The 61,074-nt window shown below is 44.6% G+C and overlaps 1 protein-coding gene across 1 annotated transcript; it reads left to right on the top strand.

The window, feature by feature from the left end:
• Positions 1 to 26,939: 26,939 nt before the first annotated feature.
• Positions 26,940 to 51,868, top strand: LOC142205052 (neuromedin-U receptor 2-like). Its single transcript, XM_075276402.1, has 4 exons — positions 26,940 to 27,653; positions 47,798 to 47,882; positions 49,410 to 49,535; positions 51,609 to 51,868. The coding sequence occupies exons 1-4, from the start codon at positions 26,940 to 26,942 to the stop codon at positions 51,866 to 51,868; spliced, it is 1,185 nt and encodes a 394-aa protein (XP_075132503.1).
• The last annotated feature ends 9,206 nt before the right edge of the window (positions 51,869 to 61,074 follow it).

Here is a 61,074-nt window from a genome sequence, read left to right on the forward strand (position 1 = left end):
ACAGATCTGATAAAGACTCAAACACTGAAGCTTTCCTCGTGTCCTGATAGGGGGTGTATGTTCAGGTGTAATTCTCCTCAGTGTCTTACAAACACCTAGAAATACTCCTCAGTGGCCCTCACACACCTAGAAATATTCCTCAGTGGCCCACACACACCTAGAAATACTCCTCAGTGGCCCTCACACACCTAGAAATACTCCTCAGTGGCCCTCACACACCTAGCAATGGCCCCAGTACAGCTCCGCAGTGGCCCCCAGATCATATTAGGACACAGATAATGTTGAATTAAGACATGCGGCCATCTTCCCACCAGGTTGCTGCGGCACTGTTTGGAAATCTCTGATTTAACTCCATGTCACTGCAGAAACATAGTGTATAGTCTACTAGGATGGGAGCCAGGGCCGCACCTCTAATGAGGCGAGGTGAGGCGACGGCTTCAAGCAGCACTTTGTAGGGGGTGGCAGCCAGGGCAATTTTATTTTATTTTATTTTTTCTAAACTAGCGCAGGAGAGGGCTGCCCCGAAAACAAACCGAGCGGCCGGGCGGCCCTCTCCGTGCTAGTTTAGACCTCTGCGGCTCTCCTGTCCGGTCTCTACAGTCACAGCCGTATCCACCGTCTTCTCCACCTCCTGAGGCTCACATGCTGAAGTGAGATCCGGACACTTGCTTCCTTGGATGGGACTGCGCTGCTGAGCCGCTGCCTCTTGTAACCAGGGCACACACTTGGCAAAGAAGCCAGTCCCATACAAGGAAAGCAAGTGTCTGGATCAGGACTAGATCGGCAGCATAAATCACTTGCAGATGCAGGGGCTGCCGATGGCTGCTTGTAAAAGTTTCCCCCCCCCCCCCCGCACTGAGCAGCTTCCTGTTCCGCCCCTCCCCCTCAGGATCGGAGTGTGAGGGGAGACATCATCTGCGATTAGATGCTTTCTCCACTGCCAGGAAGAGCTGTACAGGAGCCTTCTCCCATGTCCTGTGCACCCATCAAGACACCCAAATGTCAGTACTTGTATTTGTGTACATTATGTGTTTTATATACTGTGTGAGTCCTGTATGTGTGTAGATAGGTGTGTATGTGTTGTATATGAATGTATGTGTGTAAATAGGTGTGTATATGTGTAAGTTTATACAGCATATCAATGTCTATCTGTCTGTCTTACTGTTTGTCTGTCTGTCTGTCTCTCTCTATCTATCTATCTATCTATCTATCTATCTATCTATCTGTCTCCTATCTATCTCTCTTTCTATGTTTCCTTCCATAGATGTCTACCATTACACATATTATTTTATAATGTGATGTTTAGGCCCGGTTCCCATCTGCGTTCAGGTTTCCGTTCATGGAGTCTGCTTGGGGACCCCCCAAACGGAAACCTATACACATTAAAAGCAGTAACCTTCAGGAAACCTGTGGGCCCCATAGACTATAATGGGGTCCATGTGGTTTCCACACAAAAAATGTGGAGAGAAAAGTGCTGCTTACAGGACTTTTCTCTATACATATTTCATGCAGATAGGGGAACAGAGTGGCCCAAATGCAGATGTGAATCAGGCCTCTGTATATTGAGATATTAAAGGGGTTGCCCAGGAATAACAGTTCCCTGCAAGGAGGTTGGGGAAGGGGAAAAATAAGAAAAAGTAAACTTGTACTCACCTGTCCCCGATGTCTCCAGCGGCGCGGGCTTTTTCTGGCAGAAGTCCTTGCTGCACATGACTGGTGAGGCCGATCAGCAGCCAAAGGAAAGGACACGTCACAGGTGACATATGTGACATCTCCGTTCCTTTCTTTAGGCTGCTGTGGCCCCTGATTGGCCTCATTGTTTAGTTGTGGTGAGGGCAGTCGCTGGACCAGGCAGGGGAGCAAGGACCAGGGACAGGTGAGTGTGGGTTTTATTTTTCACTTTCCCCGGCCTCCTTGCTGAAGTCTGTAATTCCTGAACAACCTCCTTAAGGCTGGAGCTCCATGGGAAAAATCTTAGCATTTTACAGTCAGGGAAAAGTGGATGGAATCCCATGGCCACTTTGTGGTCCGGACACGTTGTGATTTCCAAAACTGGTGCGGTTTTGGAAATCACAGCATGTCAATTATTCCTACGGAAATGCCGGCAGATTCCCCATAGGTATAATTGTAACAGAAAGTCCGCAGAGGAAACATCTGCAAAGTTTCCATCCAAAGCGCTGCAGGAAGAACCGCAATGCATTGCTGCCGCGGCTTTTGCCGCAATACTTTTTTTTGCTGTGGGACGACCCGTGGAGTCTTAGCCTAAGGATTAGGCCAAGCACAGCAAAATGCTGCAAAAACAACACTGGAGAAAAAAAGCTGCGAAAACACAGGTTTTTTCCCGCAGTGTTTTTCATTGAGCTTTTGCTGAATTTTTCTCTGCCCCATACTTCCCCTATTAAAATATGTGGTAATGCCGCAACTCCGCAGCTAAAATTAACCTGCAGTGGATGAGATCAATGATTACATTTTGTTCACTTTGCTGCGGAGAATTTGATTTTTTTTTGTTGCGGATTTTGCTGCATTTTTTGTGTACAATGTGTGTATGGGATTAGCCACTTTGCAAGTATTGTAAAATGCTGCGTTTTTTGCTGCAGTGTTTTCGCTGTGGCCAAAACGCTGCGTTTTCGTAATGTGGGGCCCTGGCCTTAAAGAGAACCTTTCACCACCTGGGGCACATGTGGTTTCACATACTGTTAGAAAGCCGACAGTGCGCTGAATTCAGCGCACTATTGGCTTTCACATTCTGTGCCCCAAGTGAAGAGCTATCGGTGCCGTTACTGTAGCTCTTCACTGTCAGAAGGGCATTTCTAACAGTCAGTCAGGACTGCCCTTCCCAACAGTAGCACCTATAGCGCTGTACTGTGAGAGCGGTGAGGAAGGACCCCTCCCCTCTTGATAGTACTTGTCCATAGACGAGTACTGGGGGGGTCGTTCCTCACCGCTCAGCGTCATCGCTGGGCGGTAAGCAACACCCCCTCTGACAGTACAGCGCTATAGACTCTACCGTGAGGAATGACGTTCCTGACTGACTGTCAGAAATGCCCTTCTGACAGTGAAGAGCTACAGTACCGGCACCGATAGCTCTTCACCCGGGGCACAGAACGGGAAAGTCGATAGTGCGCTGTATTCAGCGCTCTGTTGGCTTTCTAGTGGTGTATTACACCGCATGTGCCCCAGGAGGTGAAAGGTCCTCTTTAAAGGGGTATTCTCACGTCACATACTCACCAGTCTTCGTTGCTGTGAACTCTTCTGTCTTCTGGCTTTGTTGCGTCATTGATGGGCGGGGTTACATATGCAAAGCAAAGCGGCGAGATGCTGGCCCTGCGTGCACGCTCATAGACCAGTCTAGCCTTCACAATGCGAATACAGACCCGACATCCACCTCTCCCTATTACAGCGGATGCCGGGTCTGTGTTCGCATTGTGAAGGCTAGACTGGTCTATGAGCGTGCACGCAGGGCATCTCGCCGCTTGGCTTTGCATATGTGAATACAGACCGCTGTAATAGAGAGGTGGAAGCCGGGGAGTGTAGACGCCAGCACAGATGCCAGCAACACCGCTATGCTTCTGCCCTGCATGAAGCCAGCAGCAGCAAAAGCGATGCTGTTATTCCGCTCCTCCCCCCCCCCCCCCCGGAATCGCAGCATCGCTTCTGCCGCTGCTGGCTTCATGCAGGGCAGAAGCATAGCGATGTTGCTGGCATCTGTGCTGGCGTCTAACCCTCCCTGGCATCCGCCTCTCTATTACAGCGGATGTCGGGTCTGTATTAGCTGCCCCTTCCCCCCAAAGGGTAAACTACCCCCCCTTCCCTCCAGGCTCGCTTCCGTGCACTTAACCCCTCCTCCCTCCCCCTGAGAGCAGGCTGATACATCACTTGACTTATGACCAGATAAGTCAAGGGAAGTGTCCCAAAAAAATGAATAAAGTAATATAGTGGACAAACAAAGCAGTTTTGCTGAAGCAGTGTATTTATTCACATTAACAAGCAGTATAGATAGGATCCTTGTGATGGGACAACCCTTTTAAAGACCTTAGGAACACTCTAGTAAACAGCAGTGATAGGCAGAGCAGTACATCAACTTAACAATATGATTATGTAGTACGTACAAAATTTAAACATTTGGGGCCCCACTTTTAATTTTGCCCAGTGCCCCACTTTGTCTAAAACCGTCCCTGCATATATGTCCCAAAGGAGGAGGAGCCACATGGCGGTCCAAAGGGAAGTGACGGGAAATGTGGGAAGACGTCCTCCTGTAAGTATTACTGCACAACATATTACTGCATTGTATTCACTGTAATGTTATCCCTAGCAACCCCCCACCCCCACCCCACCCCCACTGTCTGAGGCGGACGATCAAAAGATGAACCCTCCCCCCCCCCCCCCAGTATACAGTCGAGGGGGGGGGGGGGCCGCTTTCGATTGTCCGCCTCAGGCAGCAGGAAAGCTAGGTTCACCGCTGATGGGAGCAATAGCAGTACATATACAGCTAGCTCCCCCTAGTGGTGATGTATGTCATGACCCATATTTTAAACCACTGAAGTCCTCATCAGGTTCCTGATAATGTGAATGAGGCCTCATGGGAGATAAATCAGGGCCCGTCCTATCAGAAGATGGGGTGTCAGATCTTACCTGCGTCCGGCGTCTTCACTTGCGGTTGTCCTGTAATAGACTGAAGGAAACTGGCAGTTTTTTTTTTTTCCACTCTTGCCCAGCGATCCCATTGGCTGCTGACCAGTGATGTAACGTTAACCCTTTAATGGCCAGACACTTTTCTAGCATTTCTCTGCACATGGAGGTTTATTGGCCCTTTCTTATTGCTTAGGCTACCAGAATAATACTTGCATCACATTTTACGTGACAAATACCTTATTAACATGATTATTTCTCTTTTGTTTTATTTGGGGATAACTGTAAAAAAGTTAGAAAGTATCTTCTTTGTCATTTTATTGAACTTTATTGTTTTATATTTGAAAATTGTCACTTAAGTAAAGTATTCAGTATAATTATATGGTGATTTTTATATACAGGTATGTTTAGTTCTAGTTAAACAAGGGGCTATACGTATCACATTTACATTGATTTCATGTAGTTGGAGCTTTACTTGTTTCTCATATATTTTATTGCAGTATATAATATGTCCCCATGAGGTTATAAAGATCTATGGGGGCATTTATAATAATAATCTATGAGGCAGAGGGGGGTGACACAAGAGGTAGCAGGGGCGGCATTGCTTATACAGAGGTCAGACAATGTTGTAACAGAGGTTACTTCCATTACACAAACATAAAACTTTGAGCCGTCACTAGTCATGTCCTTTAACATGTGGATGGTGCTTGGACATATAAAGTTAGCCTGAAATGGCATCATACCATGTGGGGAAATGTGGGAGCGGGGACAGAGGAGGGTTAAATTTTGGGGATACTAATTATAGTATGGAAGAGTTTACATTAGACAATAATACTGTGTGCAGGGGCCACTATGGGACATAATACTGTGTGCAGGGGCCACTATGAGACATAATACTGTGTGCAGGGGCCACTATGGGGGATAATACTGTGTGCAGGGGCCACTGTGGGACATAATACTGTGTGCAGGGGCCACTATGGGGGATAATACTGTGTGCAGGGGCCACTATGGGACATAATACTGTGTGCAGGGGCCACTATGAGACATAATACTGTGTGCAGGGGCCACTGTGGGGGATATTACTGTGTGCAGAGGCCACTGTGGGACATAATACTGTGTGTAGGGGCCACTATGGGACATAATACTGTGTGCAGGGGCCACTATGGGACATAATACTGTGTGCAGGGGCCACTATGGGACATAATACTGTGTGCAGGGGCCACTATGGGACATAATACTGTGTGCAGGGGCCACTATGGGACATAATACTGTGTGCAGGGGCCACTATGGGACATAATACTGTGTGCAGGGGCCACTATGGGACATAATACTGTGTGCAGGGGCCACTATGGGACATAATACTGTGTGCAGGGACCGTTATCCTCCTGCCTGTGTCTGTTCGGTCTCATGGCTTCATTTCTGGAAATCCTGTATCTAATTGGTTTCAGTGGTCCCATGAGGTGCAGGACTCCGAGCATGGAGGCACCGGCGCGAGACTGAATGGACACTGGCGGCGGACAACGGAGTAACGGGGACAGGTGAAGGCGCTTTTTATTATTATTTATTTTTTTTATTTTACACCTCCCTCCCAGCACATGGGTCGCTCCAATTTCTGGACAAATCTTTAAAGGGTTTATCCATCTTTGTAATATTGATGGTCTGTCCTTGGGATAGACCATCAATATTACATCTGTGATGACACAACAGCCAGGACCTCTGCAGATCAGCTTTTTCAGGACAGCGCGGCAATAGGTAATGGTAACATTTCTAGGAGCCGCGCTGTTTACTTTCCATACAGTATGTAGCAATAGGTTTAGATAGTGCAGTGTTGCACATTGTATGGCGGGTGAGCAGCATGGCTCCCGACATGTTATTACCTTCAACCGCCCTGTCTTGGTATCGCTGGTTTGCAGGGATCCTGATGGTGGGCCCCTAGAAATAATTCCACTGGTGGGCCCTAGACACCCCAGTCCGACACTGGACATGTGTATGGTATTGGTGTATGATAGACACCATGATAGGACTTAAGGGTTAAACAAATGTACACAAATACATATTAAACATGACATTTTACCAAAAAAAGAAAAATATATACTCACATTTGTGAAGCAACAGCAGCAGCAGCAGACTCCTCTGTCCCCACACGGGCCGATGAGATGACTCACTGTGGGGAGGGGGAGGGGAAGGGGAAGGAAGTCCGGGCTGAAGAGAGAGCGCTTCTACAATGGCAGGGAGAGCTGCTGCCCCTGGTGTGCTTCGTCCTCCGGATGTATACTTTCCCTATGTTAATAGGGAAAGTATAGCACTGGCAGGAGGCCCCTGTGTGCAAGTGTCGGGACCCTGGGAAACTGCCGGCAGCCGACCATCTTTAATCATTACAGTGCTGCCGGCAGCCTGGGGCCCCGAACCGATAGTCAAGTCTTGGGGCCCACCGGGGGATTCACCGGTTCCCCGGCGGGCCAGTCCGACCCTGCCTGAGGGCCCCTTCACACGGCGTAAGCGCTCGGCTCAATATACTTTGGAAAAAACCTACTATGACTAAAGAAACTATCCGGAATAATGAATTAACCAGCAGAGAGGATCTGAGTAAACTTTTTTAGAATCTTGAACACTTACTGACTGATGGGAAGAATCATTCTTTAGACCACAAGACAAGTATCATTTATCCAAAGGAATATCTCATTCCTAGAGGTTCAGAACAGCACCATATTTCCAAATGATTTTGTTTTTACAGGAGACAGGGAGCCACATATTCATCACAGAGGATTGGGCCTCTTGGATAGACTTTCACATTAGTGCCAAATCATCGCCAATTTATTGAATCAAAAAATGTATTCACTTATTAATGCTTTGGATGTTTATAACACCCATAACCACCCTGGAAGTTTTTTTTGCACCGGGAGCTATGCGGCCGAGATATTCGATCGAGTATATTCGCTCATATCTAATGCTTACCATCACACTTACGAGATTACGACAATTTCTTAATAGATTTGTTATCTTGGGATCCTACATATATATGTGGGCTACCCTTAACGCTTTCATCACTTTACACCAATATACCGAAGGTCTCTCATCATATCTGTTTTGGAGAGAGATCAGCATGCCATCAGAACAGAAGAATTTTGTTGATACAAGATATGCGATTTATCTTGGAACACAATGTGTTTCAATTCGAATGCAAAACCTACGTACAGATTCACAACCCAGCCATGGCGACACGATTCTCCCCATGCTATGCAAATCTGTATACAGTTAATTTTGAAGACCTGTATACATACAAAACACTGTTGGTCTAACAACATTATATATTAGAAATGCTATATTGATGATTTAGTGTTTACCTGGAAAGAGATGAATTTACAACATATCTCAACAAAAATGATTGGGGACTTTTATTTTCAGGAAAAACTGACAGAACCGAATCTAAATATTCTAATAGGCGAAAACAAGCAGATCTACACAAACTCAAGAGTTGGACTTCTGAAGCTTACATTCTAAGAAGTGATTATAGATGGCAAAGTAATTTATTAAAAAATTATCCCAATAAACGAATTGACAAAGCTGGAGAAAAAGCAGGTCTTCATTCTCAAGCAGGCTGTCTTATTCCAAGTTCTAGAAAGAAGAATGTTTCATTCAAAAACAAATTTCATAACTACTTATAACGGGCACACATTGAAATCCGGTCGACACTCCTAAAGCATTGGCCTATTCTCCTTGGAGATCATTTTTAAAAAATGATTTTTTATTAAAGAAAACATAAAAAAATATCTTGGCACCTATCAAATTAAAAAAGAAAAGTTAGAAAAATGAGCCCCTTAACAACACCCGCCAGTTCTGGAAGAGAGGGTAGTGATAAATGCTGACACAACAGGCACAAGTGCTGCGAGTGTATCAAACATAACACCACTGAAGCTATTAGTCGAATAACAGGAGAGACTTAAGATTAAAGGGGTTGTCCCACGTCGCATACTCACCAGTCTTCGTTTCTTTGAAATCTTCTGGCTTTGCATATGTGACCCCGGAGCGGAGCGGAATAACAGCATCGCTTCTGCCGCTGCTTGCTTCATGCAGGGCAGAAGCATAGCGATGTTGCTGGCTTCACCTGTGCCGACGTCTAACCCTGCATTGGCGGCCCCTTCCCCCACAGGATAAACTACCCCCCCCCCCCCTCCAGGCTCGCTCCCGTGCACTTAGCCCCTCCTCCCTCCCCCTGAGAGCAGGCTGATACATCACTTGACTCATGAGCAGCTAGGTCAGGGCTGTGGCCACAAAAAAATGAATAAAGTAAGATAGTGGACAAACAAAGCAGTTTTGCTGAAGCAATGTATTTAGGAAAAGTCTTACATTCACATTAACAAGCATTATAGATAGGATCCTTGTGACAGGACAACCCCTTTAATATAAGGCTAAATTGTTCATCCAGCTTTATTATTGACTTGCTCGAATGCCCCTGTGGACTTCAAGATGTTGGCTGAACTATGATGACATTAAGAGAGAGAATAAACAAACATTGTTCTAACTCTAATAATGGACATGTGAAACAAAATGTCTACACATGTGGCACAAGCAGACAACAGCAGCTTCAAGGGGTTCACAGTGACCCCCGTTGATCAGATACGCTCAGACATACCCAATCACATTGAAATCTTAAGAAAGAGGGAAAACTTTTGGGATTTACAAATTTGATACCCCCATCCCTGTGGGTTTGAATGAGGCCCTGTGTCAGAATCCTGTATTTTGCTAGTCTACTACTAGTGGCTGCTATTCCTCTTACTTTGAACTATTGTTGCACTTCTACTGGAGGCTGTTGTGTTCATCTCAGGACCTATCTGTACCAGTGTGAAGCCTTCTTGTTTTCTGTTTGGGCCTATTTATACCCAAGAGGCATTACAACACTCTGCTCGAGTATTGTGACTTGTTTCCAGTCTCCTACTCACAGAACTGTCTTCCCAGACTGTTTCTACTCCATTGCGTACGTTGCCATTCTGTTCTATACTTCAAGCCGCACCTTGGACTACTATTCTTCAGTACCCATCTGCTGCTGGTTTATTTCATCTGGCCACGGGATTCCAACCACGTATACCGGTAACGTAACACCCTGAAGGATATCACATAATTCTTTGCATATAGTCTATCTCCATACCATTCTATTTAACTATCCTGTAGTCATCTCTCTATCTAGTCACTTGATTGTATACCTGTGGTATCTTACCCGCTATTTGTGTTTTAGTTTATTTCTTACCCGGTATGACCATGTATTTGTGGTATAATTTTTAATGGTTATTTTATTTTTTTCATGCCTATCAATGCTTATTATATATTTAATATATAGTCATTATTCATGTATATTTTCATGTATCCACGTTTAATTTGTCCAACCACGTCATTTTTATCCGACTTTTTACAAGTCTAGAATATAGCCAATTTATTTCCCTTAACTGATCATACTTGTTCATGTGATCTGGAAACCAGCATCTAACTATACTTACCTTTATCGGTCAAGAGTTCTGGGTTCCATTAAGTATTAAAATATTGTGTAAAATAAACCCCTACATGTATATAAGTGGCAATGACATCATCTAGATCCGAACTTTAAAGCAAGATGCTCTAGGCATGCCTAATATTACCAAATGGTGACTATGACAGCAGTAGTCATCGACATCATCAGTTATATAATAAAAGTACATTCTAAGGGTTAATAAAAGACTATGGACCCCTGTTGGATGTTTTTACTATGTAAAGTCCTGCTTGGATTAGTCAACCCAAGACTAGTATACAGTATACCATATTTTCTGCGTCATACAGTGCGTCAGCATTACAAATCCTCACATTCCAGGTCATGTGAGATGTATTAATAGTCAGAACGCTCCGACTTTAGATATAACAAATGACCGAGGAGGAACTATAATGAGCCATATTTAGTCAGTCAGCGCCAGAAACATCTGAACCATCAGCTGCATTACAAAAGATTCTTATTATAAGGAGAAACTGACCCTATTTGCCCTATAAGACTCTCTTTAAAGGAAATCTGTATTATGAAGTAAATATAGATCATTGTGCTAAAAATTATGAGGATTGCCATTGAGTGTAAAAGAGGTAAATTATAGGAAAATACTCAAGTATAGATCTGCCCCATGGTCGCATCTATCATGACCCACCATGCTCGCTACAGAGTTGTCCTTATTCAGTTAAATGAAAAAAATATCTTTATACCATATTAGTAGATATTATAGATAAAAATGGAGTGTTCAGTAATTGATATCTTCTCAGTTAGCCATCAATAGGTGATAAATATCAAGCTTCCAACTTTGATCACTTCATCAGGCCTGGTATAACAGTATCTGAGGGTCACAGGGTTATACACAAAGGACATAGGAATAAAACAAGTGATGTAGAGCAGAAGTAACAATATAAGCAGTGTGGGGGAGGTAGTTCGGTAGCAGCAAAGTTGCGGACCCAAACAGTCAAAGACAGGGACACAAATATGCAAACAGTTTTAATTAGAAAAAAAAAAACAGGAAAATAAATAAACCTTCACTTCAGGCACAAAATGAGCAAAATAAAGTACAGGCTTAACTTCAGGCAAAAATAAAAACCTGCTCGTCTGAGCAACTAAATAAACCTACCTATATGTGTAACTTACTAAGAGCCACATGAACAAAATCACAATATTGTCTTACTGGACTCAGGGTTACAGGACAGACACATCCTCTCTGGATGGGCACTGGAGTGCAGGATCTGCGGCCTTTTCTGGCCCAGTAATGAGCCAAGGACGCACACCTGGAATTGAGGCCTACTCAAGACTCGCACTGGACCACACAAGTTAAAAACCTGGGGGAGATATAGCGAGATTCCAGCACTCTGCCTGTCACCTTCTCAGATAGTGTGTGAATGTTTCATTATTCTCTGAGATCAGCTTTCAACAACAGTGTGTATGGCGGTCAGTATTCATAATATGTGCTTGAAGTGAATATTGGTCACTGGAAATCTAGTTAAGACAGTCGTCTTCTCAGCAAACATATGCAAATTTGGTCCTATGAATTGCTCTATGAATAAAACATGTATGTGTATATCTGTAATGGAAACTGCAATGCCATACCAGAGATCCCACAAACACTCAACAGATTCCATGGACATAGAATAGCTTTTAATTTTTCATTAAGTCAGTTTTGGGTCTTGAATCCTGGACCATGTGCATGAAAGGCAAGCACCCCAATGGTTGAGCTGGAGACTCTACACCACTGTTGCACCGCATAGACAGTATCGGGAATTAGTCATTTATCTCCATTCCATTTCAGATGCACAGCAGCTCCTGGACAAGAAAGGGCATTTTCATGTGCCGACTATTCAAGGTTCTAAAGTACAAGATTCTTAGACACTGAGTTACTGTACAGATGTACGATACTATATGTGTCTGAGGAGTAGAAAGTCTGAGCAAAGCTGAAGCTTTATTTTCTGCTAGATTGAACATATGTCAGATGACGTAAATAGCAAGAAATAGAAAGTCTTCAGTATTTGTTGATACATCTGAAAATATGGAATATCATTGGGAACAAGAGTTCAAAATAGATGCTTGAAAGTGGTGTCAGATCGTGTAAAAATAACCAAACGTGACATCATGTTTTCTGATATTTTGTACTTTAACCCTCCATCTGCATTGAAATAGATTTCATCTATTGTAAAAAAAATATATATATATATCTGGACTATACAGAAGCGTTGTTAAGTGTTGATTCTCCTGTATGATAATACATTGTATTGTAACTAGAGATGGACTAACATCAGGAGATTCTCCTGCAATTTTTGCCTGTTCTCTCCAAACTAGACAGTACTTTGAGACCTCTTTAGACTTCAGAATTTACTAAATTGGAGATACGGAATGCATCTGGGAAAGAACAAAGGATTGTGAGGAAGAGTGAGTATTAGTGTTTATTTTTCCCCCTAGCCTCCAATTATTATACTCCGGGGTCTAAAGAGACCCTAAAATACAATAATGATTCATGAGAGGCTATGAGATGATGACAAAGGTTCAGGATTGTATTGATATATGGCTGTTTCTTTGCAGGATACAGCTTTAACTTGCATTTGTGGATTGCATAGTGAACTGTGTTCACAGAATGATTTCAGGACGTATTCCTGAGCCCATGGAATGATTTACATTATGGATTCATGACTGTTTTAATGCTGCTCTGCCTAAAGGACCATAGATCATGAGCATCCAATATTAACTAAATCAGCCTTGTCCTTTATGCACATGGATTTCTCAAGCGTCTCTGAATATTTTCATGGTATGTACTGTAGCTGGAAGGAGGTTCAAAGTCATTGCAATTTTCTGTTTAGGAACATTTTTCTCAAGTTGTTCCACAATTTTTTGATACTATTTTTCAGAGATTGGTGAACTTTGCTTCTACGAGACTCTGCTTCTCTAACATGCTTTTTATACAGTCATATGACTGGTAGTTTTCTATTAATACCACTTTTTTAGCTTGATAACCCTGTCCCAATTTTGAGATACACTGCTGCTATCAATTTCTAAAGGAAATTAAATGGAAAAAAATTCAAAATTTCATCTTCTGATATGTTTTATTGTGTAACTTTAAAGTTGTACAACAAAAATGGAGCTTTGATGACATTCACTTTATTAGCCAAGTAGCAAGAACCGTCCATCAAGAATTTTTTTTGAAATACAACATAATGGTTGGTAAAAAGCGGCACATAAAAGTGAGTGAACAATTTAATAGGAGTGCAGCAGAACATATAGAAGATCAATAGGCTTTTGAGCTGAACAGTGGAGTAATAATCCTGTTTATCCAGAGCAGCAGAAGTGAACAGACTCACTGCAGGGCTATCTATTTTATGCTTAATGAGAAGAATAGCTCATTTTTCCGAAATATGGCCGGGATGGCGGCCAAAACAAAATAAATGAGTTCTTTATCCTTCCAGGTAGAGCTCCCACGTATCACATTAACTACCTTGCTATACTATCTGTGTCTTCATTTTCATTTGTGACAATGTAATAAGCTACGTACATTAGTGTTGCTGCACTTACGTCTATAGAGATAGAAAACAAGACGTCATATGGTAAATGCGTCATCTCTCCAATTGAGATTAACAGTAGGTAACTTCAGACAAGAACATCTTACTAAAGTAGGGTCCTACTATGAAAATCAATGGGGGGAATTTACTAAAATAGGCACGTCAGTTTTCGGGTTCAGAAATAGCGCATTTTTGAAGACGGGTACGCTTTGGTCCAACAGATTTACTATCATTCAAAAGCTCATTTAAGCTATACCTGAGATTGTGCCAGTCCCTGGTGTGAATTTTTGTTTTGGTGCATGGGACCTCCCAAAAGTCACCAGAAATCTTAAGATGTCAGAGCTTCTCAATAACTCCATGAACTTAGAGTCAAGTTTGGCCATGACAGGCCCTTTGCTGGATCCCTGCCTTCAGACATATAGTATAGTGGTCCCACTCACTGTATACATCTTAATGCACAGCGCCATACTTTTTTGCAGTGGCTGTGCTAGGTATAATAATAATAATAATAATAATAATAAATATAAATTTTATTTATATAGGCCAACATATTCCACAGCACTGTACAATTTGTAGGGTTCAAATACAGACAGAAAGATACATTACAAGGAAAGTCATTTCACACAATGGGACTGAGGGCCCTGCTCGCAAGAGCTTACAATCTATGAGGTAGAGGGGGTGACACAAGAGGTAGCAGGGGCGGTATTGCTTATACAGATGTCAGACACTTTTGTAATAGAGGTGACTGTCATTACATAAACATAAGACTTTATGAGCTGTCAACAGTCGTGTCCTTTAACATGTGGATGGTGCTTGGACCTATAAAGTTAGCCTGAGATGGCATCATATCATGTGGGGAAATGTGGGAGCGGGGACAGAGGATGGTTAAGGGTTTACGTTAGGAATTGTGATAGGCCTGTCTGAAAAGATGTGTCTTTATTTTGAAGCTGTGGAAATTGGGAGTTAATCTGATTGTCCGGGGTAGAGCATTCCAGAGAAGTGGTGCAGCTCGGGAAAAGTCTTGTATGCGAGCGTGGGAGGTTCTGATAATAGAGGATGTAAGTCTTAGGTCATTGAGTGAGCGGAGAGCCCGGGTTGGGCGGTAGACAGAGATTAGGGAGGAAATGTAGGGAGGTGCGGCATTATGGAGAGCCTTGTGGATGAGAGTGATAACTTTATATTTTATTCTATAATGAATAGGCAGCCAATGTACCGTCTGGCACAGACCAGAGGCATCGCTGTAGCGTCTAGCCTGATAGATGAGCCTGGACGCTGCATTCAGAATAGATTGTAGAGGGGAGAGTTTAGTGAGGGGAAGACCAATTAGTAAGGAGTTACAGTAGTCAAGGCGAGAATGAATCAGAGAGACAATAAGTGTCTTGCAGTATTGCAGTTCAGCCTATTCACTTGTGATCAGGCTGAGTGACCAATGAACATGACCTGTGAAGTCGAAGTGGTGCTCATGGATGCTTCATTCAGCTGATCGATGGGAATTCCAGGTGTTGGACCCCAAGGAACTTCAATTGATGATGTATGTTAAAGAGATTATCCAGGTATTTTTTTTTTTTAATGGATGGACAACCAGGGGAGGTGAAAAAAATAATCACACTCAGCTGTCCCCGATGTTCCAATGTCTTGATGGCACGTTGCGGTTCTTCTGCTCAGACGTCTTAATGAGAAACTGTTCATTGGCTGTGACTTCTGCCACATGTTAGCACGGGACTGAAAAGATCGGACCACGCAGGGTGGCATCCTGCGTACTATCAGGAGGGCAGGGGGGTGTTCCTCTCCATTCTCACAGAACACCCTTCTGACAGTGAAGAGCTACGGTATCAGTAATGATAGCTCTTTACTGGGGGCACAGAACGGGAAAGCTGAATTCAGCGTACTGTTGTCTTTCTAGTGGTATATAAAACCGCATGTTCCCCAAGTAATGAAAGGTCCTCTTTCAGCATAGGTCATTAATTAAAAAGGTCTATAAACCATACCATCCCTGACATCACATTGCGAAAACTTTTCCAAGCCAACATAAGATGTGCAATGAGCCTTAAACAAGACTGAGTTACAGTTTTCTTGTTATCTTGATCAGTGGGATTCCCATTTTGATCAGTGGGGTTACCGCAATCAGCTGTAAGTTGTAGGGTAAAATATAAGCCTATGAATCCTATATAGATCTCTAAAAATAGATTTGGGGTATTTAATGGGCATTACTTTTGTAAAACGCATAACCACATTTACAAACCATCACATCCTAATGGCACAAGATAAGCTACAACATCTGCGGAGCCCGTTCTAATGTTTGCTTTGAGCCCACGGTCCCTATTGTATGGCAGATTATACAGTGGAACGCTTGTATATAAAGCTCTATAGAGTCGCAAATGATCCATTCAGTCTGGAAAACAGTTCTGCACGGCGTTGAGTATTTGTGTGCTTTGTGCCGTGTTAGCAGTTCCTTTATTTGTTTCATCAATGCAAAAAGATAATTTGCAATTTTGTTTTACATTCATTTTTTTAACTTTTATGCAAATGTTGTAGTAAACACCTAATTTACATATTAGTTTATTGGCAGATTTTGTGATTAAAAATAGTTGTAAAAATTCTTTTTACTATCAACCGATCTCCACTAGTTTTCTGGTCCTTTTGGCTCCAAGTATTGTCCACATGCGACTCTGAATGTGGGAGGAGCCTGAGAATTCATTTTGACTTATGACAGCTTTCTGACAGATTCTGGACAATAGCTTAATGTGGCGAGCAAAGTTTTTTTGTTAAATAAAACAAAAACAAAGATTCCTACTTTTCAGTTATTATACTCGGGGGCTTGAAAAGATCACAGGGTATAACCACCAACTTTTTCTGGTACATTCAGTTCGGACTGAACTTCTTCAGTGTTAAACCAACATATTTCTAGTGAATCCTGAATATTTGTAATCACTACAGGACTGGGGTTGAGCCGATCTTAAGATTTCAGGATCGATTTTAAAATCCGATATCCAATTAAATTTGCTCGATCAACGATCGGATCCGATCTTTCCCGATCGCTCAACCCTAGTCAATGCTTCTCTATGGGAAAAGTCACTTAAAATTTCAAAATCCAATTTCCGATCATTTTCCAATCGCAATCATGAAATTTGCTCAATCGCCGATTGGGATCAGATCTTTCCCGATCGCTCAACCCTATACAGGACAGTAATACAAATATCATAACTAAGGGTCCAGCCGAACCTACATTTGGAGTTGACCTTAAAATACTATACTGAATTTCTAGACTCCATTTCCCTGACGAAGGCCCCTGTGCCGAAACACGTTGGACTATTGTAGAATAGGGACCGGTCCCCAGGTTGTCTGCATCACGCTATCCACATGGGTAAGCTCTGAGCCATCCTCCGTTTTTATGTTCATACTCTGATATGGATATTTACTTGTACTGATATGGTTATCTTGCAACATGGTTCATGTTTTATATTGGAGGTACTTGATGACTTTTATAGAGTGATATAAGGATACTCTATGTATTTCAGTTGTCCTACTGTATGTAGTGATTGACTTGAGGTTACTTTTAAATGCTGTCACCTATTATGTTGCTATACTTACCTCCATATATTATGTAGCAACACATGGGGACCTGATTCTATCTGGTACCCTATCCTTCAATTTTTCTCCTTGTACTTGCATATTTCCCCTTTTATGTGTGTCCATATATTATTCAAACTGGCAGAACAAGGACCAACCCGAGGAACAGGTAAGGATCACAGCACTCACCCCAGCAATTAAGGCAGTCTCCTTTATTGGAATCGGTAGGCACAACGCGTTTCGGACAAGCATATGTCCTTTTTCAAGTGCACAATCACTGGCCTAAATGGCTCGATGCTTAACCATTCCAGCGCCAGTTGCCTTTTGATAAACTCTCCTGTATAGATGGAAGGGTTGGCCCTCAGAGTAGTTCCCTCTGCTATACCCAGTGTGATATGTACAAAGAGGTCCATGTATGTTTGATAGATTAGCAGATAAATAGACCAATAAGAACCAAAATAAGTGAATACAACGGCAATCTATTATGTCTCATCGATCTCACTTCGTCTTGTGTCATGTAACAACTAAAGCCTCAGTTAACTACTGCAGTTTCCTGATCTGTAATTGGAAAAGGACAAAATCTTATTTAGAAATGTTCCAATGTAATTTATCTTATCTATCCCTAAGGAATTCTTCAATATCTTTAGAATGCAAAATGGATGTTCTTTTTTAAAGACTCCCATTGGGGTAGGCATTGATCTCTCTGTTTAAGCATGCAATGGGAATCCCATGTGAAGTCCCCGACCTCTAAAAGATAAAAAGATTTAATTACATTTTAGACAACATATAATGGACGCGTAAGAATGAAGCCATGACGTAATGTCACACCGCCTCAAACTCTGAACAGTGTAAAGTGATATAAAGCTGCTTAAAAGGGAACACAACTGCCAGTATGACATTAAGCAGCTGGGAATTAGGGTCCCAAACATTTGCAACCTTGGGGCAACACGGTGGCTCAGTGGTTGGCGCCTTATACGCCCATAACGACCCATTGAAATGAATGGGATCTGTTTTGAGAGCTCACATTCTGACACGTGTATACGTGCCAGATTGCCAGTGCGTTAACTCCATGTGAACTGGCCTTTAGGGTCAGTAGCAGATTTTTTCCTCTGATTTTTCACCTACAGAAAAACACAAGCGTCATGATTTATCCTCAGGCGAATTCTGCCGGTCAAATCCTATCGAAATGAATGGGAGACAGAAAAACATCCTAGTAAGGTTGAGCCAATCTTGAGAGTTCAGGATTGATTTTAAAAACCGATTTCCGATCATTTTCCAGTCGATCGCGATTGCTCAACCCTAGTCAATGCTTCTCTATGGGAAAAGTCACTTTTAGAGTTGAGCGATCTTGAGATTTCAAAATCTGATTTCCGATCATTTTCCAGCCGATCCCAATCATGAAATTTGCTCGAACAAAATATAGACAGCACTGCGCTGTATATGGTGTAGTATATTAGTACAGTGAGGGACAATCCCAATGTGATGATTGCTCTCACCTGGTTGGGTTGTAAGGGATCACAACTACCGTTAGGGTTTTGGAACCGTTTACTAGGGGGTTCCTCCCTGGATGAATTTCAAGCTGCAGTGCCCAATCACCAGTGGTGTAGAGATAAATGCCAAGGACCATAAAAATAGGACCGCGCTTCACCCATTTAAGTTAGAATAACTTCATACAATTTTATTGAGGTTCACAACACAACGCGGTTCGGATCTCACAACCCTTTTTCAAGTGTACAAGAACTTATTTTCTGACTGTTTTTAATGTCTGTTTGTCATCTGTTGGATGAACTGCATTGTTTGGTTTTGTTTTTTGACCCAACCCAATGATCCTTTTGTAATGTCTTAATAGGTTAAAGCTCAGATCTAATCTCTGTGCTTGGTGCCCATATTTTTTAGCTAGAAAAGATGGAATCTTTGTTCAATCTTTTCCAATGTCAGATACGTCAAAAAGTTCAGTTCATATTCTACTCCCTTTAGATTAGATTAGTCCTATGTTTACGGACCGTGAAATTTGTTCAATCGCCAATCGGGATCTGATCTTTTCCGAACCCGATCGCTCAACCCTACATCCTAGCATTCTTTTGAAGCGTATTTTTTTTTTCTACCTCCCATTCATTTCAAAGGGCTTATAAAAGGCAAAATCTGCCCAAAAATAAATTACATTTTTTCTAAGCATGAAAAATTCGGAGGAAAAAAATCTGCTACTGAGTTGTACAAAAGACAAGCAGCAGCCTCTGTACTGTATACACAGCAATCACAAGTAGGCAACTTCGTTATGTCTCAGGTCAGACAGCTAATAAAGGACCCCAGAGTATAATAATAGCACCAGCTCTAGGGGAAGGAGGGTCTTTGGAGCTTATGATGCTGTGTTGGGGACCCTGTGGATTGGTATAATTAACAGCATCAGGCCCTGTTCACACGGAATCTGCCCCTGATTTTGCAGCAAATTTGCAGTGTGCAAGAGTTACTCCAAAAGGAGCCCACTGGGGCTCTGTCACCCAAAGGCCCACAAAAACCTGGAGCCGACCCTGTGGGATAGCCGCAGTCTTGAAAGGAAAGGCCATTCAACAATGTGGGAGAGAGTGACAAGGAGTGGACTGCACCTGGAGTCAGTGCTTTAAGAACAACCAAAGTAGTATCCAAGGCATGGGCTATAACACTTACATTCCTTGTGTTTAGAAAGCTTCAGAATCGTCTTAGTTGAGCTGAGAACAAAAAACAAAACATACTGGACGGTTGCTCAGTGGTCCAAAATCCTTTTTCAGATAAAAGGAAATATTGAATTTCACTTAGAAATAAAGGGGTCCCAGATTGGAGAAGAAACAATCCAAGATGTTTGAGGGCCATAAGAAGTTTCCATAGTCAGTGGTGGTTTAGGGAGCCATGTCCTCTGCTGTTGTTGGTTCGCTGTTATATCAAGTCCAAAGTCAGAGCAGCCGTCTACCAGGAACTCTTAATATACTTAATGCTTTCTAAGACTGATAAGCTGTATGGAGGCGATTTCATTTTCTATCAGGACTTGGCACCTGTCCACATTGCCAAAAGTACCAACAATATTACTGTGCTTGATTGGCCCGCAAACTCAACTTGCCTAAACCCCATAGAGAATCTATGAGGTATTTGGAAGAGGAAAATGAGAGACACCAGACCCAACAAGGCAGACGAGCTGAAGGTCACTAAGCAACCTGTGTTTCCATAACACCTCATATATACCTGTATTGTATGTATATGGTAGGGTTCTTTTTGCATATTTGGATAATATGGGGGGGAGGCCTGATTCTACACTTCTATAGTTGGCGACATTGAAAGAACTTGAGCTATGTTAGTAAATTTGCTCATCAAGCTTAAAATGCAGAGCAAAGGAGGGCAACGTGTTATGTCTATGGTCAGGACATTAATGATAAAATAATAAATGATATTACATATATTGACAGTTAAAGACATCAAAAAAATGGAGCAATTGCAGAGACCAAATTCCAGTCTGAGAGGGCAAAGTACTCGCTACTCGCATTCTTAAAATCTATCATGGATGTTCAATCATAAGTATTTGAGTATTTAAATGTTTTTACTATATGTCAGATACTATATATCTAAATATACTCTGTATAAAATAAATTCTGTTAATTTTAATAAAAATATAATGTATGCTGAATCCTGGCCACAATCGTTTGGAATAACACTGTATAACTGCAATTTTATTCATAAGTGTAAATACTGTGTTATTTTCTAAATAATTTATTACATTTTTGGTTTCATCCCTTCAAGCACCCATGACACTTGATGAGAATAACCAAAAAAGACCTTACAGGTCACCAACATTGACAACACTTCTACAAAGATCACCGCCTGGACCATCATCTGTCCACTAGGAGCCCGTCAGACCTCGTTCCTCTAGGTCAGGGATAGGGAATAGAGATGAGCGAACACTAAAATGTTCGAGGTTCGAAATTCGATTCGAACAGCCGCTCACTGTTCGAGTGTTCGAATGGGTTTCGAACCCCATTATAGTCTATGGGGAACATAAACTCGTTAAGGGGGAAACCCAAATCCGTGTCTGGAGGGTCACCAAGTCCACTATGACACCCCAGGAAATGATACCAACACCCTGGAATGACACTGGGACAGCAGGGGAAGCATGTCTGGGGGCATAAAAGTCACTTTATTTCATGGAAATCCCTGTCAGTTTGCGATTTTCGCAAGCTAACTTTTCCCCATAGAAATGCATTGGCCAGTGCTGATTGGCCAGAGTACGGAACTCGACCAATCAGCGCTGGCTCTGCTGGAGGAGGCGGAGTCTAAGATCGCTCCACACCAGTCTCCATTCAGGTCCGACCTTAGACTCCGCCTCCTCCGGCAGAGCCAGCGCTGATTGGCCGAAGGCTGGCCAATGCATTCCTATGCGAATGCAGACTTAGCAGTGCTGAGTCAGTTTTGCTCAACTACACATCTGATGCACACTCGGCACTGCTACATCAGATGTAGCAATCTGATGTAGCAGAGCCGAGGGTGCACTAGAACCCCTGTGCAAACTCAGTTCACGCTAATAGAATGCATTGGCCAGCGCTGATTGGCCAATGCATTCTATTAGCCCGATGAAGTAGAGCTGAATGTGTGTGCTAAGCACACACATTCAGCACTGCTTCATCACGCCAATACAATGCATTAGCCAGTGCTGATTGGCCAGAGTACGGAATTCGGCCAATCAGCACTGGCTCTGCTGGAGGAGGCGGAGTCTAAGGTCGGACCTGAATGGAGACTGGTGTGGAGCGATCTTAGACTCCGCCTCCTCCAGCAGAGCCAGCGCTGATTGGCCGAATTCCGTACTCTGGCCAATCAGCACTGGCTAATGCATTGTATTGGCGTGATGAAGCAGTGCTGAATGTGTGTGCTTAGCACACACATTCAGCTCTACTTCATCGGGCTAATAGAATGCATTGGCCAGCGCTGATTGGCCGAATTCCGTACTCTGGCCAATCAGTGCTGGCCAATGCATTCTATTAGCTTGATGAAGCAGAGTGTGCACAAGGGTTCAAGCGCACCCTCGGCTCTGATGTAGCAGAGCCGAGGCTGCACAAGGGTTCAAGCGCACCCTCGGCTCTGATGTAGGAGAGCCGAGGGTGCACTTGAACCCTTGTGCACCCTCAGCTCTGCTACATCAGAGCCGAGGGTGCGCTTGAACCCTTGTGCACACTCTGCTTCATCAAGCTAATAGAATGCATTGGCCAGCGCTGATTGGCCAGAGTACGGAACTCGACCAATCAGCGCTGGCTCTGCTGGAGGAGGCAGAGTCTAAGATCGCTCCACACCAGTCTCCATTCAGGTCCGACCTTAGACTCCGCCTCCTCCAGCAGAGCCAGCGCTGATTGGCCGAATTCCGTACTCTGGCCAATCAGCACTGGCTAATGCATTGTATTGGCGTGATGAAGCAGTGCTGAATGTGTGTGCTTAGCACACACATTCAGCTCTACTTCATCGGGCTAATAGAATGCATTGGCCAGCGCTGATTGGCCGAATTCCGTACTCTGGCCAATCAGCACTGGCTAATGCATTGTATTGGCGTGATGAAGCAGTGCTGAATGTGTGTGCTTAGCACACACATTCAGCTCTACTTCATCGGGCTAATAGAATGCATTGGCCAATCAGCGCTGGCCAATGCATTCTATTAGCGTGAACTGAGTTTGCACAGGGGTTCTAGTGCACCCTCGGCTCTGCTACATCAGATTGCTACATCTGATGTAGCAGTGCCGAGTGTGCATCAGATGTGTAGTTGAGCAAAACTGACTCAGCACTGCTAAGTCTCTGCATTCGCATAGGAATGCATTGGCCAGCCTTCGGCCAATCAGCGCTGGCTCTGCCGGAGGAGGCGGAGTCTAAGGTCGGACCTGAATGGAGACTGGTGTGGAGCGATCTTAGACTCCGCCTCCTCCAGCAGAGCCAGCGCTGATTGGTCGAGTTCCGTACTCTGGCCAATCAGCGCTGGCCAATGCATTCTATTAGCCCGATGAAGTAGAGCTGAATGTGTGTGCTTAGCACACACATTCAGCTCTACTTCATCAGGCTAATAGAATACATTGGCCAATCAGTGCTGGCCAATGCATTCTATTAGCTTGATGAAGCAGAGTGTGCACAAGGGTTCAAGCGCACCCTCGGCTCTGATGTAGCAGAGCTGAGGGTGCACAAGGGTTCAAGTGCACCCTCGGCTCTCCTACATCAGAGCCGAGGGTGCGCTTGAACCCTTGTGCAGCCTCGGCTCTGCTACATCAGAGCCGAGGGTGCGCTTGAACCCTTGTGCACACTCTGCTTCATCAAGCTAATAGAGTGCATTGGCCAGCACTGATTGGCCAGAGTACGGAATTCGGCCAATCAGCGCTGGCCAATGCATCCCTATGGGAAAAAGTTTATCTCACAAAAATCACAATTACACACCCGATAGAGCCCCAAAAAGTTATTTTTAATAACATTCCCCCCTAAATAAAGGTTATCCCTAGCTATCCCTGCCTGTACAGCTATCCCTGTCTCATAGTCACAAAGTTCACATTCTCATATGACCCGGATTTGAAATCCACTATTCGTCTAAAATGGAGGTCACCTGATTTCGGCAGCCAATGACTTTTTCCAATTTTTTTCAATGCCCCCGGTGTCGTAGTTCCTGTCCCACCTCCCCTGCGCTGTTATTGGTGCAAAAAAGGCGCCAGGGAAGGTGGGAGGGGAATCGAATTTTGGCGCACTTTACCACGTGGTGTTCGATTCGATTCGAACATGGCGAACACCCTGATATCCGATCGAACATGTGTTCGATAGAACACTGTTCGCTCATCTCTAATAGGGAACCTTTCGCTCTCCAGCTGCTGTGAAACTACAACTCCCAACATGCTCCATTTACTTCTTTGGGAGTTCCAAGAACAGCAGAGCCAGTATGCATGCTGAGAGTTGTAGTTTTGCAACAGCTAGAGAGCCGTACGTTCCCTACCCCTGCTCTAGGTTAAAGGTGCTGAAGGTACTGTAAGGTAAGCTTTGAGTGTAATAGATGTGGCAAATTAGTTTTGGGATTAACATCTACATCAGTGGTACATGTAATAGTAAAAATGAAAAAAATCTGATTTTTTTTTTGTTGGATAATGAATTTTTTTTTGGGTTTTAAAATCCTTCTCAGGTATGACTTGACATACACTGTATTGATGGCGGAATACAAGGTCATAGTTGCATCTGGTTATTGATTATGCTTCTGCATCCAAATCACACAGCAATTGATTTTCATTCTAATGTTCTCCGTGTTGCCTTTTAATCACAAGGCTTCCTATTGGAAGTCTCATGTAATTATCATCTAGGTTATCCTGCAAGTCCAAGTGAGGGGGTTTTTTTTCGGAGAAAGGCTAATGTGGCTTTTTAAGGACACACTCCAAGCAGTTAGCGCTACTCTCAGCCTAATACTGTCATGAATGACCCCTGACCCCTTCCTAGACTAGCATTCATGAGTCATGTGCTCAGTGTAGGCGTACTACTCACTAGGTTTCTTAGGCCCCCTAGGTTTAACTTGAGACCCATAAATTGTATCCTATAGAAGGATCGGAAGTTATAAAGTGTAACGGGGGGGGGGGGGCTCACTACATTTCGGACGTCTGCATGGAGTGCTGTTATCTGTGTTATCGTTGGACACTGGGGTGTTGTCGTGCAATGTGGTGCCTGCCCAGGATGGCTTATTCTTATTGTATTTCTTTGCCATGCTAGTTAAGTAACTTTGGTTTTCACTTTCTGGTGTTACTTCTGTGTCCTGCAATCCTAATACCTAACGTCGTGTTACACTACTCTAACAACTGAACAACAAACTAAGTAAATGAAAGCCAAGAAATATCTAGCTGGCTTGGAACTGACCCCTCTGGGGTTATAAAACAGTCCTCATACAATGAACAGGAAGTCAACTGCTCCACACTGGGGTGAAAATTCACTTCATGAGAAAATTGTGGAACAATAATCAGGCTTGGATGACCAAGTCCATGGTCTCTGGATCCATCTGGACAAAAGAGACACCCTCCACATTCAACATAACTATGGGTCCTCATAAGACGATTTAGTATGCGTTTGTGGATGTCAAATCCCAGTGTAGTAAAAGGGTACAAAATATGAGATGAAAGTGCAAACTCCACACAGTGTCACTGGTCCAGAGGAGCCAGGCAGGGGGAACAAGGTTCCGGCAGTCACATCTGGTTACAAAGCCAGGAAGATGCCAGCGTCCCCAGGGTTCATATAAGCTCCAATATCCAGAACCAAAGACTGGTAATTGCTGTCAACCAAGGTCAAAAAAACACTACTGAGAAACACTGTTTGCAGTTCAAGAAATGGGAGTCAGATTTTGACATTTTCTGTCTAGTGCCCCTATAATAAAACCACTTTGATTAACTTCAAATATTTGAGAAACGACTCTCGCAAGGTTTTTCCATCTTTAAGTAAATACACGTTTATTTTTTTGCACACAAGAGTTAATAGATTATTTAGGCCTACATCATCATATTGTGAATCTGGTTTCAGAAACTGGAATGGAAAACCGCCAATTCTTTCACTGGAAGGGTAATCTGACAGTAAGTGTTTCATTTATCTGCAGCACCCCTAAACGGGGAAATTAATTGCACATCGGACACCAAAACTAACTGCGCTTGTTGCTCAGGAATGGTGGGGGTTAAAAGAGAAAATTCCAACTGTGCTGGAGTCAGAGGAACGGTGACTAGTAGTGGCCATGCATATTAGTAGGTTGAAGGGTCTATGAAACATATGACATGGTAGATACTCAAGACCCTCTCCCTCCATTAACTCACACTTCCCTAATAGGGTTCCCTAATAGGGTTTATAACAATACAAGAGGTTTTCTAAACCAGAAAAATCCTTTAATAATGAGATCATAAATGATGGTCATCAATGACATTCTGCTTTACCAATGATTCACGTGGCTTACAAATTTCATACCGATATCTTTAAATCCCACAACTTCATTATCAATTCCTGTATGTAATTTCCTGAATAAATAGAGATTGGATGAATTATTTTTACAAGGCGACCTGCACATGTCCTGTATTCCTCAGTGTATTCAGCAGAAGACGGACCTGATAGGATTTAACCTTTTCTTTCACAACATTGGGAAACCGTAGTCGATGGAATTTTGTCAAGAAAGCCAACCACCTGCAATCTCCAGACTAAAGTCTCCTCATCTCAGACCCGTGGTGAAGCCTGCTATCAGTCATTGTGAGAATACTTAACAATCCCAGTATCCAATCGCTATTCTTTAAGGGAGGGGGGACTCTACTGAAAAAACACAGATCTGGCGTACAGGATCACAGCAGCACAAACTGGGAGTTAAGCAGCATACGAAGACTTCAATCTATATCTGAAGTGCCTGGGAAGAAGATTTCTGTAATCTTTGCTGTTTTTTAATGAAATATTTTTAATTTCTCCATTCATGTTCCATCCATCTGTTGAGCGCTTTATCTGTATTAGACATCTCTACGTGTTTATTGCTATGTGATTATTTTACCACAATTTCTCATTTGTCTCTTACTTGGCTTTCATGTTTTAGTCTAAGGCATTGCATTCGCCTCGTCTTTATTTTGTTTTAACCATTAATTGCCCAACCATTTCTTTTACCTTTGTCCTACACAAAATTTTATCATTGACTTCCAAATTGGTTGTACTCTCCTGACCTCGCCATAGCCATGGATAACCAGCAGGACATCAATTCTACATGGTCAGGACATATATTTCCTTTGTTGAGGTATCTGAACAGCACTGAAGAATATTTGGCATATTTGTGTGGACCAAAGCGCAGTCGCTTATCATTGCCCATGACTCTGGTTTACGCAGTCATCTTCTTGGTGGGGGTGAGTGGTAACATGCTGGTGTGTCTGGTGATCTTGAAGCACCATAACATGAAGACTCCGACAAACTATTACCTGTTCAGCCTGGCTGTTTCTGATCTTCTGGTCCTTCTTCTTGGGATGCCTCTAGAGGTTTACGAGATGTGGAGCAATTATCCTTTTCTTTTTGGTGCTTGGGGCTGTTATTTTAAGACTGTTCTTTTTGAAACTGTGTGTTTTGCCTCTATTCTTAGTGTGACCACAGTCAGTGTGGAAAGATATGTGGCCATTATGCATCCCTTTCAAGCCAAGCTCAAGAGCACCCGAAGAAGAGCACTGAGAATACTCATCACACTTTGGATCTTCTCTATTCTTTTCTCCATTCCTAATACCAGCACGCATGGCATCCTACTGCAGTATTTCCCTAATGGAAGTCTTGTACCCGACTCTGCTACCTGTACTGTGGTCCAACCCTTGTGGATTTACAACTGTATCATCCAAATCACATCTCTGCTCTTCTTTGTACTGCCAATGGGAGTCATCAGTGTCCTCTACTGTCTAATGGGTATTAAAGTAAGTACAATGTCCTCCACTCATGACAACATACCATAGTGTTACTTATATGTGACAGGTTATATAGTAGACATGTGACCATGATTTCTCATAACTCAGAAAGCTCAAAAAATATATATATTTTGTGCACAGTGTGATATTACACTGAAAGATGACCACCCCTTTATTCAGACCAGATTCCTGTGCATTTTATTTCTGTGCCATTTTGTGTGGACTCCGTATTTGGCAATGCTAGTTTTGTCTGTATCTCCCAAAGATCTGTTGGGAGATGTTACTCAGCTACATACCTCACAACTTTCAAAAGGACTGAAGGAGGGAAGAAAAAGAAAAATTTATGGAGCATGCAGTGTGCCAGGGTTATTTTTCAGTACGGTTTGCAATGCCATTAGCCCTGCCTGTGTCTACTTTGTTCCACCCATTCCCAGCCATGTATCCTTGTGCCACCACACAGTAAAATGCCCCTATGCTGGCCCTGACAGTACTGTGCTACATGTGGTCACCACAAAATATGTCTCCCTTGCAGTTCTTACAGTATGAAGTCCCTATAATATAATGTTCCCCCAGTGTATAATATCTATATATATATATATATATATATATATATATATATATATATATAGTGGGGAATCACTCAGGTAGATGCTTGTAGCAGTGCTGGAAACAGGGACACAGACACTGGATTGCACACAAGTTGGGGCTTTATTCACTTGCAGTGCATTAATTGCCTTTGCAAAGGCTCAAATAAACAAAACAAAACCCTTCTTGGCTGAGAACTAAGCTAGACACAAACAAACTTTTCCCTGTCTATACAGAAGCCTGGCTACCAGACTCCCACCTTGGCAACAACAATGGGTGGCACAGTACCTGCTTTGTATGTTCAGTCTGAACAGGTCAGCTCTGTCAGTGTGGTGACTCACTTCACAGTCTTCACACATAGACTATTATCAGGCCTTGATTAGTCAGCTGACCTCCCTGGTGTGAGTCTTTACTAAACACTCTTGTAGCTGCCTGGCTGGGAAATACCTGTCTTCCCAGACCACACCCTTCACTCTCTCACAATATATATGAGAGTGACGTACCACTATAAAGAAAAAAAAATTAATATTCACTTTATTATCGTCCACTCCTGTCTCTGTTGCCGATACCTTGGGAGCAGAAAGCACAATATAGTGAAGTCAGTACATTAGGAAAAGACAGGGGCAAACTGCCAGGAGCAAAGGCCAAATGGTAAAGCAGACAACTTTGTACACCATGGTTCACCATTGTACTCAACTCATCTTCATGGACTTAAAGCCAGGACATAAGTCAAATCAATAGTAAGTATGCCAATTGGTTGTATTGGTTTGTTTCCACAGACTGAATACAGCTAGAAAAAACTTTAGTGCAGCTGGCACAAAAGTTCCTTCAATTCTCTAGATCCATTCCTAAACAAATCTTTCCCTTCAGTTACATAAATGATTGACAGATATAGAAGTGCAGCAGTGATCTTACCTGTCTCACTACTTGGGTAGTCCACTGCACTTGGTGCAAGTATAATGGACCTTTTACCACCTCCACCAACTCATTGCATTCTTAAAACTTAGCACTCTCTCTTTCTAGCCCCTACCATTCCCAAGTAATTATTTCAGTTAGTTTCAGCACAATTATGCTGCCTAGGGTCAGGTTGGTGATCCCTGCCATCTAGGCTTTAGCCAGAGACTAGAGATGAGCGAACAGTGTTCTATCGAACTCATGTTCGATCGGATATTAGGCTGTTCGGCATGTTCGAATCGAATCGAACACCGCGTGGTAAAGTGCGCCATTACTCGATTCCCCTCCCACCTTCCCTGGCGCCTTTTTTGCTCCAATAACAGCGCAGGGTAGGTGGGACAGGAACTACGACACCGGTGACGTTGAAAAAAGTAGGCAAAACCCATTGGCTGCCGAAAACATGTGACCTCTAATTTAAAAGAACAGCGCCGCCCAGGTTCGCGTCATTCTGAGCTTGCAATTCACCGAGGACGGAGGTTTCCGTCCAGCTAGCTAGGGCTTAGATTTTGGGTAGGCAGGGACAGGCTAGGATAGGAAGGAGAAGACAACCAACAGCTCTTGTAAGAGCTAAATTCCAGGGAGAAGCTTGTCAGTGTAACGTGGCACTGACGGGCTCAATCGCCGCAACCCAGCTTTCCCAGGATCCTGAATGGAATACACTGTCAGTGTATTCCCGTATACCCGATATATACCCCGATACCCGTTCCAACGGTGTGCCCCCCCACCTTCACCCCAGAAATACCCTGCAAGTCCCCTAGCAATAGAATTGGGGCTATATACACCCACAATTTTTACTACTGGTATACAGTGCCATTGTCTGACTGGGAATTCAAAGAATATATTGGGAATACAAATACCCTCATTTCTTGCTACTGCCATATAGTGCCAGTTTCTGACTGGTAATTCAAAGAATATATTGGGGTTACGTGCACCCACAATTTTTACTACTGGTATACAGTGCCATTGTCTGACTGGGAATTCAAAGAATATATTGGGAATACAAATACCCTCATTTCTTGCTACTGCCATATAGTGCCAGTGTCTGACTGGGAATTCAAAGAATATATTGGGGTTACGTGCACCCACAATTTTTACTACTGGTATACAGTGCCATTGTCTGACTGGGAATTCAAAGAATATATTGGGGTTATAAATACCCTCATTTCTTGCTACTGCCATATAGTGCCAGTTTCTGACTGGTAATTCAAAGAATATATTGGGGTTACGTGCACCCACAATTTTTACTACTGGTATACAGTGCCATTGTCTGACTGGGAATTCAAAGAATATATTGGGGTTATAAATACCCTCATTTCTTGCTACTGCCATATAGTGCCAGTTTCTGACTGGTAATTCAAAGAATATATTGGGGTTACGTGCACCCACAATTTTTACTACTGGTATACAGTGCCATTGTCTGACTGGGAATTCAAAGAGTATATTGGGAATACAAATACCCTCATTTCTTGCTACTGCCATATAGTGCCAGTTTCTGACTGGGAATTCAAAGAATATATTGGGGTTACGTGCACCCACAATTTTTACTACTGGTATACAGTGCCATTGTCTGACTGGGAATTCAAAGAATATATTGGGGTTATAAATACCCTCATTTCTTGCTACTGCCATATAGTGCCAGTTTCTGACTGGTAATTCAAAGAATATATTGGGGTTACGTGCACCCACAATTTTTACTACTGGTATACAGTGCCATTGTCTGACTGGGAATTCAAAGAGTATATTGGGAATACAAATACCCTCATTTCTTGCTACTGCCATATAGTGCCAGTTTCTGACTGGGAATTCAAAGAATATATTGGGGTTACGTGCACCCACAATTTTTACTACTGGTATACAGTGCCATTGTCTGACTGGGAATTCAAAGAATATATTGGGGTTATAAATACCCTCATTTCTTGCTACTGCCATATAGTGCCAGTTTCTGACTGGTAATTCAAAGAATATATTGGGGTTACGTGCACCCACAATTTTTACTACTGGTATACAGTGCCATTGTCTGACTGGGAATTCAAAGAGTATATTGGGAATACAAATACCCTCATTTCTTGCTACTGCCATATAGTGCCAGTTTCTGACTGGGAATTCAAAGAATATATTGGGGTTACGTGCACCCACAATTTTTACTACTGGTATACAGTGCCATTGTCTGACTGGGAATTCAAAGAATATATTGGGGTTATAAATACCCTCATTTCTTGCTACTGCCATATAGTGCCAGTTTCTGACTGGTAATTCAAAGAATATATTGGGGTTACGTGCACCCACAATTTTTACTACTGGTATACAGTGCCATTGTCTGACTGGGAATTCAAAGAATATATTGGGGTTATAAATACCCTCATTTCTTGCTACTGCCATATAGTGCCAGTTTCTGACTGGTAATTCAAAGAATATATTGGGGTTACGTGCACCCACAATTTTTACTACTGGTATACAGTGCCATTGTCTGACTGGGAATTCAAAGAATATATTGGGGTTATAAATACCCTCATTTCTTGCTACTGCCATATAGTGCCAGTTTCTGACTGGTAATTCAAAGAATATATTGGGGTTACGTGCACCCACAATTTTTACTACTGGTATACAGTGCCATTGTCTGACTGGGAATTCAAAGAATATATTGGGGTTATAAATACCCTCATTTCTTGCTACTGCCATATAGTGCCAGTTTCTGACTGGTAATTCAAAGAATATATTGGGGTTACGTGCACCCACAATTTTTACTACTGGTATACAGTGCCATTGTCTGACTGGGAATTCAAAGAGTATATTGGGAATACAAATACCCTCATTTCTTGCTACTGCCATATAGTGCCAGTTTCTGACTGGGAATTCAAAGAATATATTGGGGTTACGTGCACCCACAATTTTTACTACTGGTATACAGTGCCATTGTCTGACTGGGAATTCAAAGAATATATTGGGGTTATAAATACCCTCATTTCTTGCTACTGCCATATAGTGCCAGTTTCTGACTGGTAATTCAAAGAATATATTGGGGTTACGTGCACCCACAATTTTTACTACTGGTATACAGTGCCATTGTCTGACTGGGAATTCAAAGAATATATTGGGGTTATAAATACCCTCATTTCTTGCTACTGCCATATAGTGCCAGTTTCTGACTGGTAATTCAAAGAATATATTGGGGTTACGTGCACCCACAATTTTTACTACTGGTATACAGTGCCATTGTCTGACTGGGAATTCAAAGAGTATATTGGGAATACAAATACCCTCATTTCTTGCTACTGCCATATAGTGCCAGTGTCTGACTGGGAATTCAAAGAATATATTGGGGTTACGTGCACCCACAATTTTTACTACTGGTATACAGTGCCAATTTCTAACTAGGAATTCAAAATGCGCAAGGCTCCCGGAAAGGGACGTGGACGAGGCCGTGGGCGAGGTCGGGGGAATGGTTCTGGGGAGCAAGGTAGCAGTGAAGCCACAGGGCGTCCCGTGCCTACTCCTGTGGGGCAGCAAGCATTGCGCCACTCCACAGTGCCAGGGTTGCTTGCCACATTAACTAAACTGCAGGGTACAAACCTTAGTAGGCCCGAGAACCAGGAACAGGTCTTGCAATGGCTGTCAGAGAACGCTTACAGCACATTGTCCAGCAGCCAGTCAGACTCTGCCTCCTCTCCTCCTATTACCCAACAGTCTTGTCTTCCTTCCTCCCAAAATTCCGAAGCTTTACAGAACAATAACCCAAACTGTCCCTGCTCCCCAGAGCTGTTCTCCGCTCCTTTCATTGTCCCTCAACCTGCCTCTCCACGTCACGATTCCACGAACCTAACAGAGGAGCATCTGTGTCCAGATGCTCAAACACTAGAGTCTCCTCCATCTCCGTTCGATTTGGTGGTGGATGACCAGCAACCCACCCTCATCGACGATGATGTGACGCAGTTGCCGTCAGGGCATCCAGTTGACCGGCGCATTGTGCGGGAGGAGGAGATGAGACAGGAGTTGGAAGAGGAAGTGGTGGATGATGAGGACACTGACCCGACCTGGACAGGGGGGATGTCAAGCGGGGAAAGTAGTGTGGATGTTGAGGCAGGTGCAGCACCAAAAAGGGTAGCTAGAGGCAGAGGCAGAGGTCAGCAGCTTAGGCGAAGCCAGGCCACACCCGGAATCTCCCAAGATGTTCCAGTTCGTACCCAGCCCCGAAAAACTCCCACCTCGAGGGCACGTTTCTCGAAGGTGTGGAGTTTTTTCAAGGAATGCGCCGAGGACAGATATAGTGTTGTCTGCACAATTTGCCTCTCGAAATTGATTAGGGGCTCTGAGAAGAGCAACCTGTCCACCACTTCAATGCGCCGTCATTTGGAATCCAAGCACTGGAATCAGTGGCAGGCAGCAACGGCAGGACAAAGGCCGCCTGCCGTTCACGCCACTGCCACTGCCTCTGCCACTGCCTCTGCCTCTGCCACTGCCACTGCTGACTGTGCTGGCGATGCACTCCAGAGGACGAGCCAGGACACCACTTCATCTGCCTCCGCCACTTTGTTGACTTCTACCTCATCCTCCCCTGGTCCTGTCTTATCTCCTTCTCCTGCACCATCAAAGGCACCATCAGGCGTTTCTTTACAACAACCCACCATCTCTCAGACATTGGAGCGGCGGCAGAAATACACTGCTAACCACCCACACGCGCAAGCCTTGAACGCCAACATCGCTAAACTGCTGGCCCAGGAGATGTTGGCGTTCCGGCTTGTTGAAACTCCCGCCTTCCTGGACCTGATGGCAACTGCGGCACCTCGCTATGCCGTCCCTAGCCGTCACTACTTCTCCCGGTGTGCCGTCCCCGCCTTGCACCAGCACGTGTCACTCAACATCAGGCGGGCCCTTAGTTCCGCGCTTTGCACAAAGGTCCACTTGACCACCGACGCGTGGACAAGTGCATGCGGACAGGGACGCTACATTTCACTGACGGCACACTGGGTGAATGTAGTTGAGGCTGGGACTGCTTCCCAAACTGGCCCGGTGTACCTCGTCTCCCCGCCTAACATTCCTGGCAGGGACACGAGAAGAACACCCCCCTCCTCCTCCTCCTCTACCGCCTCCTCCTCCGCCACCGCCTCCTCCTCCGCCACCGCCTCCTCCTCCGCTGTTAGATTGACCCCAGCTACGAGTTGGAAACGTTGCAGCACTGGCGTTGGTAGACGTCAGCAGGCTGTGCTGAAGCTGATCAGCTTGGGGGACAGACAGCACACTGCCTCCGAGGTGAGGGATGCCCTCCTCGATGAGACGGCAATATGGTTTGAGCCGCTGCACCTGGGCCCAGGCATGGTCGTTTGTGATAACGGCCGGAACCTGGTAGCAGCTCTGGAGCTTGCCGGACTCCAACATGTTCCATGCCTGGCCCACGTCTTCAACCTAGTGGTGCAACGTTTCCTAAAGAGCTACCCCAATGTTCCAGAGCTACTGGTGAAAGTGCGGCGCATGTGCGCCCACTTTCGCAAGTCGACAGTAGCCGCTGCTAGCTTAAAATCTCTCCAGCAACGCCTGCATGTGCCACAACACCGGCTTTTGTGCGACGTCCCCACACGCTGGAACTCAACGTTTCAGATGTTGAATAGAGTGGTTGAGCAGCAGAGACCTTTGATGGAATACCAGCTACAAAACCCTAGGGTGCCACAAAGTCAGCTGCCTCAGTTTCACATCCATGAGTGGCCATGGATGAGAGACCTTTGTGACATCCTACGGGTCTTTGAGGAGTCCACAAGGAGGGTGAGCTCTGAGGATGCGATGGTGAGCCTTACAATCCCGCTCTTGTGTGTTCTGAGAGAATCCCTGATTGACATCAGGGATAACTCAGATCACACAGAGGAGTTAGGGATAGCATCCGATCCGTCACAGCTGGAGAGTAGGTCCACACATCTGTCCGCTTCACTGCGTTTAATGGAGGAGGAGGAGGAGGAGGAGGAGGAAGAAGAGTTGTCCGATGATGTGATGGTGATACAGGAGGCTTCCGGGCAACTTCGAATCGTCCCATTGTTGCAGCGCGGATGGGTAGACATGGAGGATGAGGAGGAAATGGAGATTGAACTTTCCGGTGGGGCCAGAGGAGTCATGCCAACTAACACTGTGGCAGACATGGCTGAGTTCATGTTGGGGTGCTTTACAACCGACAAGCGTATTGTCAAAATCATGGAGGACAACCAGTACTGGATCTTTGCTATCCTTGACCCCCGGTATAAAAACAACATCTCGTCTTTTATTCCGGTAGAGGGGAGGGCCAATCGCATCAATGCTTGCCACAGGCAATTGGTGCAGAATATGATGGAGATGTTTCCAGCATGTGACGTTGGCGGCAGGGAGGGCAGTTCCTCCAGTAGGCAACCAAGTTCTCACCGGTCCACACAAACGAGGGGCACACTGTCTAAGGTCTGGGACACCTTGATGGCACCCCCTCGCCAAAGTGCCGCCACGGAGGGTCCTAGTGTCACCAGGCGTGAGAAGTATAGGCGCATGTTGCGGGAATACCTTTCCGACCACAGCCCTGTCCTCTCCGACCCCTCTGCGCCCTACACGTATTGGGTGTCGAAGTTGGACCTGTGGCTTGAACTTGCCCTATATGCCTTGGAGGTGCTGTCCTGTCCTGCCGCCAGCGTCCTATCTGAGAGGGTGTTCAGTGCAGCCGGTGGCATCATCACTGACAAGCGCACCCGTCTGTCAGCTGAGAGTGCCGACCGGCTCACTTTGATAAAAATGAACCACCACTGGATAGAGCCTTCATTTTTGTGCCCACCTGTGTAAAGCACCCCAACATGAAACTCCATGTCTGTACTCAACCTCTCCAATTCCTCCGCATCCTCATACTCATCCACCATAAGCGTTGCACAATTCTGCTAATACTAGGCTCCCTCCAACATGATTTCCCCCAACTCTGCTGGTTAGAGGCTCCCTCCACCCTGATTTCCCCCAACTCTGCTGGTTAGAGGCTCCCTCCACCCTGCTTTCCCACAACTCTGCTGGTTAGAGGCTCCTTCCACCATGAATTTGCCCAAACTGGGCTGTTTAGAGGCTCCCTCCACCATGAATTGGTCCAAACTGGGCTGGTTAGAGGCTCCCTCCACCATTAATTGGTCCAAACTGGGCTGGTTAGAGGCTCCCTCCACCATGAATTTGCCCAAACTGGGCTGTTTAGAGGCTCCCTCCACCATGAATTTGCCCAAACTGGGCTGTTTAGAGGCTCCCTCCACCATGAATTGGTCCAAACTGGGTTTTTTAGAGGCTCCCTCCACCATGAATTGGTCCAAACTGGGCTGGTTAGAGGCTCCCTCCACCATGAATTGGTCCAAACTGGGGTGGTTAGAGGCTCCCTCCACCATTAATTGGTCCAAACTGGGCTGGTTAGAGGCTCCCTCCACCATTAATTGGTCCAAACTGGGCTGGTTAGAGGCTCCCTCCACCATGAATTTGCCCAAACTGGGCTGTTTAGAGGCTCCCTCCACCATGAATTGGTCCAAACTGGGTTTTTTAGAGGCTCCCTCCACCATGAATTGGTCCAAACTGGGCTGGTTAGAGGCTCCCTCCACCATGAATTGGTCCAAACTGGGGTGGTTAGAGGCTCCCTCCACCATGAATTGGTCCAAACTGGGTTTTTTAGAGGCTCCCTCCACCATGAATTTGCCCAAACTGGGCTGTTTAGAGGCTCCCTCCACCATGAATTGGTCCAAACTGGGCTGGTTAGAGGCTCCCTCCACCATGAATTTCCCAAAACTTGGCTGTTTAGAGGCTCCCTCCACCATTAATTGGTCCAAACTGGGCTGGTTAGAGGCTCCCTCCACCATGAATTGGTCCAAACTGGGGTTTTTAGAGGCTCCCTCCACCATGAATTGGTCCAAACTTGGCTGTTTAGAGGCTCCCTCCACCATGAATTGGTCCAAACTGGGGTGGTTAGAGGCTCCCTCCACCATTAATTGGTCCAAACTGGGCTGGTTAGAGGCTCCCTCCACCATTAATTGGTCCAAACTGGGCTGGTTAGAGGCTCCCTCCACCATGAATTTGCCCAAACTGGGCTGTTTAGAGGCTCCCTCCACCATGAATTTGCCCAAACTGGGCTGGTTAGAGGCTCCCTCCACCATGAATTGGTCCAAACGGGTTTTTAGAGGCTCCCTTCACCATGAATTGGTCCAAACTTGGCTGTTTAGAGGCTCCCTCCACCATGAATTGGTCCAAACTGGGTTTTTTAGAGGCTCCCTCCACCATGAATTTGCCCAAACTGGGCTGTTTAGAGGCTCCCTCCACCATGAATTTGCCCAAACTGGGCTGGTTAGAGGCTCCCTCCACCATGAATTGGTCCAAACTGGGGTTTTTAGAGGCTCCCTCCACCATGAATTGGTCCAAACTTGGCTGTTTAGAGGCTCCCTCCACCATGAATTGGTCCAAACTGGGGTGGTTAGAGGCTCCCTCCACCATTAATTGGTCCAAACTGGGCTGGTTAGAGGCTCCCTCCACCATTAATTGGTCCAAACTGGGCTGGTTAGAGGCTCCCTCCACCATGAATTGGTCCAAACTGGGTTTTTTAGAGGCTCCCTCCACCATGAATTTGCCCAAACTGGGCTGTTTAGAGGCTCCCTCCACCATGAATTGGTCCAAACTGGGCTGGTTAGAGGCTCCCTCCACCATGAATTTCCCAAAACTTGGCTGTTTAGAGGCTCCCTCCACCATTAATTGGTCCAAACTGGGCTGGTTAGAGGCTCCCTCCACCATGAATTGGTCCAAACTGGGGTTTTTAGAGGCTCCCTCCACCATGAATTGGTCCAAACTTGGCTGTTTAGAGGCTCCCTCCACCATGAATTGGTCCAAACTGGGGTGGTTAGAGGCTCCCTCCACCATTAATTGGTCCAAACTGGGCTGGTTAGAGGCTCCCTCCACCATTAATTGGTCCAAACTGGGCTGGTTAGAGGCTCCCTCCACCATGAATTTGCCCAAACTGGGCTGTTTAGAGGCTCCCTCCACCATGAATTTGCCCAAACTGGGCTGTTTAGAGGCTCCCTCCACCATGAATTGGTCCAAACTGGGTTTTTTAGAGGCTCCCTCCACCATGAATTGGTCCAAACTGGGGTGGTTAGAGGCTCCCTCCACCATTAATTGGTCCAAACTGGGCTGGTTAGAGGCTCCCTCCACCATTAATTGGTCCAAACTGGGCTGGTTAGAGGCTCCCTCCACCATGAATTTGCCCAAACTGGGCTGTTTAGAGGCTCCCTCCACCATGAATTGGTCCAAACTGGGTTTTTTAGAGGCTCCCTCCACCATGAATTGGTCCAAACTGGGCTGGTTAGAGGCTCCCTCCACCATGAATTGGTCCAAACTGGGGTGGTTAGAGGCTCCCTCCACCATGAATTGGTCCAAACTGGGGTGGTTAGAGGCTCCCTCCACCATGAATTGGTCCAAACTGGGTTTTTTAGAGGCTCCCTCCACCATGAATTTGCCCAAACTGGGCTGTTTAGAGGCTCCCTCCACCATGAATTGGTCCAAACTGGGCTGGTTAGAGGCTCCCTCCACCATGAATTTCCCAAAACTTGGCTGTTTAGAGGCTCCCTCCACCATTAATTGGTCCAAACTGGGCTGGTTAGAGGCTCCCTCCACCATGAATTGGTCCAAACTGGGGTTTTTAGAGGCTCCCTCCACCATGAATTGGTCCAAACTTGGCTGTTTAGAGGCTCCCTCCACCATGAATTGGTCCAAACTGGGCTGGTTAGAGGCTCCCTCCACCATAAATTGGTCCAAACTGGGCTGGTTAGAGGCTCCCTCCACCATTAATTGGTCCAAACTGGGCTGGTTAGAGGCTCCCTCCACCATGAATTTGCCCAAACTGGGCTGTTTAGAGGCTCCCTCCACCATGAATTTGCCCAAACTGGGCTGGTTAGAGGCTCCCTCCACCATGAATTGGTCCAAACGGGTTTTTAGAGGCTCCCTTCACCATGAATTGGTCCAAACTTGGCTGTTTAGAGGCTCCCTCCACCATGAATTGGTCCAAACTGGGTTTTTTAGAGGCTCCCTCCACCATGAATTTGCCCAAACTGGGCTGTTTAGAGGCTCCCTCCACCATGAATTTGCCCAAACTGGGCTGGTTAGAGGCTCCCTCCACCATGAATTGGTCCAAACTGGGGTTTTTAGAGGCTCCCTCCACCATGAATTGGTCCAAACTTGGCTGTTTAGAGGCTCCCTCCACCATGAATTGGTCCAAACTGGGGTGGTTAGAGGCTCCCTCCACCATTAATTGGTCCAAACTGGGCTGGTTAGAGGCTCCCTCCACCATTAATTGGTCCAAACTGGGCTGGTTAGAGGCTCCCTCCACCATGAATTGGTCCAAACTGGGTTTTTTAGAGGCTCCCTCCACCATGAATTTGCCCAAACTGGGCTGTTTAGAGGCTCCCTCCACCATGAATTGGTCCAAACTGGGCTGGTTAGAGGCTCCCTCCACCATGAATTTCCCAAAACTTGGCTGTTTAGAGGCTCCCTCCACCATTAATTGGTCCAAACTGGGCTGGTTAGAGGCTCCCTCCACCATGAATTGGTCCAAACTTGGCTGTTTAGAGGCTCCCTCCACCATGAATTGGTCCAAACTGGGGTGGTTAGAGGCTCCCTCCACCATTAATTGGTCCAAACTGGGCTGGTTAGAGGCTCCCTCCACCATTAATTGGTCCAAACTGGGCTGGTTAGAGGCTCCCTCCACCATGAATTTGCCCAAACTGGGCTGTTTAGAGGCTCCCTCCACCATGAATTTGCCCAAACTGGGCTGGTTAGAGGCTCCCTCCACCATGAATTGGTCCAAACGGGTTTTTAGAGGCTCCCTTCACCATGAATTGGTCCAAACTTGGCTGTTTAGAGGCTCCCTCCACCATGAATTGGTCCAAACTGGGGTGGTTAGAGGCTCCCTCCACCATTAATTGGTCCAAACTGGGCTGGTTAGAGGCTCCCTCCACCATTAATTGGTCCAAACTGGGCTGGTTAGAGGCTCCCTCCACCATGAATTGGTCCAAACTGGGGTTTTTAGAGGCTCCCTCCACCATGAATTGGTCCAAACTTGGCTGTTTAGAGGCTCCCTCCACCATTAATTGGTCCAAACTGGGCTGGTTAGAGGCTCCCTCCACCATTAATTGGTCCAAACTGGGCTGGTTAGAGGCTCCCTCCACCATGAATTGGTCCAAACTGGGGTTTTTAGAGGCTCCCTCCACCATGAATTGGTCCAAACTTGGCTGTTTAGAGGCTCCCTCCACCATTAATTGGTCCAAACTGGGCTGGTTAGAGGCTCCCTCCACCATGAATTGGTCCAAACTGGGTTTTTTAGAGGCTCCCTCCACCATGAATTTGCCCAAACTGGGCTGTTTAGAGGCTCCCTCCACCATGAATTGGTCCAAACTGGGTTTTTTAGAGGCTCCCTCCACCATGAATTGGTCCAAACTGGGCTGGTTAGAGGCTCCCTCCACCATGAATTGGTCCAAACTGGGGTGGTTAGAGGCTCCCTCCACCATTAATTGGTCCAAACTGGGCTGGTTAGAGGCTCCCTCCACCATTAATTGGTCCAAACTGGGCTGGTTAGAGGCTCCCTCCACCATTAATTGGTCCAAACTGGGCTGGTTAGAGGCTCCCTCCACCATGAATTTGCCCAAACTGGGCTGTTTAGAGGCTCCCTCCACCATGAATTTGCCCAAACTGGGCTGGTTAGAGGCTCCCTCCACCATGAATTGGTCCAAACTGGGGTTTTTAGAGGCTCCCTCCACCATGAATTGGTCCAAACTTGGCTGTTTAGAGGCTCCCTCCACCATTAATTGGTCCAAACTGGGCTGGTTAGAGGCTCCCTCCACCATGAATTGGTCCAAACTGGGTTTTTTAGAGGCTCCCTCCACCATGAATTTGCCCAAACTGGGCTGTTTAGAGGCTCCCTCCACCATGAATTGGTCCAAACTGGGGTGGTTAGAGGCTCCCTCCACCATTAATTGGTCCAAACTGGGCTGGTTAGAGGCTCCCTCCACCATTAATTGGTCCAAACTGGGCTGGTTAGAGGCTCCCTCCACCATGAATTTGCCCAAACTGGGCTGGTTAGAGGCTCCCTCCACCATGAATTGGTCCAAACTGGGTTTTGTAGAGGCTCCCTCCACCATGAATTTGCCCAAACTGGGCTGGTTAGAGGCTCCCTCCACCATGAATTGGTCCAAACTGGGGTTTTTAGAGGCTCCCTCCACCATGAATTTGCCCAAACTCTGCTGGTTAGAGGCTCAATCCACCCTGATTTTCAAAACAAATGTTGGTGCCAACCTCAACTTACTACAAGGGCCAAATTCACTGCTGGTGACAAGCTCTCCTCACTGCAAGTGCCAAATACACATGTTTCAAGGTGTTTTCCTACTGTCAGAGAGGTGGTATTGAGTGTGTAAAGTGTGTAGTTGTTAGGCTGTGATGTTGGGGTAATAGAGGGTCTTTGGTGTGTTAGATGCCCCCAGACATGCTTCCCCTGCTGTCCCAGTGTCATTCCAGAGGTGTTGGCATCATTTCCTGGGGTGTCATAGTGGACTTGGTGACCCTCCAGACACGGATTTGGGTTTCCCCCTTAACGAGTATCTGTTCCCCATAGACTATAATGGGGTTCGAAACCCGTTCGAACACACGAACATTGAGCGGCTGTTCGAATCGAATTTCGAACCTCGAACATTTTAGTGTTCGCTCATCTCTACCAGAGACCACTCACCTCACAGGAGAGAATATAAATTGTATCATTTGTAATTACTCGGATTTGTCTCCCTAGTCTTTTCCATTTCCAACAGTGCTATAGTTGCGGCACCTACTGAAGAATACGAAGAGTTGGTGGAGGTGGTGAAAGTCCCTCTAAAAATTCAGTGCTTTGACCAGTTGGAATATTGCTAATTGTTACAGCTATGGTGCATATTAAGGGTAAAAATGTACACCAAAATTTGCCACTACCCCATTCATAGGAATGGAACAGATTTTGGATAGCAGGAAATTCCTGCAGTACGTGAGTTCACCCTATGAAATGCAGTAGTAGAGATGTGTAGAACTATATTAAGCCACAGAATAATTGTGATATGACAAGGTAGCGCCCAGTAAACTCGGCTCTGCTACATCTGATTTCTTGGATTGTAATAGTGGATACGTATTCAATGATTTTTAGAAGCAGAGAACTTTATAATGTAGTTCCTCCTCCTTATCGAACCTCCTGATGCTTGAGGTTAAACTCCTCAAGAAGGAAAAGCTCCGTGTTATGTAAGACAATTCATTTAGCTGAAGGTGTTGGCATAAAACAGATCCCATTAGTTATAGTTTGTGCCTTCTGGGTATTGCACATTTTTGGCTTTGGATATCGGAGATAAGTCAATTACCATATAATGCCACAAGAGGGAAATATCGATAACCTGAAGGAAATGAGTTCAGGGTGGGTTGTTTTGCAGCACGGAAGGTTCTGACTACACTGGAAAACACGCTGTGGATATCTTAAATGTCATTGTTTCTTAAGCAGTTTTTTATGCTGATTTCAAATCTGAAAACCATTTTGCTCTATTAGATCAAATTCTTAAGATATTGTCGAATAGGACCACAAGCTTCTGACAGTATACAAAATTATATAATATATTCTCAATAAATAAATATATGTTCTATATATAAATATATATATATATATATATATATATATATATATATATATATATATACAGTCCTATGAAAAAGTTTGGGCACCCCTATTGATCATAATCATTTTTAGTTCTAAATATTTTGGTGTTTGCAGCCATTTCAGTTTGATATATCTAATAACTGATGGACACAGTAATATTTCAGGATTGAAATGAGGTTTATTGTACTAACAGAAAATGTGCAATATGCATTAAACCAAAATTTGACCGGTGCAAAAATTTTGGTACCTTTATCATTTTATTGATTTGAATACTCCTAACTACTTTTTACTGACTAAGGGTGCATTCACACTACAGAACACCAGCGTGTATCAGAGCCGTACACGCCGGCGTTACAGCAGGGCTGCCGGACACTTCCCATTCATTTCTATGGGAGCCGGCATGCGAGCGCTCCCCATAGAAATGAATGGAAAAAAGCAGTCCATTCATTTCTATGGGGAGCGCTCGCATGCCGGCTCCCATAGAAATGAATGGGAAGTGTCCGGCAGCCCTGCTGTAACGCCGGCGTGTACGGCTCTGATACACGCTGGCGTTCCGTAGTGTGAATGCACCCTTACTGAAGCACAAAATTGGTTTTGTAACCTCAATGAGCTTTGAACTTCATAGCCAGGTGAATCCAATCATGAGAAAAGGTATTTAAGGTGGCCAATTGCAAGTTGTTCTCCTATTTGAATCTCTTCTGAAGAGCGGCATCATGGGCTACTCAAAACAACTCTCAAATGATCTGAAAACAAAGATTGTTCAACATAGTTGTTCAGGGGAAGGATACAAAAAGTTGTCTCAGAGATTTAACCTGTCAGTTTCCACTGTGAGGAACATGGTAAGGAAATGGAAGACCACAGGGACAGTTCTTGTTAAGCCCAGAAGTGGCAGGCCAAGAAAAATATCAGAAAGGCAGAGAAGAAGAATAGTGAGAACAGTCAAGGACAATCCACAGACCACCTCCAAAGAGCTGCAGCATCATCTTGCTGCAGATGGTGTCACTGTGCATTGGTCAACAATACAGCGCACTTTGCACAAGGAGAAGCTGTATGGGAGAGTGATGAGAAAGAAGCCGTTTCTGCAAGCACGCCAAAAACAGAGTCGCCTGAGGTATGCAAAAGCACATTTGGACAAGCCAGCTTCAGCTTTGGAAGAAGGTCCTGTGGACTGATGACACAAAGATTGAGTTGTTTGGTCATACAAAAAGACGTTATGCATGGCGTCCAAAAAAAACAGCATTCCAAGAAAAACACTTGCTACCCACTGTAAAATTTGGTGGAGGTTCCATCATGCTTTGGGGCTGTGTGGCCAATGCCGGCACCGGGAATCTTGTTAAATTTGAAGGTCGCATGGATTCCACTCAGTATCAGCAGATTCTTGAGAGTAATGTTCAAGAATCAATGACAAAGTTGAAGTTACACCGGGGATGGATATTTCAGCAAGACAATGATCCAAAACACCGCTCCAAATCTACTCAGGCATTCATGCAGAGGAACAATTACAATGTTCTGGAATGGCCATCCCAGTCCCCAGACCTGAATATCATTGAACATCTGTGGGATGATTTGAAGCGGGCTGTCCATGCTCGGCGACCATCAAACTTAACTGAACGTGAATTGTTTTGTAAAGAGGAATGGTCCAAAATCCCTTCATCCAGGATCCAGGAACTGATTAAAAGCTACAGGAAGCGACTAGAGGCAAAAGGAGGACCTACTAAATATTAATGTCACTTTTCTGTTGAGGTGCCCATACTGTTGTACTGGTCAAATTTTGGTTTAATGCATATTGCACATTTTCTGTTAGTACAATAAACCTCATTTCAATCCTGAAATATTACTGTGTCCATCAGTTATTAGATATATCAAATTGAAATGGCTGCTTCAAACACCAAAATATTTAGAACTAAAAATGATTAAGATTAATAGGGGTGCCCAAACTTTTTCATAGGACTGTATAGTGTGTGCAGTCCCATCCACACATTGCAGAAAAATACACACAGTGGACACACTGTAATTTCCAAAACTGTTGTGGTTTTGGAAATTGCAGCATGTCATTTATACCTACAGAAACACAGGCGGTTTCCCTATAGGTATAAACGAAGCAGAAAGTCCTCAGAGGAAACCTCTGCGGAGTTTCTGCAATAAGTGCTGTGGGAAAAGCTGATTTGATTTTTATTGAGAAGAAAAAAGAAAGATTTTACAATATACAAGAATAAAAAAAAAACATCGAGAAACTATGCATAAACCAATGCAAACATAGGAACATTGCTCCATACAATAATCAGGATGCAAAGTTCACCCATGTAAGGAGAGAGAAACTATACAGAAAAACCAAGAGCAGGGCCTGTGGGAAAAACTGATGCGTTTCTGCCGCTGTTTTTCCACAGCATTTTTTTCTGCGGGATGCTACATGGGGCGTTAGCCTTATAGTGTAGTACACAGTATATATATACTCAGTGGCGTAACTAGGAATGGCGGGGCCCCGTGGCGAACTTTTGACATGGGGCCCCCCTCCCCAAACCGATCCCCTCCTCCGCACTCTATTATGTCCCTTAGTAAGCCCTGCACACAGTATTATGTCCATTAGTGGCCCCTGCACACAGTATTATCCCCAATAGTGTCCCCTACACACACAGTATTATCCCAATAGTGTCCCCTGCACACACAGTATTAACCCCTATAGTGTCCCCTGCACACAGTATTATCCCAATAGTGTCCCCTGCACACACAGTATTAACCCCTATAGTGTCCCCTGCACACACAGTATTATCCCAATAGTGTCCCCTGCACACACAGTATTAACCCCTATAGTGTCCAATGCACACACAGTATTAACCCCTATAGTGTCCAATGCACACACAGTATTAACCCCTATAGTGTCCAATGCACACACAGTATTAACCCCTATAGTGTCCAATGCACACACAGTATTAACCCCTATAGTGTCCAATGCACACAGTATTATCCAGGACTCCAGCGCTGCAAGGTCGCAATGCTAACCACTGAACCAACGTGTTGCCCCCAGTACACAGTATATTGAGATGATAAGGATGAGGCCCAACAGCGAGACGCAGTTCAAAAACCTTGTGGAATAAATAGCGGTGAATCTCAATGTATTTTTTCCACAGCATTTTTTATCGCGCTTTTGATGCATTTTCCCGATACTTTCTCCCGATTGCGCAGCTGAAAGTAACCGACCATGTTTTTAGAAGCGCTCGCATTTTAGAGCTTGCAGCTGTTCCACATCTTTTTTTCCTGCAATGTGCAGATGAGGTAAATTTGATTACATTTCATTCACTTTGCTGATTTTGTAAAACACATTTTTTTTTTTTTTCTGTAGTAGCCAAAGACGACGTGTTTCTGCAATATGAGGTTTCAGGTATTTATGGCTTAATCTGAGTATAGGCCATAAAAAAGATTAACCCTGTACAACCCATTTAATATTCCCCACACATTTTAACATCCCCCTTCCACACAGTGTGCTAGCCCCATCACTGCTCCCACACAATATAATGGCCCCATCACTGTACCCCATACATTATGGGGGACCAGTGAAGAGACCACTGTATTGGGGGAGACCAGTGAAGTGGCCATAAAAAATTTGGCCCAGACTTTCCCTTAAAAGAGGTTGTCTATAAACTGGAGTGATCACTGTGGTGGCCGCCAGGGAGGTGTAAAAATAAAAAAAACAAATTAAAAAAAAGTATACTCACCTGTCCCCAGCACCCCGTTGTCCCCCGCCTGTGTCTGTTCAGTCTCCTGGTCTCATTTCTGGAAATTCTTTACCTAACTAGTCTCAGCAATCACATGAGATGCAGGACTCCCAGCAAGGAGGCGCCAGCACGAGACCAAATGGACACTGGCAGCGCACAGCGGAGCGACGGGGACAGGTGAGTATGCTTTTTTATTTGTTTGTTTTTGATTTTACACTTCCCACCCGGGACATGAGTTGCTCCAATTCCTGGACAACCACTTTAAGGGCTCGTTCACACAGGGAAATAGGCAGCGGATTTTGAGGCAGAATCCGCCTCAAAATCCACTGCCAAAAATTGTTCCCAATTACTTCAATGGGAGACGCTCGCTTCTTTTTTCCGCTAGCTGCCCTATCTTGCCACGGATTCTGCGGCTGAGTCAGTCTCAGCATCCGCGGCACGAGGCTCCGGCCCATTCATTTGGGCCTAATCCGGAGCGGAATGCCAAACAGGATGCCTGGCATCTGCGACAGAATGTTCACATGCGGAGTTCATGTATCTCGGTGTGAACTAGCCCTAAAGGATTTATTCATCTTTCTAATATTGATGGTCTGTCCTTAGGATAAGCCATCAATATTACATCTGCAATGATACAACAGCCAGGACCTCTGCAGATCAGCCTTTTCCAGGACCGAGCAGATACAGGTAATAGTAGCATTTATAGGAGCCGCGCTGTTCACTTGCCATACAAGGTGTAGCAGTACATTTAGGTAGTGCACAAGGTATAGTGGGTGAGCAGCATGGCTCCCGTCATGTTATCACCTTTAGTCGTCGTGTCTTAGTACCACCGCTGATCTGCAGGGTCCTGGCGGTGAACCCCTAGCAACAATTCCAGGGGTGGGCCCTAGACACCCCAGTCTGACCCTGGTAGAGTCTGACGTCATTCATGACATTTGAGGCCAGAAGACTTGCATCGGAGTTGCAGCAATAGTCAGGGTAAGGGCCGGGCCTCAAGACGGTAACTTGACATCCCAGCGGCCCATATTATAGTTGGCCCACCACAAATTTTCCCGGTGATTTACATGGCCAATCCACCCCTGTATACACATGATTGTCTCTGTTCTTGTAAGAATGGCTCATTTGAGCTTGTGTTGCCTTTCAGTATTCCGGGGCTTGGACTCATTTTACTTGTCAAGCATGTGACTGCATTGTTGTACCTCAACTCTTTCATGGACTATTCTCTTTCACTTTGTCTTCAGCTCAGAGGCGACCATTCACTGGAAGCTGACAAAATGTCTGTAAATATCCAAAGACCATCACGCAAATCAGTCACAAAGATGTTGTGTAAGTAATGGGCTAAATATAATATTGTGCAGTGCTCAATGGAGATGAATGGAAAGTGTTCACTAACCAACAAAGGAAATGTGTCTATAGGCTTGAAGACTATTAAAATGTCCTGGAAAAAATATTACATAAAGCCAAATAAATTGCTATACATTATGTGCAATGGGGATGGGCATGGTTGATGAGATTTGCCTACAAACAGTAACAAGTGCACTTAATAGCTTCCAAAATTGCCACCTTTGGCAGTGAATTTTTAGTGAGTCAGGGCCGTCAGAAGGCAAATCTGTCCCGTCAGGTCCGCCCCTGTTGCACTTACAAGCTAATTTGCATATCCATAAAATAATTATTTTCTCTGCATTGCTTCATCTGTTTGTGGCTGCAAAGATATGAATCTACTTCTATTAAAGAGATCCTTTCACCATCTAGTGCACATGCGGTTTAATACACTGCTAGAAAGCCGAAATCGGCTTTCCCTCTTTGTGCCCCCAGTGAAGAGCTGTCGGTGCCGTACTGTAGCAACTAACAGTCAGGAACACCCTTCCTCACAGCAGCGCCAATTGCGCTGTACTGTGAGAGAGGGCGTTCCTTACCGGCCAGCCATGACCCTGAGTGGTGAGTAACGCCCCCCCCCCCCCTAGTACTCGTCTATGGACGAGTACTATCAGGAGGGGAGGAGGCTTTCCTCACGGCTCTCACAGCACAGAGCAGTAGACGCTACTGTGAGGAAGGGTGTCCCTGATTGACTGTCAGAAACGCCCTTCTGATGGTGAAGAGCTACGGTACCGGCACCGATAGCTCTTCACCCGGGGCACAGAACGGGAAAGCCTGAATTTTGCACACTGTCGGCTTTCTAGCAGTGTATTAAACCGCATGTGCCCCAGATGGTGATCGGTCCTCTTTAAAGGACCTTACGGATCATTATTAGTAGTTTGGATGGCATTTTGGACCTGACAGGGCAACCTGTGATTGGTTTAGTGTCCCCATCTGACTTCACCGGTTCTCTTCAAGTGTCATCTAAGACTGGATCAAAGTCTATGGAAGCCCTTGGTAAAAATGTATTTTAAAAAACTCTATTAACAGTCTAGCGGTTAAATATCATCATTTCGTCAAGTCAGATAATATAATACAGTCTAGTAAGATACAAGATGCTTTTATTTACATAGTGCAGGCCCCATTGCCCATGCTATAAGATAACCTAGCACTGGCTTTACTCTTCTGTAATAGAAAGACTGTAGTCCATGTACTGGTGACCACAAGGAGTTAAGGAAGCGGAATTGTTCTTTATCAGTTGTGAAATCTTCTGCTCATAACCTGTTCTTTCAGGGGACATAATGGCCAGAATAGATATAATATATCAGTCATACTAATGTATTAATGTTCCACAATGGCGGCATACTTCCTCGCCGTATGAAATACAGATTCTCCACTGTCACTATTGATGTCCTGATGTGTAATCCTCTGGAAACATCAGCTGTAACTGAACTATGATCACATATTTGTATATACTAATCTTACTGTTCTTCTCAGTTGTCTTAGTCCTGGTCTTCGGCATCTGCTGGGCACCCTTCCATGTGGACCGACTTTTCTTTAGTTTTGTTGTGGACTGGACTGAACCCCTTGCCAATGTCTTTAACCTCATCCATGTTGTTTCCGGTAAGTTCCATTACACACGTTTATGGAATGTGAGCGTGTACTTTATTATCATATGGTAATTGGAATTGGAGTAAAGTCTAAACCCCAATCTAACAACAGACTGATATGAGATTCTGGCATACTACTGCTGCAAGTCCACCAGGGCTCCATACTAGACCCAAGCAGAACCTGGATTAGTGAATACAGATGACAATTCCAGTTTGCAAGAGTCCAGGTTTCTCATTCATGACATCACTGCAAAGGAAGGGGACGATAGCTAGCAATCAATGGAAAGGCATATAAATGGCCCTGACACCTGGAAATTAAGGTGTCTCCTGTCCCTGTATGGTGGACAAGAAAACTATGGGAGCTTCTCATATTTATTGGTGGATCAAAACAATCTTCTCTATTCGTGGTCTGTTTGTGCCGTTTGGAGCCTGTTCGTATTGTGTGCACATGCCCTTATGTAATGTAAGATGGAGGGAAGTCACCTAAACAACCATCCTGCTTCTCTCCAGCCAATGTGCATAACAGAGGCATGTTCTGCAGTCAATGTATTCTCACCGAAAGGTACACTACCCAAAAGTAGCCTTTATATGAGCCAGCACTGGAAGCATTTATATACTATTTTATGACAAGACCCAATGTGTAAGCAGACCACACCTGTAAACCATTTCATTATCTCTCTGATACATAACTTATGTAGAGTTTTGCAGCAATCCAACATTTCTATGTAAATTTTTTCCAATATCAGCTAAAATATCTAATCATCAATAGGAAAGACCTGTCTAAGGTGCTCCTGCATGTTACAATAACTTACATACCAAATAATTATGTATAGGTTTATCAGTGTCTTTTCACACTAATGCCCAGATACACCTTGGCACCAGGGAGGAGCCGCACATTACGTCCAGACCCCACATTGTTCAGTGCTCAGACGCAAGGAGTCTTGAGCCAAAGTGAAGGCCAACCATTGCAAGCAAATATTGGCCATTACCTGTTGGAATAATCCACTAGGTAAAAACCTATAATTTGGGCCCCACGTGACCCCACCCCTGAGGCCCAATATTATAAATAGCACTTCTGTTTCATGCCAAACAAGATTAACCAAAAGCAAAAGGAGGACAAGCCCACAAATATTATTTGAAGCAAATTTCATTGAAACCCCTTTAAAAGACTACGTACAGCTTGCAACTTATTATTGCTTCAATACATGTAGAAAAAAATTGTCAAAGTTAGTGTTTTGGATTTTTTTGCTTTGCTGAGCAAGGGCAGTATCCATACTGAGCTGCAGATTCTCCCGGTGTTAGCCGGGTTTCTTCCCACACATCAAAAACTCTGATGTTACTTGCCTTCCTAATAGATTGTGAGCCTTAGGGAATAGGACAGATGTGAAAGAAGAAGTTTTGCAGAACCTGGTAGATCTATACACTGCATGTAATAATAGGATATATTACCTTCACATGGAGACAGATACCTCAAAGACTATATACTGCATGAGCAATCACAATGGAGAGGACTATAAGCAGCAACATGTGGTCAACCTTCCAGATATATCTCCTTTTTATAAGTAGAGATTTGAGTACCTAGGGGCAGATATGGTTTTCTTGGACCCCAAACAAAGTTATGTCTGAGGGGCCCCCCTAGTTGTTCCCCCACTTACACAAAAGTACACGTCTGATAATCCATAAAGGTTGACAAAAGAATCCCCCCAAATGTTTCCTGTCCTGACACGAATCCCCCAGTAACCGATAGGGTAGTTATTGCAGTTGCCTGCATATTCTCTTTCCATCCAAGAAATAGGGGCATTGATCAACCTCCTTGTGTTCTCCTCTTCACTGTCTTCTTCAGTTACGCTGTATATACCGGTTAAAGAACATGAATATGAAAACCAAATAGGGTACAAGCACTTGGAGGACCATTCCTTGAACATATTATATTGATTGAATAGGATGACAATACTACAGATTTTATACATGATGTTGTACAGGATTTTCACAGCAGCTTTAAGCATTCTAGAGAAGTACAGTATGGTCCAAGGTCCTCCAGAGACAATAGCATTGATATCTTTTGTGTCCTCTCTTTATCTGCTAGGAGTCTTCTTCTACCTGAGCTCAGCTGTCAACCCCTTGATCTACAACCTTCTCTCCAGACGCTTTCGCTCTGCATTTAGAAACTTTCTACCTCCGCTCTTTAAACACTGGGCCCCAAAACTTCCTGTGCAGGTGCTTGTTCCTCAGAAGAGCACTTTGATCTTGGCCAATCGAAACCGCAAATACTCACCTGAAGGTGAAAGTCCTTCATTTCCTCATCGTACCTCTGTCTGCAGTTCCCATCTCTCTACTGTTCTGTAATCGGGCATGGCCAGCTGGGTAGTAGGCATTTCTTAAAATGCATGGGCATTGGACATTTCAATAGTCTATGGGTTATTGTCAAAATCAGCTACAAATATTAAATCTCATACCCAGACAATAGCTGTTACTATCATAAGACAAGTGATGTAAAACCAAGAGCAGCTTATTCATGTCATACCTAGGTAGATTGAGTCTACTGTCAAAGATCCAAACAGGGGCATACATAAGTTGTAAAGGTGCACAAAATGAGTCAGTTTTCAGGAGTCGGAGTTGTCCAAGGACCCACTCACTACAAAAGACATGTTTTAAATGGCATATGGTAGATGTGGAGGTTTTCCAGATTTTGCTTTAGGAATGATATATCCTCTTTTGTTGGGACTCACAAGGAACAGAACTCTACTGCTTACATCCTCTGAAGAAGTTTGACCCTGCCCATCAAAGAGGACCTTTCACCACCAACTCTCTGCATCCTTCAGTAGGTGCTGCTCCACTGATTCTGGCACAGTTGGTAATCTTTCTTTATCCCTATAATGTCTCTGCCTGTTGGGGTCTCTGCGCCACCCTCCGCATGCACGCTGTGGCGCAGGAGGCGGGCTCATTTTGATTATTTGCTTAGAGTTTTTCATTGCACTGTGTGAATACTGCTCTATTACCTCTCCTCTGTAATTGAATTCCACCAAACCCATTTCCTGCACCTTGTTTCTCTCTGATCATCAAATGGTTAATTCTAGTCTGGCCTGTGTGATTGACAGCCTGTCTACCAATCGAGCCTAGGGCGGGTCTTTGGCTTCCTATATACAAGCCATTAGCCCACACAGCCATGCTGGCTATTGAGACCCTGTCCTTAGACTTTGTCCCTGCTAAACTCCTCTATCTACTACTATTGTATTACTAACCTATGACCAATGGCTTCTCTTTTGACTATTCTCTTGTATTTTGATTCTGTAATGCGTTGCTTGACTGTTACTGGACCCTTGGCTAGCTGACTTTCCTTTGTTGTTTTTTGTCTTGTCCTCATTCTGTGTTGTCCCCTATCTGTATAGGGGCTTTGTCGACCAGTTGTCCTCTGCCGCCTAGGGCAGTGAGACAAGTAGGTAGGGGCAGCGGGTTCAACTTAGGGCTCACTGTCTTGTTGTGCCCCTAACTCCAGGGTTTTCCAGCAGTTACTGGTTAATTGCTTCTCTAGCAATTCTCTTACAAGCTCTTAGTTTTCCTGAGCAATAATTGACTTTACTTTCAGCACAGTTATACTCAGTGTTGTCAAGTGGGCGGTACCTGTCTTTCCATTCCAGCCCAGGACTGCCCACCTGAAAGTTTCAACAAAATTATGCTCTCGACCATTGGAAATTATTGCGCGAGAATGTGGGTGCTAGAGAAAAAAATGTAACTGAGCCGTAATAAGTGGAGCAGCACCTATTGAAATAAGCAATGAGTTTGAGTTGGCGAAAGGTCGTCTTTGAGGATATGTTCACACAAGTGTTAGTTGTTACTAATAGGCCTCCGTTGGTCCGATGACGCAAGTGTGAACTTTTTGAAGAAAATATGATTTACAAAAAAAAATTGTGAGTGAGTTATGATGTGCAAATTTATTCTAAAATGTCATTGATGTGTATTTTTTGTTGTGACCAAAAGGATGTTCTCCCTGGTCTGATGCAGTAAATCTGTCATTGTACAATCTACATTAAATGTATTAAAGAATACAACTAACTCAAATCCATAAAATTTCATCCTCCATAACTAATATCTTCCACGTTCTCTAAAAGGCCCTTCATATCTGTATATAGATACATCTGGTGACTGGCTCATGCAGTGTTGTGTATACCATTTTTTCTGTTAGATGGCTGGACCATTGTACCACGTGCCCTCATGTCCTCACCCCTGTAGTTGGAATTTATTTTTTAAGTTCTGATTTTGTCTGTAAATGACCCCTATTAAATGTAAATGCTGCAGGATATATTCCGCTATACAAATAAAGATCATTGTTATAAATCAGCTCTGATTCTGTCTTATCAAAATTGAGGGACCTGTCTTTCCCAATCCATACACTGTCTATCAATAAGTATTTGGACGCCTGCGGTAGAATAGAAAAACAACATTTATTCCTATACAATAGTTGGTAGACCCCAGCAGATGCTTCCTTACCGATGGTATTGATCGACAGAATACTCCCGGATGCCTGGTGACACTCCTGGTGTATGTGAGCCATCAGTTGGTTGCGGTTTCTCTGGCCAGCACCCGTCGGTCTCTATCTCCCAGTTTCGGAGATCTGCTGACTCGGGGCACATTCCGACAATCACCATTCTCCTTCCACTTCGTAATCACATAGGCCACTGTCGATTATGGGTAATTCAGTTCGCTCACTATGTCCCTTAAGGATCAACCATTTCTGTGGTACTTATACAATACTTACACAATACTGTGTAAGCGGCCATTTTTCTTGTGGCCGCAGGCATGCGCAGTTGGCTTTGCTCTAGGCCCAAAGCCTAGAAGATAGAAGCCACAACCAGAAGAAGATGCGGAGAAGACGTGGCAGCATTGGGGACACCCCCAGTGCTGTTTGAGTGCTGGGGCCCGCCCCCAATGCTGCAAGAGAACTTATTTACATACCGACAAAAACCGTGATTCCTACGGAAAGGCGGCGCGGAGAAGAAAACGAAAGGTAGGAGAAGAATAGCCTTTCTTAAGGCTATTCCGAAGTGTTAATGATAAAAAAAAATGTGATTGAATGATAGGATCCCTTTAACCCTATTAGAATTATTCCCTATTGCTGTAGTAGTTTGGGAGACTACATGGACAATCACTGTGCCCTTACTTAGACTGACAGCCTTAGTGTTGTACATTATATTAACCCTCTGTATTCCTCCTCATATTTTTGATTTACCCTGAGGTTATAGAGAATCTTTCAGTGTATGTTTGATATAGAAAGGTATGCCAGTCTCGCCTCCATCTGCTCATGGTACATACATCAGATGGTACTGAAGCTCAGTTGTAATGACATATCCTGGCCTGTAGGATGTCAATCAAGTCAGGACTGTATGACTTTTCAGGACCACCCACATGACTATTCTCAAGTAATTTATGTAAAGGGTGTAAAGGGGTCAGACCTTACTAATATCTCTTTGGTCTCTGGGAAGTTCAGTATGATTAGATACAGATGGTCATCAGTATTAGACTGGTGGGGGTCCAGCAGCCAGCCCCCACACTGATGAGCTCCCAGGAATTGTACACTAGGTATATAACCGGAAGCAGCTTTTATAATAATGAATGTGAATGTGAACATTACTGCAGTTCTCCAGCATCACAGCTACAGTGTACAGAGGCAGAAGCTGTATATAGTGTATGGCTGTGTATAGTGTGGACAGTATGTAGTATAACAGGCTGGGGGGCATTCCTGACCTTTGACATAAGGCATGTCTTATGTGTTGATTCAGGTAGTGAGCGAATCAACTCTAAGATCCCAAGTACCGTTCAGTATATAAGACAACTTATAAGAAAGTGCTCTAAGTTTGTTATACAGAGCAATGTAAAATTGGGGGAACAGTTAGTGAGACTGAGGTTCACATCACTGGGGCAGTTTCAGTCCTTCTGTACTAATATGTAACAGAGTATAATCTGCCCTGTTTATGTCTCTGTATACTTTGGGTTGTATTGTCTGAATGCAATATGAGTTTGTGCCCAAAATAGTGATTTTCTGTAAGGGCATGTCTTCTACAATGTCCTCAAATTGTGTGATTCTTATTTTAGCAGATCGCTAAACCTGAAGCGGGAACAGGGACGGCCCCATTGATATCACTCTCCAGTATAGTCCACAAAGTTCAGTTCTAGGTTATGGTTAGAGGGAAACAACCAGTTTGTATGTAACCAGGTTCAGTTGAACTCAAACTATTCAGGGTTCATCACTCACTAATCCTTATTAAACGTCGGGGTCTCTTCAGACCCCAGACCATAATAACTGGAGGCTCAGGAGAGCTGCTGAAAACTATATATATATATATATATATATATATAAACATATATATATATATATATATATATATATATATATAAAACACATATTTGCCTTTCCTGGAAAGCTGCAAAATAAAAACATACAAACACTGAACATCCCCCAGGTCTCTTCTATGACATAAAACATATGTTAAACATTGTATCTCTTTGGATATATTACCCGAAATAAAACAAAGTAACATTGCCATAAGAATGGTATAGAAAACAAGACTAAAACAAGAAGACGTAATTGTTTAGCTGAAGATCTAAAAATACATAGCATTATACTGCCTCAATGTGAATACTTCTACTTTAACTGGGATGGTTTATGACCAAAAAAAAAAGAAATGTTTTGTAAATTTAGTAGGTTCTTCTGAAATAATCCTAAAATCTGTTTCCGAGCAAGATACAATAGTGTTTTTCTTCTTGAAAGCCTTGAAGTGAATTTTGAAGGGGTATTCCCACGTCGCATACTCACCAGTCTTCGTTGCTGTAAAATCTTCTGTCTTCCTGCTTTGTTGCGTCATTGGTGGGCGGGGTTACATATGCAAAGCCAGCGGCGAGATGCCGCTGGCCCTGCGTGCACGCTCATAGATGGTGAGACCAGTCTAGCCTTCACAATGCCAATACAGACCCGGCATCCGCTGTAATAGAGAGGTGGATGCCGGGGAGGGTTAGACGCCAGCACATGTGCCTGCAACATCGCTATGCTCCTGCCCTGCATGAAGCCAGCAGCGACAGGAGCGATTCTGTTATTCTGCTCCACCGCCCCCCCTTCCCCCGGAATAGCAGCATCGCCCCTGCCGCTGCTGGCTTCATGCAGGGCAGGAGCGTAGCGATGTTGCAGGCATCTGTGCCGGCGTCTACACTCCCCGGCATCCGCCTCTCTGTTATAGCGGATGCCGGGTCTGTATTGGTGGCCCCTTCCCCCCAAAGGGTAAACTACCCCCCCCCCTCCCCTCCAGGCTTGCTCCCTGCACTTAGCCCCTCCTCTCTCCCCCCGAGAGCAGCAGGTACATCACTTGACTTATGACCAGATAAGTCAAGGGATGTGTCAAAAAAAATGAATAAAATAATATAGTGGACAAACAAAGCAGTTTTGCTGAAGCAATGTATTTAGGAAAAGTCTTACATTCACATTAACAAGCAGTATAGATAGGATCCTTGTGATGGATCACAAGGATCCTTTTTTTTTTTATACTATATACTCCTATATACTCTGCAGCCACTAGGTGGCAGTAGGTGTTTCTCTTTTTCTTTCTTGGCTGTGTTTCCTACATTGTCATCACCCAGTGGCCCCAATATGGAGTGCAATGTTTCCTCGTTTGGATATACCTGTAGTTTGTTCTCGTGCCACAAGGTGGCAGTCATTGGTGTACTTTGTAATCCATCATAGATTCTATTGGAGCTATTTAAGTTGACCTGTACTCTTTCTCCACCTTGTGGCACCTTAGCAGAATGCAATAACTCAATTTATTTTATTTTTTTGCTTTTTCTCTTCACTGAAATAATTATAGATCCGTGATCTCCAACTTCTCATTCTACATTTATTACAAAACTACAACTGTGCATGTTGGGAGTTGTAGTTTTACAGCAGCTGGAGAATCATAGGTTGGAAGCAATTGTAGATAATGGAGAAAGACACATAATATAGCATGGATTTTGTACTAAATAAAACATGTACAGAATAACCTCCTCCTTTTTTTACGAAGTCACTTTAGTTACAGATATGGAATAAGATGAGACGTGTGCTAGTTTGGTGTTGGAAAAAACATTCTGACCTGTACCTACAGAATCCGGCAGACCATAGTAATAGTGCAGCCGCTATAAGTCACCTGAAAAAAAAACATGGACCAAAATTCTCAGATATCCCAAAACAGACTCTTAATGGTTTGGGATTAGTGGATGCAGATTCAGATATCGAAATCCACCACAAACACAGAACAAGTGTCCACCAAGCCTAATCTGAAAGTTGGAGAAACACTCTAGTGAAAGAAGCCGATAGAACCTTGGCCCGGCCACCAAAGCATTCCCAAGTGAAGATGGAGCTGGAAGAGATGCCAAGAAACACACAGTCACAATGTGTAAGTACGTGACCAATATGGATTCTGGTGTCTAATGGTGCAGAGTGAGGTTTTTATACATCATAGGTGTGGTTATACATTGCATAGACAAAGAGAAGGTGCAGTTAGTATAAGTAACATCATATTATTGGGAATAAAGCTGTCACATATAAGGTGCGAAGAAGTTTCATCCCATTATGGGTAACCGCTTTCAGTAACGGATGGGAATGTAATATGGACAGCTGCCCGGCCTCATAATCCCAACAGATCCTGAATCTATCACTGGAGATCTGGGGAGGTAACTGGATTGTTCCACTAACCTGGTTATTATACCACTACCCTCCCATATAAACTTCAGGACTTATTATTATTTCCAGTATATGACTGATTTCCCCTCCTGTCTATACTGGGATAACACGTCCCCATCCTCCACTATTCTGATCCATCCACATGTAATGTCTCCCTGAAGTAAATCTACTACTCAGCACTTGATAATCCAGGGATCTCTCCGCTGTTTCTGGACGATTCTTTTATTTCTGTCCAGGATGCAGTTTTCGGGTCGTCTGATATACAGATATTATTAGCAGGACCCTGCCCATAGATTCCTCTCTCACCTACTTTCCCCACAAACACCCCCAGTCCTGACTATTACATCATCGTCCCCATATTCTGACATAGGTAAATCTTGTGTGTGACTGGGCAGCCTGTGTCCTCATCACCTCCCCCCTCCTCAGGATCACACAAGTCACCTGTGTCTGGATCCTGTAAGACAGTCAGTGGATCAGCCATGTGGGTCCGTTCACATGGAGTAAACGCGCAATCATTTTGGCAAAATACACGTGTAAAAATAAGACTTCCCATTGACTTCAATGACATTTTTACACGTGTAAAATAACGCACCAAAAGATGCGTCAAAAAAAGCGTTGCGGTTTTTGGCACGTTTTTTACACGTGTAAAAATGTCATTGAAGTCAATGGGAGTATTATTTTTACATGTGTATTCTTGAGCGCGCGTTTACTCCATGTGAATGGACCCTTACCATACCTCCCAACTTTTGAAGAACTGAAAGAGGGACAAAATATGCGGTACCCACTTTTATGTTGACTCCGCCATTCTCATTCATTTTTCATGTGCCCCCACACAGTATAATCCTCCTACAGTCACCCGTAAATTATATGTCCCCCCTCTATCTTTCCCCCAGTTTCATATACACCCTTCATCTGCCCCCAGTTTCATGTCCCCCCTTCATCTCTGCCCCCAGTTTCATGTCCTCCCTCCATCTCTGCCCCCAGATTCATGTCCTCTCCATCTCTGCCCCAGATTCTTGGCCCCCATCTCTGCCCCCAGATTCATGTCTCCCATCTCTGCCCCCAGAATCATGTCCCCCATCTCTGCCCCCAGAATCATGTCCCCCCATCTCTGCCCCCAGATTCATGTCCCCCCATCTCTGCCCCCAGATTCATGTCCCCCCATCTCTGCCCCCAGATTCATGTCCCCCCATCTCTGCCCCCAGAATCATGTCCCCCCATCTCTGCCCCCAGAATCATGTCCCCCCATCTCTGCCCCCAGATTCATGTCCCCCCATCTCTGCCCCCAGATTCATGTCCCCTCATCTCTGCCCCCAGATTCATGTCCCTCCATCTCTGCCCCCAGATTCATGTCCCCACATCTTTTCCCCCAGATTCATGTCCCCACATCTCTGCCCCCAGATTCATGTCCCTCCATCTCTGCCAGTACAATAAGGGGTTCTCCCAAAAGCTAACAAAAATAAAACATAACTTTTAATGAACAGTTAAAATTGCAGCATCTTCCCCAATAAAAATATAATGATTGTAGTCCCTTCTCAATTCGTTATAAGGTACTACTTTGATGTGAATTATCTGAAATCCAGGTAGGTATGCCACTCCTCACCTTATAGGTCTGACTAACACAATATCAAGTCTGTTAGTTTGCCATCCCATTGGCGAGGCTAAATAGGCTGTAAAACCTGACATAGGTAAATATCAAACAGTACTCTGCCCAGTTTTAATGGTCCTCAGCCCATATCAGGCATGCACAGCAAGGGTTAATGGTAGCAGATAGTGGCTGCATACTAGCATCAGTCGTTTCTATATGCTTCTAATAGTGTACGCTCCACTACGTTAACTCCTGTTCTCATTGTACATTATCTGAGCTGACTATGGTCTGTCTGATCTGTCGTATCTTGCCCTCACTGGCCTCATATCATCATGTCCCCCCATCTCTGCCCCCAGATTCACGTCCCTCCATTTCTGCCCCCAGATTCATGTCCCCCCATCTCTGCCTCCAGATTCATGTCCCCCCATCTCTGCCCCAGAATCATGTCCCCCCATCTCTGCCCCCAGATTCATGTCCCCACATCTCTGCCCCCAGATTCATGTCCCCCCATCTCTGCCCCAGAATCATGTCCCCCCATCTCTGCCCCCAGATTCATGTCCCCACATCTCTGTCCCCAGATTCATGTCCCTCCATCTCTGCCCCAGATTCATGTCCCTCCATCTCTGCCCCCAGATTCATGTCCCCACATCTCTGCCCCCAGATACATGTCCCTCCATTTCTGCCCCCAGATTCATGTCCCTCCATTTCTGCCCCCAAATTCATGTCCCCACATCTCTGCCCCCAGATTCATGTCCCCCCCATCTCTACCTCCAGATTCATGTCCCCCCATCTCTTCCCCCAGATTCATGTCCCTCCATCTCTGCCACCAGATTCATGTCCCTCCATCTCTGCCCCCAGATTCATGTCCCCACATCTCTGCCCCAGATACATGTCCCCCCATCTCTGCCCCCAGATTCATGTCCCTCCATCTCTGCCCCCAGATTCATGTCCTCCCATCTCTTCCCCCAGATTCATGTCCCCTCCATCTCTGCCCCCAGATTCATGTCATCTCCATCTCTGCCCCCAGATTCATGTCCCTCCATCTCTGCCCCCATATTCATGTCCCCCCTCCATCTCTGCCCCAGATTCATGTCCCCCCATCTTTGCCCCAGATTCATGTCCCCACATCTCTGCCCCCAGATTCATGTTCCCCCATCTCTGCCCCAGATTCATGTCCCCACATCTCTGCCCCCAGATTCATGTTCCCCCATCTCTGCCCCGATTCATGTCCCTCCATCTCTGCCCCCAGATTCATGTCCA

This window comes from Leptodactylus fuscus, chromosome 5, assembly GCF_031893055.1.
Source record: "Leptodactylus fuscus isolate aLepFus1 chromosome 5, aLepFus1.hap2, whole genome shotgun sequence".
Classification (NCBI taxonomy): Eukaryota; Metazoa; Chordata; class Amphibia; order Anura; family Leptodactylidae; genus Leptodactylus; species Leptodactylus fuscus.

What these genes read in the sequence shown, in the direction of transcription:
- LOC142205052 (XM_075276402.1), top strand. Translation starts at nt 26,940, where the DNA reads ATGGATAACCAGCAGGACATCAATTCTACATGGTCAGGACATATATTT. An exon ending in ACTGTCTAATGGGTATTAAA is followed by an intron (nt 27,654 to 47,797) that starts GTAAGTACAATG and finishes CTTTGTCTTCAG; the next exon opens with CTCAGAGGCGACCATTCACT. An exon ending in CCTCATCCATGTTGTTTCCG is followed by an intron (nt 49,536 to 51,608) that starts GTAAGTTCCATT and finishes TTTATCTGCTAG; the next exon opens with GAGTCTTCTTCTACCTGAGC.